The sequence below is a fragment of the Wolffia australiana genome, chromosome 7 (assembly GCF_029677425.1).
Source record: "Wolffia australiana isolate 7733 chromosome 7, ASM2967742v1".
Taxonomy (NCBI): Eukaryota; Viridiplantae; Streptophyta; class Magnoliopsida; order Alismatales; family Araceae; genus Wolffia; species Wolffia australiana.
In genome coordinates this window covers 2,892,479-2,955,432 of record NC_135841.1, presented here as the reverse complement: position 1 = coordinate 2,955,432, position 62,954 = coordinate 2,892,479, and the positions used below count along the sequence as shown (strand labels likewise).

The 62,954-nt window shown below is 40.8% G+C and overlaps 2 protein-coding genes and 1 long non-coding RNA gene across 6 annotated transcripts in view; 2 read left to right on the top strand and 1 right to left on the bottom strand.

The window, feature by feature from the left end:
- The window catches only part of LOC144705350 (Class II aaRS and biotin synthetases superfamily protein), a 9,432-nt gene extending 1,956 nt beyond the window's left edge, over window positions 1–7,476 (top strand). For 2 of the 4 annotated variants that reach the window (XM_078577966.1, XM_078577969.1), the window contains exons 2-13: window positions 644–732; window positions 822–901; window positions 1,561–1,653; window positions 1,993–2,109; window positions 2,701–2,888; window positions 3,141–3,207; window positions 3,426–3,548; window positions 3,665–3,817; window positions 5,095–5,379; window positions 6,046–6,264; window positions 7,023–7,116; window positions 7,248–7,476. In XM_078577966.1, the coding sequence (XP_078434092.1) occupies window positions 651–732; window positions 822–901; window positions 1,561–1,653; window positions 1,993–2,109; window positions 2,701–2,888; window positions 3,141–3,207; window positions 3,426–3,548; window positions 3,665–3,817; window positions 5,095–5,379; window positions 6,046–6,264; window positions 7,023–7,116; window positions 7,248–7,312 (1,566 nt within the window). In that variant the 5' untranslated portion in view covers window positions 644–650 and the 3' untranslated portion in view covers window positions 7,313–7,476. Of the gene's footprint in view, window positions 1–603; window positions 733–821; window positions 902–1,560; window positions 1,654–1,992; window positions 2,110–2,700; window positions 2,889–3,140; window positions 3,208–3,425; window positions 3,549–3,664; window positions 3,818–5,094; window positions 5,380–6,045; window positions 6,265–7,022; window positions 7,117–7,247 lie in introns of all 4 variants that reach the window. The other 2 variants (XM_078577968.1, XM_078577970.1) reach the window with 2 other exon arrangements.
- A 13,517-nt stretch (window positions 7,477–20,993) lies between these two features.
- On the top strand, window positions 20,994–22,132 carry LOC144705521 (uncharacterized). Its single transcript, XR_013582052.1, has 2 exons — window positions 20,994–21,657; window positions 21,739–22,132. It is a non-coding gene; the product is annotated as an uncharacterized LOC144705521 (long non-coding RNA).
- Window positions 22,133–48,919: 26,787 nt separating this feature from the next.
- On the bottom strand, window positions 48,920–53,765 carry LOC144705766 (BTB/POZ and TAZ domain-containing protein 1-like). The gene is made up of 5 exons (XM_078578581.1): window positions 53,643–53,765; window positions 52,800–52,945; window positions 50,477–50,780; window positions 49,781–50,115; window positions 48,920–49,104 (listed from the first exon to the last, which is right to left on the bottom strand). The coding sequence occupies exons 1-5, from the start codon at window positions 53,712–53,714 to the stop codon at window positions 48,975–48,977; spliced, it is 987 nt and encodes a 328-aa protein (XP_078434707.1). The 5' UTR covers window positions 53,715–53,765; the 3' UTR covers window positions 48,920–48,974.
- Between the last annotated feature and the right edge of the window lie 9,189 nt (window positions 53,766–62,954).

Below are 62,954 nucleotides of genomic sequence, written 5' to 3'. Positions count from 1 at the left end.
AAGGAGGGAGCACTAACTTTTTCACTTGTTAAGATCCCTCAGAGGTCGGAAGAGAGTATCATTCATGCTCCTCTTTCTTCTTGTCATACACTGTAGTTATTTTTTTCTCTTCATCTGCTTTTTTCTCAAATGTTCCTCGCCTATTTTGTTAATTTTGCGTCCTTATTATTTTCTTGGTCTATTGAAGTTTTATTTTTTTCATCTTGTTGCGTTTCTAATTTAATCGAGGAACTATGATTGGCAAGAAACATCATTTTAAAATGAACCTTTGTCTGGGATGAAGTGGAAAGCACGATTTATCTTATGATTTGGTCAGTACAGCAAACATGATTTAAATCGTAGATTTTTCTGTTGATTTTTTATTTTTATGCATTTACAGAATTTCTCTCTACTAAAATTATTGTTTTTTCTACCCATTTCTTTTCAACTTGTGTAATTTTCATTCATTTAACCTTTTGACCATTTAAATTACTCTGATACAAGGTTTTCATCAGATTTTCCGTATTATTTCCCTCTTGATCATCTATTGGACGTTATTTTAAACATAGCTTATGAATAATTCGCGTGTTCACATTTTTCGTTCTATTTGCACTATTTTTTAAGGAGAAAAAGTGAATACTTTACTTCAAAAAATTGGACGCAGAAAAGGTATGGCCAGTAAAGGAGGATCCAATGGAAAATCAAAGCCAGCAGATGGAAAGTCAAAGCCAGCAGATGGTAAACCGAAGACAGGTAACAACCGTTAGATCTCTGGTCATCATGAGTAACCGGTGCATGTTTTCAAGTTCTGACATATTTCAATGGTCCCTTCTCTCAAGCAGGGAAGAAGGAGGTAAAGAAGGAAACAGGGCTTGGTTTAACTTACAAGAAAGATGAGAACTTCGGAGAATGGTATTCTGAGGTATAGTGGATGCCATTACTCTTTCTGGAGGATTTTTAAATGGTTCGGCCCTTCATTTTTTTAGTCAAGATCCTGCATTTCATGCTTTACGGTCTGGCGGCCAAAGGATATCACCATCCTCATTCAAGAAATAATGACAGCATTATCCTGGTTGGATACGAGTAATGAGCAAGGTAGAGGAGTCAGTGGTGGGCAGATGAGTAGATTTGTCCCTCCATCGTCATCATCATTGTCCTCGTCATCATCTGCTGCTTGGATGATGATGAAAATGACGACTTTATCATTGTCATCTTAGTTGTGGATGAAGGAGAATGATAATTCATCACGGACCTCTTGTGATCATCATTAAGGCGACAAATTCTAGCCCTTAGGTGTAGGCAATGTTTCCTGATCTTTCTTTTATTCCGTTTTAAGTTCTCAAATATTTACTCGTCGGTCAGCAAAGTCAACATGTATTTATAAGATTTTCTGTATAATAACACCACGGTGGAGTGTCTCAACTGGAGTATCCTTCCTTTCTCAGATCAATGTATATTTTTCAATTTTTTTATACGCTGTCTCAGAAGCTGCTATGTTTTGAACATAAGTATATGATCAACTGAGCTTCTGATAGCGCGCAGATAACTGATCTTGAGATGCTTGGCTTATACTATTTCCAGGTTGTTGTTAATAGCGAGATGATTGAATACTATGACATCTCCGGCTGCTATATCTTAAGGCCTTGGTCCATTTCTATCTGGGAAATCTTGCACGTAAGTTTAGTGTTTCTTGTACATCTATTATCACTTAATTAAATAAATTCTGATATTTATGGTGTAATAAAAACAATAAATCAACCTATTTTAGTTTAAAACTGTATGAGTTTTGTTATTCTACACTTCTGCTTAGAGTACTGTGATTTAATCGTTCTGTTGAGTGTAGTAGGCAGTACTACTCATAGTTCTCTGGCGCTGTGCTATGTGGATCACAGCCTCTGAATAAAAAGGGAAAAGTATCATTTCTTGATTTAATGCTGATATTTTTCTGTGATCGGCTTCGATGCATTTTAGAGTTTTTTTTCTGATGTTTCTGCAAATATGATAAAAATGCAGGACTTCTTTGACCCTGAGATCAAGAAGATGAATATCAAGAATGCATATTTTCCTCTCTTTGTTTCGGATGCTGTATTACAGAAGGAAAAGGATCACATAGAAGGTTTTGCTCCCGAGGTGAGAATATCTCATCTCATCCATCTTGATGGTAATAAGATTCAAGTAGTAATTAATCACATCATCTACCATATCTTAATAAATCAGTTTCTTCAAAAGAAATCCAATTTTTATGGCTTATTGATTGATTTAATGAACGCATGCGAATATCTTCCCTATTAAGTTCCTTCTAATGGTTTAACACGATCGTTGTCGATTTTCATTGAATTTCATGAGCAATTAGGTTTGATTTTTGAAGTTCTGGCGTTAGTTATTGTCAACCGAAATTTCAATATTTTAACGAGAATGCCCTTAATGTATGATTTATTTCCTTTGCAATTCTTAAAAGATTAATGTCTAGATACGTGAAAATCTATCAATATTCTCTAAACATTATTTTCAGAAAATTAGGGACTATGCCCTTGAATTTTAAATAACACCATCTGTATCAAAATTTACAAGAAACTCTGTAATTCTGCCTTAAAGGTTTGTCAGTTGCAGCATGAAGACCTTTATTCGCCGTTTGCCATAAGCGATGGGCTTAGTGCATTCAGAATGTTAGCCCTGGTTAAATTCTGACATTTTAATTAGTTATTTTAATATTTTTGTTAGGTGGCTTGGGTGACAAAGTCCGGAAAAACCGATTTAGAAGTCCCCATTGCAGTTCGTCCTACAAGCGAGACTGTGATGTATCCATATTATTCAAAATGGATAAGAGGTCACCGGGATTTGCCCCTGAAGCTTAACCAGTGGTGTAATGTTGTTCGATGGGAATTTAGCAATCCTACGCCCTTTATCAGGTGGATATCATCTCTGCCTTATAATCTTTTGCTTCATTGCTGATATTGTGGTGTTTTCTTTCCTTTCTCTTTCGCTGCTTTATTAAGTTCCTCAAGTTCTGATATGCCGGTGTGTTCTGTCTGAAATATGTTTCCTTAGTACTGTTTTTCATGATCTATAGGTCTTTCTTGAGAACCTAAAGATGCACATGCATTAAACTTTGCTTCGATGAAATATAATGGTGCCATTCTTATGTTTTATAATCATTGTAGGAGCCGTGAATTTCTTTGGCAGGAAGGTCATACAGCGTTTGCTACCAAGGAGGAAGCAGACCAAGAAGTATGCATCTTTTCATCACTTTTTTCTCATTTTACTTATATTTATCCTCATCCTTATCTTCTCTCTAGGCCGGGATATTGTAATTGCTGCTTTCAAATTCTTGAATTTTGCAATAATGTAAACGAACCACTAATACCATTATTAAAATTCGGAAATATTAACTAAAATCTAGCAGATGTTGTTTCTGACACCTTGCCGGCATGTTGCATTGAGTTTAGGTTCTCGAGATACTAGAGCTCTACCGGAGAGTTTATGAAGAGTATCTTGCAGTTCCCGTGATTAAAGGAAAGAAAAGTGAGTTGGAAAAATTTGCCGGTGGGCTTTACACTACAAGTGTTGAGGTATGCTATTTATTCTTAAAGTTTATGTTTCAAGGTGTTGTGTACGAATTTTTTTTAAATGGATTTATTCTTATTTTCTTCTTCCTTCTTGACATCACTTTTTTTATTTTCCTCAGGCTTTCATCCCAAACACTGGCCGGGGAATACAAGGCGCCACATCTCATTGTCTTGGGCAAAATTTTGCCAAGATGTTTCAGATCAACTTCGAGAATGAAAATAGAGAGAAAGCCATGGTCTGGCAGAATTCTTGGGCTTACAGTACTCGCACGGTACTCAACTCCATACATCGTTAAAAAATAGAACTAGTATTCACTCACAAAAAAGAACTAGTAAATTGGTTGCGTTTACTAGTTTAAACGTTATCAACTTATTGCTCTATCCTGTCTGCTTCTTTCTCATTTTTCCGCTGTATTTATATCTTTCTCTGTAGAGTTCATCATCGTTCCGTTAACAAATGTATAATCCTGTGTTAATACTCTAGAAATAGCAAAATTCACGTTGATTGTTTTCAGTTTTGCTTGGTTCTCGACCTTCCCTTTACCAGAATTCTGATCAACTCGCTAGATTCAAAACACATGATAACTGGTTAATGCTATCCGCTTTTCAAGTTTTGCATTAATTCCTGTTTTGGGCATGTCGATCCTAGTTTATCAATACAGTATTTTCTGCTATTTGATTTTCCCGTTGATTTGTGGTTAGAAACAAAACTTCCGCTCTACGTTGGACCTTGACGTGGCTTTCCCAAAAGTTTGACTCCTTTGGGACAAGTTTTTATTGTCGTCATTATTTATCTGATCGGTCGCAGAATGAAGTATCAGTTTCGTCATCACCTCTTCCTTGTCTCATCATTTGTTGTGTACCAGACGATGACATAGTTTGGAGGATGATGATGATGACATTGACAAATTTATCGTCCATTGTGTTCCCTTTCTGATTTCCTTGCGATAACTTTCGATTTCTATTATCCTTATCTTTCCACTTGGGCGATAAATTCATCGTTGTTTATCATTCGTTGATATCATTGATATCATTGATATCATTGATATCATTGATATCATTGATATCTAGAACGATGACGAGTGGAAGATGGATCATCGTCATCATCGTTGATATCATTCGTCATCTGATGACCAATTCATCGTTGTTTCATCTCATCATTTCATCATCTCATCATCAATTTGTACTAGTGGTCGATGATGCATATGAGGATGATGGCGGTGAATTGGTCAACATCTGCCAACCTTATTGTTCCCTTTCTGTTTTCCTTGCCAGTAGTTTCTTTTGAAATGAACCCTACAGTCTACCAAGGTTTGGTGTCCTCTTCATCATTCGTCCAAATGATCTGATGATGAATTCATTATCTTGTCATTTGTATCGCGTCCCAGATAACGATGACTAAGTTTGAGGATTATCTGACGATGATGAGTTTGTCATTATCATCCGCAGTGTTCTCTTTATGCATTCCTTGCAAGAAGTTTCCCTTTTCCGTGGCTTCCTTGAAGGATTACATTGTTCGGGAAAAGATCATGTTAAACTTCTCTTGCAGATCGGTGTGATGGTGATGGTTCACGGAGACGACAAAGGCCTCGTTTTGCCTCCAAGAGTGGCTTCTGTCCAGGCTATCGTGATCCCCGTGCCGTACAAGGATGCAGATACTCAAGGCATATTCAGCGCCTGTTCTTCAACTGTGAGCTTGCTCAATGCTGCAGGCCTGCGAGTCGAAGCTGATCTGAGAGACAATTATTCGCCCGGCTGGAAATACTCTCACTGGGAAATGAAGGGTGTCTCGCTAAGAATCGAAATTGGCCCCAAGGACTTGGCCAATAAACAGGTAATTCTATTTTTTTTAGTTTTATTACGTTCTTCGTACTGTCATATCTCCTCTTTCTCAAGATCTTCTTAACTGCATGTGATTGGAGATTGAGTTTATGGAGAGAAAATATACGGATCCAATGTGGGTTTTCTTTAACTGGAATCCGCATACTTTCTCTCTCCAGGATTTGAATAATATTAGAAATGGGATATTTCAACATCTAAAATTACTTTCTCGAGAATTTTTAAAGCCATTGATTCTCTTCTTTTTCTTAGTCTTGGGTTGACTATATATCCAATGTTTGATCGTTTTCTTTTCCGCCAGTTCTAGCAACCATTTCTCGCAGTTATTAAATTGAAATTCTCGATTCTTCTTGCTTATTAAGTTCTTCTCCCCTCTATATTATATTCCTTCCTCTATGTTCCTCTAATTTTTCTGTGTTGCACTAGATTGAAGTGAAGTAACCTTTAAGGAAAGACAAAGTTTGATCTCTCTCTCTCTCTCTCTCTGTCGGTTCATAATATATTGCAGGAATTTCTATTTGTTTCTTACCGTTCCTTTCAGGGGAAAAACAGTCTCTTCTGAAAACTTTGAATCTCTGTTGAAGAACTCTTTGGGTGGTGTTACATTACTCTTAACATATAATCACTCTAAACTGCGCTCTATCTTTCCTGTATTTTCAAGGTACGTGTTGTTCGACGTGATAATGGAAGCAAACAGGACATACCTGTTGACAACTTAATTGAGGAAATTAAGAAGATCTTAGACAATGTTCACGAGAGCATGTTCGAAAAAGCAAAGAAGAAAAGAGACGAATGCATTCAGAAGATCAACACGTGGGATGAATTTATCGCTGCTCTGAATGAGAAGAAGATGATCCTTGCCCCATGGTGTGATGAGGAGGTATCTCACTACTCATTAGCCCCATTGTTCTTTAAAACAATATTCTGTTATAAGGCCTGGGGAGGGAAGACGGATGACGGAATAGGACAGACCGGATGGAACGGGATGGCATTTTGGTCAGTTATCCGTCATGAAGTCTGCAGTTCTGTTCCGTCCGCTCGCGGGTTTGGACGGATGACCGATGACGGCAAGGGACGGAAAGGATGACGAATTCTCATCCGCCCGCTAGCCTTATTCTGTAGGCAGTATTGATACGAATCAGTGGGCTTTAGGTTTGGGTGGCAATGATGATGAATTCGTCATCGTCATTGTTATCTTTTTTAATATGAGACCAACGATGTTACAATGACGAGAGGATGATGAATGATGACAAATTTATCACGATCAGATGATGCGAGCTTATAACGGTGTCATCATTATCTTAGGTTACTCTATTTCGTCCCAGAAAAAATGAGAAGGATAAAAATATTTGCTGATCTAGTTGTTCATTGTTGAGGATGAGTAGATGTCGAGATCCTTGACGCCCAACATCAATTCGTCATCATCATTGCCATCATCTTGCATATTTTGGCAAGACGGTTGATTCATACGTATGGCAACAATGATGGCGTGACAATTTGTCATTGTCATCGTCGTTGTCCGCTCGTCATCGTCATCCTGGATGCTGAACCCTTGCTTCAGTCGCTATTTTATTACAGAAATGCTGAAAAATATAAATTATTTGCTGATGTAACTGTTCCTTATCTATCCTATCTCAGGAAGTAGAGAAAGACGTAAAAGCCCGTACAAAGGGCGATATGGGAGCAGCGAAGACCCTTTGCACTCCATTTGATCAGCCAGAACTTCCAGAGGGTAGATCATTCTCTCTTTTCCTGATCTTTATTTTTATTTAAATGAACATGATTTTTTTCTTGTTAAAAATTCTTTCAAGTGGAGAGAATCGGAGAAAGATGGCTCAATCTCTCTCTTAATATTTCATACAGGAACTCTTTGCTTTGCCTCTGGGAAGACTGCCAAGAAGTGGACCTATTGGGGTCGTAGTTACTAGTTTGATGATTCATCTGGGCAGCATGATAGGGTATGTTGACCTAAATCTCCGCTTACTTCTATTATTATTAGCCCTATGCTTAGTTGTGTGGATTAAATCGGCATTTTTGGATGCAATTTAGGTTACCGAATGTTTGATGCAATTTAGTATCCGTTTTTGGATTATGAGAAGATTACCTTTACATATACATGTCCATCTTCGCATCATCAGACTATAATTTTACATGAAACATGCGTGGTCCTGTTTTGGGGTCTTCATTGAAGCAATGGAAATAGGCATTCGCCAAAACTGAGACATCTGATGATGATCTTGAATATAAGTGAATCCTCTAATATGTTGTTCATCATTTTATAAGAGTTTTTGGGGTGATATTTGTGATCATTGCCTAATATTTTGATTTGTATATTGATGTTTAATATTGTTATAGTTGCTTGAATAAGATAATAAAATATAATATCAGTAGTTTTTTGTTTATCCTAAGTCACAAGGAGAACGTTTTGATATCAGACAAACGAAATTATCATATGTTCTGCTAGGGTTTGTAATTCATCTGAAATACCATTAACTTGGAATGCCTAGATTGGTGAATACATTGGGCGAGTCCTAAATGGATCGATCAAACCTCAATGCATCTAAAAACATAAATCACATTTATTGAATGAAACTAGTACACAGTAGCTTTAGCTTTATGAAGATATCTGATCTTTGACACTATTGACAAAGGGTCAAATATTCAAGTTTGGATCTAGGGATTTCAGCATATGAATTAAATGTCTTGTATGGCTGGTAAGAAAATAGAGAATCTTATTTGATTTGGCTGGGGAAGTGGCCTCATGAATGCTTAATTGATATGTTCCTATTAATCAAGTCATTTTATTTTTTCATTTGTAGAAAATATTGGGAGGAAGTTTTGTTGTTAGCATATGGAGGGCTCTATAGTGAAAATATTTGGGTTAATATCATGGTACAGCCCAAACCAGGTTGAAAGTTTGCGAGCTAACCTTAGCTTTTTTTTGGTACGGTATATCCCAAACTCACTAAGTCATCTGCGATATATCCTGGTGATGACGTGGAGTCCATCGTGGCTGCCAGGTGGATCTCCGGCCAGATTTTGACCTGGCGGAACCCACCTGGCAGCCACGCTGGATTCCACGTCATCACTGGGATATGACGACCTGCCAAGGGTTTTTCGATAAGAGAGAGAGGGGCATTCTAGAGAGAGAGAGGGAAGGAGAGAGAGGTTCTAGAGAGAGAAAGCGAGGTGTTCTAGAGAGGCATTTTGTAGAGAGAATTAATAGAATACTTGTCCGAGAAATGACTCTTAATAACCTTGCCATGTCCAGAAAGGATATAATTGGCAAATCTAAATATGATTTTATCACCTTCCTAAATTGGTTCAGTTTTGTTTTAATGGGTGCTGTCTTTTATTTGAGGTGACCATAACTCAGACTGTTTCTTTTGACCAACAATGAATAGATGGGAGATTTATATTACGAAGTCAGATTTTTAAAGAACTATTTTAATAAAGCATCATTGATTCAACTATGTATATGTGTAATTGGTTAAGAAAGAGAGCTGTAAAAGAAATATTACTTATATATTATTTAATTCATTCGTGTAAGATTGTTGGGGGATAATTCTCATCACGTTTAATATACAAGCTGATGTTTTCCTCTTAGTTACATCGTAATCATAATTAGTTACTTTTAGGGCCTAGATTTTGTTACATAAATGTTGGAGTATGGAGAAGAAATTCGTGAGATTGATACATGAATAATTGTGGGATTGAAATAGGACTTGATATAAAGTGAAACCAGGTTGAAACTTGAATTACAAGATTTTGAAAGAAACTTGGACAGATACTATTTGAAAAAGTCCTCGTAAATTCACATTATTTTTTAAGTTCTTTTAATAAGATATAATTATTTGATGAAGAGGCTCAAGGAGATCTGATTTCATGAACACCCAATAAGAGGTACTCTCCCCTATCTGGAAAACTCGTCAGTCTCAGAGGAGAATCTTCATTAAAGATTAGTATTTTAATTTGTTATTACTATATTTAATCTTATTTGAATGGCACACTTAGTGAGCTGGACTGTTGATAGTAAATGACATGATGACATTTGGAATTCTCTTAGCGTATATAAAAGTTAGTGTCATTTACATATCTTGTCACTCATTCCTTTCATAGCATCACATATGGATACAATAGATATTCACTAAGTTGGTGAGTTTCTGTTATAACTTCTGGGAATTTAAAATAATTAATTAACTCAAGTGGATTAAAATTCCTCATTAAAAATGATTTAACCACTATATTGATCATTAAAAATGTGTATCCTATATAGTCTTCAAAACTAGTGGATCAAAACATTTTTAATATCATTATAGGTCCATATTCAGTTCCATCAATTAAATGAATTAATCGTCAAACACAGAAAAAAAACAATGTTTGGAATCAAGATGGTGGAGGTATTCCACAGATATTCAACAAATTTATTACAATTTTTATGCAATGATTTAGTTTCGAATATGTGTAAATGATTGGCAAAGAAAATCAAATGGATGATCCAAATGGAATATTAAATGAATTTAATTTTTAAAATTGAGACCTGTTTAAATAACAGAATTGAGGAAACTAATGACATTACTTACTTTTTATAATTGTTATTTATGCTATATTGTAAGTTGAAATAGACTTTTAAATGGGGAGGAATTAATCTCACGTGCACCTGGTTTGTGGTTTATATGAAACCTAATTGTCATGTATGTTAGTTCTGCCAGAAACTTCTCCCTTGATTCATGATCCATTAAAATGATCATGAACCCAATCGATATGTGTAGATGCCAACTTTCCAATGAGTACGCCAACGTTCTCTGACTCAGCATACATTTTCATACCATCTCAGATACTATAAGTCTATCAACATTGAATGACCCATGTCACTTGAGTTCTTGGTAATTCTCAAGATCATATGGTTATGTGGCTCAATAATTATGGGCCCAATACCCCGCGATCCACTTAAATCTCAGTTGACTCAGTTCAGCTTATCCATATCTGCAGCCCCATTCTCACTCCCTACAACTAATATAGTTTTCTTTCTATGAAACATGTTCCAGAACATTCTTTGTGATCCCCTAAGTTTACGTTGCAACCCGATATCCATATCTGATAACCCTTGAATTTTCTGAAATAAGTAGAAACAAAATTTTGAATGTATATGATTTTGCTTCTTTGAACACATATAAACTAGAAATATACAAAATAATAATTCCAGAATAATTTTACTAATTATTTTCATGTTTAATATTTTGATTTTAGTTATATAAACATAATATAAATAAGTAATCACATGTTTTATGCCTGAATAATGATACTATGTTCAAAATCAATGGTACGGCAAAAGTCAATAAATCCATGCACTTGGTGATACTCACATAAACGTGCATGAAAGATATGGCGAAAATCAATAAATTCTATAATTAAAATCATACATTAAGATTTTCAAGTATAGTTTGTTTTGTTATTTCACTCTAGGATAACTGATGTTAAGACGACAAAATTAGTTTTATATTAAACTATGAACAAGGGAAATGTAGATTGTATTGCTCAGCTTGAAAATCTTGTTGTTACATCTCAATGGGTATATATGAGTTTTTTTTTTTATATGTCTAAACCTATGGAGCTATATGGCTTCCAAGCCAATCACACTGTCCATTTCTTATTTGTATCCATAAATACAAACCATATAAAATATTAGAATTTTTTTATTTATGATTTTCCAATGAATTAGTGTTAGCAAAGATGACTGATTAGATACTTGATGAAATATCAATCAGGTGTATTCATGTCATTGTTGTCCAAGTGTTCTATCAAACTGAGATTCAAAAATATTGTGTGGATGGATAGTTATATTTGGATCATGTGGTTCTAAAAAATCTTAGCTCAAGTGCAGAAGGAAGTTCATGAAAATGATTAAGTGATCAAGATGGTACCATCACCCCTTAATATAAGAAGAGGGCTAAAAGAAGATAATGCGATCAAATCACAAGAGCATCAAGCAGATCAGGAATTATACATAAATTGTAACCATTATACACCTTTGTATATTCTAGAATATGAGGTGTAGTTTGGCATCTCACCAGCTAGGAAATTTATTTATCAATTGGGTAAATTCATTATAGATTAATTAATCTATATGTTGATATATATTATCAATTATTTGGCTAATAAATTTTATCAAGCCACGAGGGTCATTAATTAGATTAATACATCACCAAGATGGACACACTTAAAGGGCCACACTAAATTTTATGAAGTAGACGTCAGAAGATATACTTAAAGTATCGGGTTTCTGTTATGAAAAACTCTGGTCAAGTATAAATAGGAGAAGGCCTTGAAGGAAATTTGCCCACGCTAAATTTCTACAGGTGTCTAACCTTATTCTGCCTTCTGCCATTGTGTCCCCTCCTCTCTGATGACATTAAAACAATGTAACGATGATGGTGGATTATTGATAGCGGGGACAATCAAGATGAAGGAGAGTTGAAAAGCTGGACACATAAACTGCTCAACATTTTTCACTTGAGGAATCAGGAAAGCACAGGTCCAATCCATGCATGGGTGATTTGATCATCAGATTTTAGTTACATTTAAAATTCTGTTATATATTTTACGTTGTGAAAATCATTTAATTTTTGCCTCAATCACAGCCCTACAACCCAACACTCAGCTTCTTGAGTGCCATCCCCTTCCAGCTTAACTATGGAGACAATGAAGTCCAATTTGAGGGTTTAACTTGTTGAAAATTGAATTGAACTATAAAATTTACAAGAAATCAAATCTAGACTATGATTCTCTTGTGATGAGTAAAGGTAGTCTTCCGAGGGAAGATATATTAAGGATATAATATCTTTTAAATGATGATTTATGGATAAGAAGAGATACTTTATCTGATAAGGAATATGGTTATATGTGGTGTTAAGGATATATATATGTATGTGTAATAATAATGTGTTTCTATAAATGCATATGAAAATGGAATAAGAGGGTCCAAGTGATATGGATTAGATATGTATGGATGCATAGAATGATAAGTGTGAATGAATGGATGGATATAGATTGATGGGTGGTGAGAAGTAGATGAATTCTTTTGTGAAAGGAACTCACCGTAGATTATTTTATTCTGACACGATCCAGATGATTTTACGCAATGGTGGAGCCCTCCCTCATGACTTTTTCCTTTTAATAACTTCATTTTAATAACTTCAATCAACCGTTGATTCATGTGTTGGACCACTAGTCTAGGATCCTACTAATGATATTGTATTCGATATTTGTTATGGGATATTATGATATCCATTTTCTGGTAAACTATAACAATGTTGATAAAAATATCTATTTGGGGTGGAAACCAAATGACCATAATGGATATCATTAGGGATATAGCAATATTGAATATGAATATCATTAATTTGGATAATAATAACGATTTCAATACGATTATGATTGTCACCTATCTCTCCCTCACTCTCCTTCTCTCTCTCTCTCTCTCTCCCCTTCTTCTATCTTATCTCCCCATCCCTCTCTCTCTCTCTCATTCTCTCAGTCTCTCTCCCATTCTCTCACTCTCTTCTTTTCCGTCCTCTCTTTCTGATTCTCCCCCTCTTTCCCTCTCATTTTTTTTCACTCTCTTCCATTTTCCCTCAATGGTCGCTGACAAAACATAAATTAGGGTTGAAAATGTCATTTAACGCTTTGGGTATTTATAGTTTTCTGTATAAGCATGGGGCAAGTAAGGGTCCAATCCACATGCAGAAAGTACTGAATAAGTGAATTTTAAGTTTAATTTTTTTCCAGATTTATATTTATTCTAGGATATGAATCTAATTTAATGAAATTAAACTAGATAAAATAATGTAATGAAATAATTCTAAGAAGGCAAAAAAGTATTAGTCCTACTAACTTACTTTATATAAATTTTATAGAATAAATTTGGAAAATTTTAAATAAATTTATAATTCAAAATAATAATTAATTTTTATTAAAATAACATAACTGGCACTTCAGGAGCACCAGGTGATGCTTGATGACGATGGGCATGAGTGGAGTGAATCATACAAAAGAGATGCTGCCAATAATTACGATAGAGATGATGGTGGGTACGTGCTGATGAGTGGAGGAATATGGAAAATATATGAAAATTCTATTGTCTCAGGTGCGACGGATAAAGGATGCAGATATGTGCTGAAGAGCAGATGAGTTGGAGGAGTCATGTGCGGGTGCACATAACCTGGTTGTCATGTGTCCATTTGGTTGAGTAAAGATTTTTATCGACCTGTCTTGATCATAACGGTATTCCACTCCACACTTGGAATGCAACAATAGACCATGACGAGATTTCGAATGAGTAGATTATTCTACTAATTGTAATTAGAAACAAAATCCAAGGGTAACTTTTTTAGAAGGATGGGGGATTACAGTTATATATCCAAGATGATGGATGCATGACATAAAATTTACAGTATCAATTTCATACATATTGGATTTTGATTTGCACTAAAATGATTATAACTGCATCCTATAATAATAAAAATGAAATAAATTGTCTTTAATATATTATCCTGAAATTTCCTAATTTGTAATTATTTTTCTGGATTTTTCTCGATATTATTGAGTGGAAAACATAAAAAAGGGCTCTAAAACTTCTCTCGGTCATCTTTCCAGGCGTAATATCTAATGTCATAACATATTTTGATATTTTAACAATGTTTTGAAGAATATAATGCTTTTCCACAAACCTTCAGGTAAATGGGAGAGATAATTAAGGTGATAGGGAAGTAGAGGGCATATATCCAATAGCTCTAAGACCTGCATCAAAAAAATATTTAAAAAGGCAGATGCATTTTTCTGCAAATTTTGTGGAGAGAGAAAATGCCAAAAGAATCTAATGCTTTAGATTTCTCCAGATTCAAACCTTGACATCTGAAGATCCAACCGTCAGATTGAGCTCAAATTCTGAGTTCTAGTTCTTGGTTGTATCATCTTTCCATCCTTATGGATGGATTGACTGTTAGAGTCCTAAAAATACAGAAAATTTAAGAAAACTTAGGGGCAAAAGTGGAGTTGTCTCATCCCTCTGCATTCTTTGATGGTAGAAAGTTCCTAATATTCTCTCTCTTCTTCATTCTTTGATGGTAGACCATAGTTTATACTCAGTGGCGGGCTGGCCTTGGATTAAAATTTATCCTAGCATTGCATTTGTTTTCATTTTTTTTCTTCATTTATCTTGATTTGTGTTATTCTAAAGTGTCTCGGGGCGAAATGTACTAGCCATTATCTTTATTGTAGAAGGAAGTTAGTTCATGATGAATCCTATTGTCAGACATAAAAATACCCTAAGAATTAGATCGATTATTGATTCCTTACCTTTCTCTCAATCCTTACATTCTTCACCAACTCTTATTGTTTAAAAACTTATTAAGTAATATCCTTATCTCATTTCACTTCTGATTCTGGTTCTTCTTTTGAAGATCAGGTTGAATTAAGTGAGGACCTATATTCTCTTCATATTCTCTCATCTCTCCTAACTCCCCCTTCTCAGTTCTCTTCCCTTATAATATGTAAGGATTCACCCTTCATTTAGAAGGGAAATCAATTTAATCTTGGAGATACTATCTTCCCTGAAGATCAGATCTAATCAAGACTAAATCTATTGAAATTTAATTATAAATAGCTTGAATTAAATTCTTGACTTCTGCCTCTGTATGGATGGCCCCTCTACTCATCATGTACATCTTAAGATATAGGATTTATTACAAATATTATCGTATAAGTTGATTACAACAATGATAGTTATTAACCTAGTAAATTACTGTAAAATTCAGATTATCAGGTGGTCAAGATAAAACTACCCTCAAAATTTTAGCCTGAAACTCCTTCTGGATCATTGCATTTGGAGCAATCTAAGCCATCCAATTTTCTCTCTTCTTCAATTCAGGTGGCATATTTGCTAGCATGACACAGAATTCTAGGAGGAGGTGGAAACATAATTTTTTTTTTTATAAAGTTTCATGACTAATAATATTATTTAATTTTTGAATAAAATGGCATACAATTGCATAAAAATACCAAAAAATTAGAAAAACCAGAGTATCATTCTGAAAATATAATAATGCCAATATATTTAAATACATATGAATAAATATTTTCTGACTTGTAAAGCTCTTTTATTAATGAAATTAATGGCTAAAATTTTACTTAAATATCACAAAATCAAGAAAAAGCATAAATTCATTCTAAAGATGTAGGTGATAATTTAAAGCTTTCATAACATAAGTTTATGATTATTTCAAAGAAAATAAGCGCATAAAAGTACATAAATTACTACTTAAAATAGTATGGAATTTATGATTATGATTTTATATTACTCCCTCCCTCTCTTTCTTTTTCATTCTCTTGCTTGCTTTCTCTTTCTTTTCGTTCCTCCTCTTTCTTTTTTTCCCAACCTCTGGCTGAACCTTTCTCTCTTTCTCTTGGTCCCATTCTCTATCTGACTCTCTTTCTCGCTCTCTCCTCCTTCTCATTGCCTTGCTGCCTCTCTCACTTTCTCTCCCCCTCTCTCCCTATCTCTCATTCTCCCACCTTCTCTCGCTCTTCCTCCATCCCTCTCCATCTTATTGGTGGCGACGACGTCAATGCACCAACCTCGGATGTGCCGCCAACCTCATCCGCCACACCTCGCATCCAGACTCGTCATCAACATCAACTGAAGAACAGCCAGGATGACGACCAAATCAGTGCACCGACAATGAACGCACCATTGTCGGACGTGCAGCCACCTCCTGAGCCATCACGCATCATGACACGTCGTCAATGACAGATTCATAACTGCCCTTTGACGTGACACGATTAGACGTCGTCCACTTTTATTTTATGTCATTTCTCGTATTTTCTCTTTCCTCCAAGGCCTATATGTAGGCCAATGTTGCAAGAAACATTGGGCAAATTTATTTTCAAGAATTGAGTTTTCTTCTTGGAGGATTTGCCCTAACCCTCTTCCCGTCGGATCGTCACCGCCGTTGCCGTCGCCTCACGCCGACGGCCGCCACTCCTTCTCCGCGCTCGCTCATGCCCTATTGCCCAGTGCCTGGCCGCCAATGCGAGGTCACCCCAGCGCTAGGTCGCCCTTCACCAGGGCCGCCCAGCACCCAGACCGCCAGAGCGACCAGGCCGCCCAGCGTCTCGCCGCCCAAGCGCCAGGCCGCCCTTCGCTAGGACTGCCCAGCACCCAGGCTGCCGGTGGCCCAACGCCTGGCCGCCCCAGCGCCAGGCCACCCCTTCGCCAAGGCCGCCTAGCGCCCAGGCCGCCAGAGCGATCAAGCCGCCCAGCACCCGACTGCCCAAGCCCCAGGCCGCCCCTCGCTAGGGCTGCCCAGCGCCCAGGCCGCCGAGTGCCTAGCGGCGAACACCCAGCGCTTGGACGCCCCAGTGCCAAGCCGCCCTTGCCAGGGCCGCCCAACGCCCAGGCTGCCAAGTCCCCGGCCGCCAGCGCGCGCCTGCCGTGCTCCAAGACGCCCTTGCAGCCACTTGTCGCTGTGCATACCGTTTAGGTGTCGGGGCATTGCCCCGCACCGCGCAAGGGGGAGACTCCCCCCTTGATCCCCTGCCAACTGACTGCGCAATTGGATCCGCGACACCCTGGTGCAGAGGTACCCCTAAGCTCTTTGGTTTCTGGTGTTCTTCGTCCAGTGTTCCGCGAGAAGATCTTCCACCGCCGTTTGATTTCTTTTGGATTTTCTGGAATTTTCAACGACTAGTGGATTAGGTATTTCTTGAGATTTCCAGCGGACGTGAATTCAATTGTATAGGTTTTAGTGCTTAGCATCATCGCGGTGGTTGAAGACAGTACTCCGGCCCTCGACAAGGAAAGGGGCTGCACCACTTCTATCTCATCGGATTTAAGTCTTCGAAACCGACCGTGTGATTTGTGGTGTGTTTTATCCATCCCCACCTTAAACCAGCCCAATATCTAGCACCCCCATTGTCCTTTTTCCGTCACCTCTGTCGTCCTACATCCATCACCACCTGTTGTCCTGCATCACTTATTCTCCCCCACTTGCTTGTGGTCTCCTTGTCTCTCGCTCCCTATCTTGCTCGCTTGTTCTCTTGCCCTCTCTCTGGCTCACTTTCCTACTATCTCTGACCCTCTCTGGTTCTCTCTCTCCTACCAATTATTAATATGTTTTGATATCCGATATCCATTCCCAATATGGGATATCAAAATAATAAAATCTTATAAAGAAGGTACATGGATGGATAACCAATATGATTATGGATAATGCAATAAAGTTATATGTTCTCCATTATCAGATAAAAATATCTGATAATGTTAGAATGTTCCCTAATGACGAGCGGATAATGAATGATATTGTTAGCAATATACTTATCCAATGTCCAGTTTTGTGTACGTTATCCTAACTATAGCATCCTAGATTTCTGTCAAAAAATACTCATATTTTTCAAATATTCTACCAATTTTTTCTGCATTTAACTGCTAATCTGACCAGTTTTGAAATTTCTATTACCAAGTGTCTATGCTTTTTCAGCCTTTAAAGCTAAATTTAATTGGATTTAAATTATGAAAATTTTTAGTGCTGCCTGATAGTCTCAAAATTTGGTTTTTAATTTTTCGTTGGTAATTAAGATTATTCAATAAATATATAAACATGTCCGTAGTAATTTTTAGCTAGTGATGAGTACGGATCATCTCCACACGGAATGATGATTGAGAGAACTATTTTTATGAAAGTAAACAAATAAGGTTTTCTGTCTTCGTAGAACCATGGATTATTCTATTTTCCAAAGGTAAAAAAACTGAATTGGAGGTGGAAATAACCTTATCTACGCTGGGATCTTGCCTTGACATTGTGCAATGATGCTGGTGACACTTTCTGGCTGAGACGTGTTAATGTTTACTTGTATGTTCTTGAGCGTGTCAGACTTCAGTTCGATGCGACCCAATTTGGGATGCCATTCTTATCTTAAAAAATCTCCAATATTATTAATCATGTTAAATTTATGATGGAGTTTAAGAGATTTGATGAAATAGATAATTCTGTATTTTAATGTCGCCTAGAATGTCAACGTTCAAATTTTATTATCACCTAATAACTCACTGCATATGAATATTTTGACACTATAATTTGAGTCACTTTAAGGGGAAAAATCGTGTAATTAATAGCTTGATGTCCATATCCATGGTTTCAGCCTTAATACTCATATACTGACTTAAGTGCAATTCATGATTTCTTTATTACAAGTCAACTTACATTATGTGACTTGTTGAACTTGTTTCCCTTTTTTGGTCTTATTTGAAATCCATGGTGAAGTATTTTAGTGTATTTAATAGAAAAAAGCTACTATAATTTACTGGGTTGCTGAGTTTCAACCACAACGTGAGAAACATATAGCTGGGACTAGTGGGGCTGTTGGAGAAGAAGATACTGGGAAAAAATGGAGAAAATATGAAAATAGACTTATTCATCAGGTTTATTTCCATTCCCATATTCGGATTTTTAAAGATCCGACCTTCTAAGCTGAATGATATAAATAAAGTTGTCATTTGGTTGAGTGTGGATGTTGGCCTAATGAAGAATTCATCTATTACCGAAGATAATAAGAACTCAACCTTAGGCACATGTTAAATCTGAAGGCAAGTGAGATCGAATTATTAAGAATAACCATATCAGAAAAATAACAAGAAAACATGTCCATATAATATTGGATCATGCTATATCATTTCTAGACCTAAATCAATAAAGGAATATATATTTCATTTACATGTTTGTGCATTTTACCACTCCACATATATATATTTTTTAAAAGAAAAGAACCACTCCATAATTTTATTTTCAATTATTCCAGATATTAAGAGCTGAATGTTTTGGGACCTTGGGCATCTAGACAGTAAACATGTCCATATAATATTGGATCATGCTATATCATTTCTAGACCTAAATCAATAAAGGAATATATATTTCATTTACATGTTTGTGCATTTTACCACTCCATATATATATATATTTTTTAAAAGAAAAGAACCACTCCATAATTTTATTTTCAATTATTCCAGATATTAAGAGCTGAATGTTTTGGGACCTTGGGCATCTAGACAGTAAATCAATTTGTATTGTTGTAAAAAATATCTTTTACATCTGCGGTGATTTTATGACTCAATATTTCCATATTCCAAAATAAAACACGTTCTACTGTTCATAAGACCTCAAAACAAAAAGTATCCCCTACATTTGGCTCCTCAGGTTTCTTTTGAGGACTGTCATGTGAATGTGTATCATCACAGGGTTTAAATGATAAATCTGTGATGGATATTTGTTCACCTTTAATGGAAGCACAGTTAATGAATGAATATTTTACAATAATAGGGGAATACTAAATGTATTCCAGGCAACTCTACCGACAACACTCACATGCGTTTGAAGTAGAAAATCCTGATCAGGCTTGAAAAAGTAGCCCACAATTTAAATACTTTTAATGCATGTGATATAGTTTATTGGCTCCAGCCATGGAAAGAAATGACCCTACCCCCTAGCTGGCTTTATGAATAATTAAAACACAAAGCACTGTTGTTTATTCCAAAACCTTAGCTGGACTTCTAGAATCTAACAAAAGTATAGCCTTCTTCTCTATTCTATAATATTATAAACCGTAATTAGACAAAAAACGTGTTAAACTTGAGACCACATATTTTTCACAATTTAAATTTGAGTGTAATGAATAGTAAAGATCAATAAACGTGGTCCCACTCCAGTATAGGTGGCATAATCCTAGAATAAAGAAGCTGAACCCTAACGTCGTCAAAATTTACTTTTACTCTGGCATTACATCCCATATTAGTATTTTACTAAAGTCTGCAGCCGCGTGGCGCGTACCCAGTTCAACAAATATACTGGAGGACCCGCAATGTGGAGGACAGTGGTGAAAGTGACCCTTGGCCTTAATGCTAGAGATTCCTTGAGAGAGAGAGAGAGAGAGAGAGAGAGAGAGAGAGAGAGAGAGAGAGAGAGAGAGAGAGAGAGAGAGAGAGAGAGAGAGAGAGAGAGAGACAGAGAGAGAGAGAGAGAGAGAGAGAGAGATTAAAGAGAGAGAGAGAGAGAGATAGAGAAGCAAATTGTGCGAGAGAAACATAGAAACAAAGCGAGAGAGAGAAGCAAGTGTGTGAGAGAGATATAGAACAAAGCGAGAGAGAGAAGCAAGTGTGAGAGAGAGATATAGAAACAAAGCGAGAGAGAGAAGCAAGTGTGAGAGAGAGATATAGAAACAAAGCGAGCGAGCGAGCGAGAGAGAGAGAGAGAGAAAGTGAGAGAGAAACAAAGCGAGTGAGAGAGAGATAGAGAAACAAAGCGAGTGAGAGAGAGATAGAGAAACAAAGCGAGTGAGAGAGAGATAGAGAAACAAAGCGAGTGAGAGAGAGATAGAGAAGCAAAGCGGGAGAGAGAGAGATAGAGAAGCAAAGCGAGCGAGAGAGAGAGATAGAGAAGCAAAGCGAGAGAGAGAGATAGAGAAACAAAGCGAGAGAGATATAGATATATAGATAGAGAGAGAGTGAGAGATAGAGAAAAAAAGCGAGACAGAGATTGATATATCGATCGAGAGAGAGTGAGAGATATAGAAACAAAGCGAGAGATAGATAGATACATAGATAGAGAGAGTGAGAGATAGAGAAACAAAGCGAGAGAGACAGAGAGAGAGAGACAGAGACACCAGGCGAAAGAGAGAGAAACAGAGCAAAAGACAGCGAGAGAGAAGAGAGAGACACAGAGAAACAGACAGCGAGAGAGGAGAGAGTGACACAGAGACACCAGGCGAGAGAGAGATAGAGCAAAAGACAACGAGAGAGGAGAGAGAGAGACAGAGACACCAGGTGAGAGAGAGAGAGAGATAGAGCAAAAGACAGAGAGAGAGGAGAGAGACACAGAGAAACAGACATCTAGAGAGGAAGCGAGCGAGACAGAAAGAAACAGACAGCGAGAGATGAAGAGAGAGAGATAGAGAGAAACAAGGAGACAGATAGAGAGAGTCAGAGGCAAAGAGAGAGACAGGGGGAAACAAAAAGAGAGAGAGAAAGTCAGAACAAAGAGAGTTCAAGTAGCCGAAGGGTTTTCCAGAACTTCTGGGGAGGGGAGACATCGACTACGAACAGGCAGAATGAAACATTCATTCTTTTGGAGGCGGCAATCTGCGTTTCCAGCGACAGCATTTGAGGTTCTGCTATCCTTCATGATGCTTATTGCCATCTCCTTACTACTCCATCAACAAACTGCCGGTATATCCAATCTCTTTGTTACAATATTTCATAATCTCAGTTACTATACATCCATCTCGCTGACATCGTCGTAATTCCCAGAGTGCAAAATGATATCCAAACCGCGCATCCATTATCGCCATTACCATCATCATCATCATCATCATCGTCATTATCATCAACGAAATGTCGATTATCGTCTCCGAAATCATCAACATGATCGAGATATACCCCGACAAGATCAAGATAAAATGATGGAATGGTGGACTGAAGACTATAGTCCGGCGAGTAGGAGACGGCGTATACATAATCGGCAGTAGTATTGAAGGTATCTTCTCTATCCGTCCGTCGGTTGATTACAAAGAGCTCGTTCTTCCTGTAGCAAGCTGGCCAATCAAATGTTACAAGAATGAGCTTTATTTTACGTTGTGATGGATGAATGAGAGTCGATGTTATTGTATGCTATGATATCATCAATTATTTACTTATTACTCTATCTTTTGATCGAACCATTAACCATCCACCAATATACTGATCAATTGCCTTTCCATTTGATGAAACTAATGAATTGTTCCCTCGTATGGAACCGACTAAGACCCTTTTATACAACTTTTAACTTCTCGGCGACTAAGTTTTTTTCCAGACTGTTGTACTCTCTAGAGATCTTCCTGGAGTTATTCTCTCTCATTATCTTTATTTCCCCTTCTTCTATCCTACATGACTTTTATCCTTCTACTTTACTCGTTTAGCGATTCCCCCAAAAAATCTTGACCTCTATTTCACTTTTATGCATACCCTTTTCACCCTAAACGAGTACCTTTTATGCATAAAATCTCTCTCACGATAAACTTCAAATGAAGAGGACACTCCCCTTCTCTCTCTTTTGTTTTTTCTCTTTCTCTTTCTAAAAAATGGCAGCTCCTTATCGCCATTAACATATAGCGGAAGCGTAAGCAACATCCGATAAAATAGCACTAAGTGATATTTGAATCAAACACCTGCATGACATCAATTGCAATCGAACACCCGCATTAGACGGCGAGCCCACATGTTTGTGCAGATCATTGTACAGTAGATTTGAAGGGACAGAGAAGGGGGAAGATAAATGGATAAGGCGATAGAAAGGGAGGGAAAAAAAAACCCCAAGGAAGTGCCTTCTTCTGGCGTCTATGACTAGCTTGCATGATACAAAACGAAAGCTTTTTAAAAAGGGAATCTTGATGAAAGGACAAAAGAGAGGCAGCGACAATGGGCTTGGGGCATTCAGTCCCCTCCACAAAGGTCATGTCAAACCACTCTCTCATAGTCATCAGCTTGGGTAGGGGGGGTGACACATACCACACACTCGTCTATGTGGTGTTCTTGCTCCACCATTTTGCACGTGCTTCACTTGCTTTAGGGTATGTCTCACATGACTAACGTCCAAATAATGTTTCAGTATATCTATGACATTATACCCTGTCTGAAACTTTTTGTTGAAAAATATCCTACAAAAGTAAAACCATCAGCTATTGTGATAAGACACATCACTGCTCTGTGAATACTCATGATGAACCTTTTTTTTCCATCAAAATGCCCCCCTGACAATAAAAAATACGAGGAACTCTACCTTGTCAAATACTAAACTCTCTGATTTTTAAGTTTCAACCACAAGACATGTTTAACTGATTCTGTTTCTGCCATATACTCACCCTTATTTGTATTGATACAAATATTTCTAGTCATTTATTCGAGCTGATTTGAAACATCAAATATTTCAGCTGATTTGAAACTCCTCACTGCTTTGATCTCATGGCCAATATATTGATATAAATATCTTACCAAATGAACGTGAGTAATATATATTGCTATAAATATCTTACCATGAGTGAGTGATAAATACATGATACATGCATGAAAGGTGTCATAAAGCTACGGAAGGAAATTATTCCATATTGGAAATATCTTTACCATATTCAAGGCTCTTAGTAATAAAATGGCTAACCAAATTAGTATATAATGCTTTAACATTATTCATGCCAAATATTTCAACTATGGTCGAAAGATAACTCCTCTGTGTTATACGTATTTTACCTTTCACCTGGTGTGAAACAATTCATTAGAGTGCTCTTTTGAGCTATGCCTAGACACTTTGTACCAGATTTTACGCTTAATAGAGCTTTTCACAAAATAATCTCATGAAAAATTTTCATGTTAAGAAGAATATAATTTAAATACAGTATCAAAATATAGTCAAACCATCATCTCACATACTCATGTCAATAAAAAATATATTCACTTGAAAAAGGAAAAAAAATTATAAAGGAGTTGGACTTCTTGTACATATATCACATAGATTTCTTAAACCATAAAGACATACTGTTGAACTAATAATCTATTAAATTAAAGTATAACAAAGCCTTCATGCAGAGGTTTAACTATAAGAAATAAGAGTAGTTTCATATATTCATATAATAAACTAGACAAAATTAAATTGATTATGTGAGGTTCACAACTCATGAACTTGGATTTATCAACTTCTTATTCCCAAATATCATTAAAATTTCTACTTAATATTTGGCTGATCTGCATTAAAAATGATGTATTTTACTTTTAACACCCCCTTGCAAAGATGTTTTTCAAAGATGAAGTTTCACCATGTTCTACGCTTGTTTCTTGTCCTAGGGTCCCCACTTCTCAGATATTAATTTCAGCCACTTCTCTTTGGATCTACTTATTTAGTGTTTGAATGATTTATGTTCCCTATTTTTTCCAAATTAATTTGATGATACATAATTATCAAGATGAATAAGACATCTCATCTCATCTCAAAATTTTACTATCCAGTATAAATACTCTAATAAGTTTACCTGTCATTCTTGCTTGGATATCTGTGTTTTATTTAATTAGGTGCACTATACATAGTCTTGATATCTGTCCTGTCTAAACTGTAAGCATAATTACAAATCATATTATCATTGAATTCTTAAAAAAAATTTTATGATTAAAAACCATGTCCCTTTTGAGCACAATATTTTGTGCTTCTAGATCCCAAAGTTGATGTCTTCACATAATCAACATTTCCTGTGGAGATACAATATTCGTCCTAAGATCAATGTTTTCCCACTCATCATCAAGAGTATAAACCTGACATTGACATCAAAATATGTTGAAGATAAAAGTGTATCTAGTCCATACCTGTTTTTCCAGTGTCCCATCAAGATGAAAGTTTACCACTATTTTACTAACAAAATACAATACCTAACAACAGCTTTGGAAAAGAAATATATCAGAAAATATGAATTTTAACAAAAAAACTATGTGCGTTAATTAGGATGCATTTATAATTTTCCAAAACACAATTACATGTATATTTATGAATTATAAAGAGAACAGGGATCTCGTACTTGATAGAAATTTGATCAAATTCTGGGTGATTATGTTTTTATGGTCAAGACATTTATCGTTCTACACATCTAAATTTGAAATTATTCATGCCAATTTCTGAAATAGGAGAAAAAAATCTGACCTGTGTTTCATAAGTGAACCAATTTTTTATAGAAAATTATCAAAATGTAAAAATATAAAATTTAGACCCCAATTAATAGGTCCCTTAATCAGGAAGAATATAAATTAGAACACTATGGTGAGGGTTGGCTTGGCCACTCTTGTAGAGGATTCCAAATTCTTCTAGAACCTTTCATATGTTCTAGATGTATAAGGAGTCTTCTAGATTCTTCCAGAACCTTCTATAAGCTTAATCATTCTTAAATTTCTAGAAGGATATGTACCTTTCTAGAGAAGGTAATCTATAGTAGTTTTCATGAAATGATTTAAATGGAGGAGTACTCCTCACACTTGAGGTGTACTCGAGACTTGAAGCCAAACAGGGGCAACATAGTGTAATGGAGAATAAGGTTATTGAAGACATGTCTCTGCATGGGGTTCTTCTTGTGGTACACCATTTTTGTAATCCTTCACTTATATTCTATTTTTTCCATATCTTATAGAGCTTTATTGTGAACATTAAGCATCCCATTCAAGAAGGTCAGCATTCACCTATCTTTTTGTGGGTTTTATTTCTTGCATCCCTATACTTTTTGTGGATACTTGGTCTTCAATGGATAATATTTAAGACTCCTTTAAGTCGAGATCATAAAAATTATAATATCATGCTTTGTCACCTTAATATGGATTCAAAATTGTTTTACCATTAATGGATATAATGTGGTGGTCAAGACAATCACACAGTAATGTTTTGTTTAATTTCATTGAAATAAATATGATTAGTCATTATTGTTCTTGTGAGATTTTTATAGTGAACTCCTTGAATACTTGAAATGAAAATTTTAATTATTATGAGATCATAGTGGACTGATCATTAGTTTTTAAGTATATATTCTAAATATCTGATTTGATGGATACTTGAGATGATATCAAACTATCTTGATAGATATCCTAGCTCTATGATAAGTATCCCTGATCTTGTGGCCATTAGTGTGGAAACACTAATAGCAGAAGTTGGTGCATTTTAGATAAGAAATTTCACTGAATTGATTTGTATGAATTTCTTAAGAGTCAGGTTAAATGTCAATCATGTTGATTTATGTCATCTTCGCATAAGTGGTCCATTGGTCTAAGATACCAGGGATATCTTGTGCGAACTACAAACTCCCTGTTGGGGAGTTACATCTTGGCCAAGTGCGATGAGCGGGCTCATAGCGAGTCGGATATTTGGGGCCACAAAAAGTGGCAAAGAAATTGGCTAGAAATATCCACTGTCACATGTTGGCATGTTGGCACGATTAGCGCATGGTATGATACATGGATTGCCGACGCACCCCTATCCTCCCATGCTCACTTAGTACCACATGGTCTGCGAGTAATTGTAGCACAATTGTTCACGGGCAACATGGCCTCCCACTCGATACACCACTTATGGGAACATCATGGCCTCCCACTCAATACGCTACTACATGCTCTGAATACTACTATAGGAACCTCAAGCGATCGACCCATTTGGATGCTGACACTCGATGGATCCTTCTCCTTTTTTCCTCATGGGACCATTTTCGCGACAAATCCCCTACACAGACCTGGGGACGCCACATTTAGCATCTAGCGATTCTCACTCACATCTCCTTCTTCTTTAGAGACTCAAGCATCATGGCCTCCCCACTGATAATCGAGTAACCCGTATCAGTCACTCACTCAGCTCGCATTGCCATTGATGCCCCAGTTCTTCCCAGCTTGAGACTATGGAACACCTTTTCTTCCATAGTGATATCGCTCTAGATTTTTGGTGCCAATTTACACATCATTGGCGCCACTACTCAGAAACCGTGCTTCCCTATCATTCTTAGAGTGTTTTGGCAAGATATTTATCTCGCCCACACACTCTAAGTGGAGCCCCTACCTACACATCTCCATAGCTTACTTATTGTGGGAGATATGGAAACCGAAAAATTCTTCTCATTTTGTAGGGACCCCATGCAAGCGTTGGACATCATGCGGTAAGTCAAGTGATGGATACATCACACCCACCATCTCCTATTGCCCCTTGCACACAGTTGTGGCCTTATATGTGATCTTCTATGCACTTAGGGCATTCTGGAGCCCGAGACTGGCCGGAGGAGGCTTTATTATGTGAGATCATACATGGAGGATTCTTTTCACTTTCTCATCTTTTTACGACATACAATTTAACATAAAAATCAAGGCTTTGGTGATACATGATGGCTTGCTCCTCTACAATGAGCGAAACCTTCACAATATCGTCATAGAATCGGACTCATAGGTGTTAGTCAATATGCTTCGTGCAGGTACATGCTCCTAGTGGTGCCTGTAGAGCATGTGCTAGGACATCATGCAATGTCACCCACGCTTGACTAGTATTGTGCCACCAACTATGTGAGGGCAATGAAACAATGGATGCTCTTGCCAACCATGCGGTATGCACTCAAGCCCCTTTCTCTCTTTACTTCTCTTGGCAGGACCTTTCTCGGGAAGCTCCAGGATGCCACTGAGTAGAGCGCCTTGGCCTGCTGGCTCTTCGTATGTGTCGCTCCTCGCTGAAGGATGGACCTTGCGACTAGCATATTGCATGGATCAGAAGAGGCGAGAGCGCTTGTCCTCTCGCCTGATTGCTGTACCCACTGTGCACCTCCATGCTGACACCTAATGACGGCAAGAAGAGCTCCGCACACTCTTGCACCACCACTGCAACCGGGGTCCAGTATGCTGACGGCACGAGCAAACTTCTCTGGGCACTTCCTAGGTATCACTCAAGTATTTTCTCTTTTATTGCTCCCTGTGCATGGCCGAGCAGGGTCCGTGTGTAAGTGGGATATTTACGCTCGCTCCATGCCTACAACCACTGATGAATAATTCACTTAATAAATAAAACCCCCTAGGTGGCATCCAAGGCACGACTGGATTGGTCTGCGGGCACAACCTTGGAGTTGGTTGTACCCGGCACCGTGTTTTTTGCCAAGCAAAAAAAAAATTACATCTTGTTCAGGGCCGGCTATGTCTTGACTAAGACACAATTTTCTAATCATGGAATTCCTAATAGTCTTAGCTTCTATATGGAAAGAAGTACGCAAGGAGTTCAGCGCTAACTAACAATGGAATCTTGACCCTTGGGATAAGAAGAGATTGAATTGAAGAAGAAGATGGATTAAATCCCTAGCTAGGGTAGTAAAAATATTGGAGAAGTGTTTCTCCATTGGTCCCCATCATGAATCAATACTAACTAAATAATGGATTAGGGTTTGATGACTAAGGATTAAGTCATGAGGGGGTCTCACATAAATGATGGATTACACATGTGCATTAATGAATAATGGAAATTTTTTCATAATTAAGTTTAATTACTACTATGTATCTTATAGAGCATGATTTGTAGTTTGATACCCCAAGGGCTCGAAAGTTGTAGAAGAAGACAAGGAGATCCAGAAGCTAATGAATGGGTTGAAGGCAGTCTCTTAAGAAGCAAGGAAGGGTCAAACAAGTTCCCCACGAGTTAATTAGATTATTTTGGTAAATATATAAATTATGAATTTATTACCTATCTTCCGCTGCATGAAAAATATTTTTAACCATAGAATGAAAGTTTGACAACCCGACACTCATGCTAATATTTATTGAAATATAATATAGTAACCTTTGATCCTATTTTAAGTCCCTATTTATGAAACTTTTTTACAAAATTTTCATTCTTATGTCCCAAGTCTAACTTCCACAATAGCCTGTCATCAACCAATGGCTCATGTGGAATACAAATCATAATAATTTAGGCGAATTTTTTTTTTTCACAATGGCAAGTCCCCTCCATAATTACAAATAGTCCCTTATAATATGTCAAAATATGATTCTCACACTCCTTTATATACTCTAACGCATGAGGTGTAGCTTGGCATCCCACGTGTTGGAGACTCGACCTATCAATTGTGTTTTTTTTATTTATTGGCAAAAAAATACGGTGCCGGGTACGTCGAACCATGCAGTTGTGCTCGTAGACCGATCCAGCCATGCCCTGGATGCCACCCAAGGGGATTTTATATATAAGTAGATTGTTCATCAGCCTTTATAGGTGTGGAGCGAGCATAAATATCCCACTTACACTCCGATCCCAGTCATCCACGCCCATGTGCACGAAAAAGAGAAGATACATAAGTGATACCTGGTAGGTGCTTAGAGAAGGTCGCTCCTGCTAGCGTCTCTCCGGATCCCCCCGCGGCGGTAATGATGCATAGAGTGTGCAGAAACCTTCCCGGGGTTGATAAGTGGCATCGATGAGGTGCGTGGCAAGTACATTAGTCAGGCGAGAGAGTGAGCGCTCCCGCCTCCCGTGCTTCATGCAATACGCCAATCGTAGGGGCCAATTACTGGAGATGATCATTTGTACCATGCTTGGAGTATGTGGAGCTGGCGTAGCAGATGCGATGCTTGGAGTGTGCGCAGTCCAGCCTGCCGTCTGGTGATGTCAACGTTGAGGTGCGCGACAAGTTGGACTATCAGGTGAGAGGATGAGCTATCCCACTTCTAGCGCTCCATGTAATACGCCATGCCTCAGCCCCTCCTTTGACAGTGTACGACACGTGCGAAGAGCCGGCAAGCCAAGGTGTTCAACGCGATAGCATCCATGAGTTGTTCGAGGGAGTTCCTGCCATGAAAGGAAAAAGGAGGTAGGGGTTTGTGTGTGTACCGCGTGATTGGAAAGGGCATCTGATAAACTCAAATAAGGGTAGTTATTTCCATGCATTAATCATCTTATATCTTCTAAAAGTAAGTACATCATTGCCAAAACTGCTTGTTTTTGCATAGTAATGAGATCATGCCTTTTCACTACCCTAAAGATGAAAAAACTTACATTTCTACTTAATTAGTGTTTCCATCAATGACTTGACATAAATTTCACAAGTTAAACAGTTCTGGATTTACTCTTAATTGGATTTGAGGGATATTTCTAACCCCCACTTGACTCATTGAGTCAAGTGGGATATGAATCTAACGATTTCCTTAGTGTGTTGACTTTTCAGGTCAAGGTTGACTTTTCATGGTCATAAAATTACGAAATTTTATGGGAAAGTCAAGAAAGTAGTCTGAAAGCTTGGGACAAAAATTCAAGTCAAAAGGAGCAAAGATCAAAAAGATACACGCTGACCAGTGGAGCTGACTCAATTGATAGGCTTGGTGCAAAGGAGCTTGAAGGAGACCTTCTAGAATGTCCTTGGAGGTTTCCAGGTTGATCAAGACATATGGGGGTGACTCCAGATGGCAGATCCTGGTTGGATGAGAGCCCAAGGTTGAGATCCAGGCCAGGATCCATGAGGTGGAACCCATCCATCCATCCATTCCAGCCCAAATCCAAGGGCTAGAGATGATTTGTAACAAACTCTAACCAACTTGTTCTGTTCCCTCCAAATTCGACCTGGGGGGAAAGAATCTGGTTGGTTGGGGTCTGTTCACCTGGATTGAAACTTCAAGAAATCAATCCTAGACGTTCATCCATGATCCAACCACCAAGAATGACTGAAACAAACACATGTACCTCTATAAAAGGGCCCCCCTCACCCTCTTTGAGGGCATCCAAGAATTGAGTATTGTTTTCTTTACTTTGTGTCTTTCTTGAGCTTGTTCCTGGGTCCATCTTCATTCAGAAGGTGCAAGGAGTCTTCTAGAAGCGTCCTGGATCTTGAAGCCAGTTGGTAGGGAGTTGGAGCAACAATCTTGGGCCATTTGTGGTGTGACAAAAAGGTTACGCTGTTCTTTCTATCCTATCTCCTTTTATAATTATCTTAAGATTCTTGGCTATACTTAGGCAGATAGACAACGTCTCAAGCTTTCCAACGCCTACTCACACGTGTCAAACCGATATCTGAAACTCCAGATATCATCGTTTTGGTCCATAGCACGTGAGAGGACCTCCGCGCGCGGCGGAGCGGCGAAGCCCAGCGCACAAGCAGTGGCGGAAGCGCCCAGGCTTGTGCGCTATCTCTCTCCTCCTCTTCTTTTTTCCATTCAATTAATTCAGAATTGTTTATCTCTCTCTAGAGACGATAAAAAATTCTGAAAAAATTCTCAAAAATCATTTTCAATCTAAACTTTCTACGGAAATTTTTTTACACTTGGTAAAATTCATATCATCCTTCTTAATTGAACATTTACCTTCATAATCACTAAAAGCTTTACAAGAAAGGTTATATGAATCTTGAACTTGCAATACTAGTTGAAAATCTTTCTAACTAACTACCTAGCTCCCTGAGGGATCGACCCTTACTAAAATACTACTAGTAAGGAAATTAAATTGTTGATTGGTACTTAACTATCCTTACAAATGACTCTCAATCAAATTGTACCCCTTAGTTAGGACTAATCAGCATCTGCTGTCTAATTTCCCTCACGCAGCTGGTGATGAACACTAGTTGTGTGAGGGCGCCACCGCATAATGTCCTGCCATACGCATTGAAGCCACCACTGGGAGCATTTACCTGCACGAAGCATGTCAACTAATACCTGTGAGTCCGACTCTACGACAAAATGTTAAGGTTTCAATTCCTCATAGAGGAGTAAACCATCACCTATCGCCATAGCCTCGGCTCCTTTTATGATCACGTCGGATACCCTCTCCCCCTGATGGCCCGGGGTTCCCTTTAGATGCACCATCCACAACCAATTTGAGGATGCCGATTGACGGTGGATGCCAATGAACAACCTATAGCTAAATGCAAATGGAGGCGACGGCCACCGGAATGCCCCAATAGTGAAGGAGGGCACATGCGAGGGCTGAGGTGTGGGCCCGAGGTGGTATGAGATGGTAGGTGTGCTATATCCATTGCTTGACTCGTCATATGATATCTAAGGTGCTCATGGGAGTTCCTACAAAACGGGAGGAATTTTGCCCTTTCTATATCTTCCATAGTAAGTTAGCTATGGTGACGTGTAGGATGGGGCTCCATTAAGAGCATGTTGGCGAGAGAAATATCTTCCCAAAACACTCGATCGGGGTCAATGTAATATCAAGGAGTGAACGCCAATGGTGTGTGATTTGACGCCAACCATCTAGGGCTGTCTCACTATAGAAAAAAAGATGCTCCATAGTCTTAGTCTGTGGGGATGCAGGGCAACAATGGCAACGCGAACTGAGGGGGTGACCTATACAGGTCACACGATCATTAGTGGAGAGGCCACAATGTAAGAGTCTCTTGAGGAAGAAGTACGCGACTAAGGATCGCGGGATGCCAAATGCGGCGACCCTAGTGCTGGATGGGGGATTTCTCACGGAAATGCTCCCAAGAAGATGAGCAGGAGTAGGACCCATCAAGAGTAAGAATCCAAATAGCACATTCATGAGTGGTCCCGATGAGAGTATTCTGGACCTGGGAGAGCATATCGGAGACGGGGCCATATTGCTCCCATAGGTGTCACATGTTGCCCATGAGCAGGTGGGCCATTGTGAGTCGTAGTCTATGAGGTACTAAGTGTGGCTGGCAAGCTAAAGGCTCATCGGTAAGCCAAGTATCATACCAAGCGCTAATTGCACCTTGACCGACATGCCAACCTGTAACCTGGGCTAGTTCTAGCCAGTGTTTCTGCCACGTTCGCCATCTGAAATGGCCTAGATGTCCATCTCTCTACGGGTCCACTCGTCATACTTGGCGGAGATGAATCTCCCCAATGGGGAGTGTGTGGTGTGCATTCGCCACACGAGCTTCTTTTGAAGCATGTCTTGGATGTCTTGGAGTCGTTGGCCAACAAGCTTTCTCCCAAGAAACCCAATGATGATGACTCTCTCCCTTGAGGTGACCAGACCATAAGAAATATGCGCATAGTCGCTCCATTGAGAGGAGGACTATGAGAGATAGTGAGTGAATCGCGAGGGTATGCAGTGGAATACTCATGAGTTGGCTGTGTTCTACAGAGGATAGAAAATAAAGTTTCCATCCCTCTAGTTTCTTTCCCAATTTGGCCAACAAGGAATCAAAATAATAATGCCTCGCCCGTCCGAGAAAGATAAGGCATCCAAGATAGTCAAAAGGGAGGTGATGTAATACGTTGTCAGCCGGGATCGACGACACGTATTACGTCACAACAATGCACACAAGATGATTTTAATGATGATGAGTTGTGTAGTTTTAAGAAACTCTATTGAGCAAGAAGGACGGTCCGAGTAAGGTGAACAATACAATAAATCCTCAAGAGATGATTAAGGATAGTAGACTCTTGATGACCCTTAGGATCCACGAGCAAGATTACGATGGAGAGGCGTCTTACGGGCCGTCGGAGTTAACCCTTTAATGCCAGTAACCTATTCGTAAATGGCAAGAAATCCCTACCTCTCGACAGTGGTGGCTATCCTATCCAAACTTTATCGATAAATTCGGCAGAGGAAAATGATAGTGGATGACGACACTGTAAGAAGTAATAATACTGAAAAGATATGGGGGAGCAAGTGATAGAACCTTGGCGTAGCAGGATGCCACGTGTGAGCGCCGAGAGAACACCGGCCAGCGTGGACACAAGTGACCGACAGGGCATGGCCGAAGAGCGGCGCGATCAGTCCCAAGCGTGGGGCGGAGTGGAGCCTGGCCGTGGGGAGATGGCCGATTGCGGGCGTGAGAGCTCAGCGGTGCGCACCTGAAGGTGTGCCACGACAAGCGTGGTCGCACCGAATGACCGTGCGTTTTTGCGGTCAGCACGGTCAGCGTGAGATTCAGCAGGACAGGTGCTCAGTCGGGAGAGAGCACGGGCGGAGGGGTCGCGTTGCCGTGGCAGGCGCGGACACACAGAAGGTCGTGTGTGTCCGCAATCGGCACGATCAGAGTGTGGCGCGGTCGGGCAGGCGCTCGGGCGAGGCCGAGCACAGGCGGAGGCGTCGCAATTGGCGCGGTCACACGGCGGAACTGAGTGCGACCAAGAGGAGGGGGGGGGGGAAGGCAGCACGGTCAGCGCAGGGAGGGTGCGGCCGAATCGGGCGTGGTCGAGGGCAGCACAGCCGAGTAAACGATGGCCGGTGACAGCGGCAGCGAGCGATGAGGCAGCGCTGGAGATCGAACTCTTGGATCTTCTTGCGTGGTTCTTGATGTTAACCACCAAGAAGATGATTCTTGAAATGGTTACTCCAAAAACAGGGGCGTGAACTATGGTCGAATGAACGTGAGACGGAGTGATCTCGACGTGTTACGGGCGACGATGAGGAACACGATCTTCCACAATCCAACTTCTACTCTATTCTAACTATCTCTCAAGAATGAAGGACAAAAGAAAAGAAGAACAATTCAGATTTCAAATTCTCAAGTCTAGTCTCGCCCTTGGGCATACCATCCCCTTATACAAGGAGGATGGGTGCTAAGAGACAGTTCTTAGAGGAGGAAACCGTCGCGAGACGAGGTCCTCCTCTTTACAAGCATTTCAAAAGTAAAAATGAAAACATGGGCGAGGCCCAAAACAATGGCCCAATCCAATTGTTCAGAAAATTACAACTAAAGTAAATAATGAAGAAAACTTACGAATCATCATGCCGAATACTTGAATCTGGGGTCGCGGACATCAGCACGAGCAGTTCGGTGTGGACGGCCTCGTCTTGTGTCGTTGTCGGTGCGATGGTCCCCCATCAGGAGGCATCCTCGTTGGTGCCCAATATAGTTTTGGATAATCTGAGAGTGCTTTATAGTGGTGGCAGACCGACCATAAAGCTGCTCTTCAAGGCATTGTTGAGCTGGGCAAAAGCTTGCTCGTACGTAGTGGGGACACTCATAAATTCCTTAATGGATTTTTTAGATCCATTGAGGAAAAGGATGTCATCATCTGCAAATAGAGAGTTCGAGAGGATCAGGCATCCCCTTTTCATAAAATATGGTTGGACGAGGCCGCGGGCGATCGCTCATGTGAGCAATCGGCTGAAGACCTCCTCCATCAATATGAAAAGGGTGGGAGAGATAAGATCACCTTGCCGTAGACCTCTCATGGTGGTAAAGAAGCCAATGGAGTTTCCGTCCACCACGAGAGAGAAGTGATTCTCTCTAATGCAGGCATCGACGAGATCGATGAATGCATCAGTGAACCCAAAGTGACGGAACACTTGGGTAAGGAAATTCCACTCAAATCAATCAAAGGCCTTCTCCATATCCAATTTGATGAGGACGTTCGAGCCCGCAATATGAGTGTCTAATGCTTGGGCTAACTCGTGAACTAGCATGATATTGTCATGGATCTGTTGACCCTTAACAAAACCATACTGTTCAAGTGAGATAAGTCTATCAAGGAAGGTCCCTAGTCAATTTGTAATTATCTTGGATGCAACTTTGTAGCATACATTAGAAAGACTAATAGGGCGGAAGTCTCTGAAGGAAGTTGGAGTGTCCACTTATGGAATGAGCGCCAAAAAAGTAGATTTCCTACTTCGAGGTAAGACTTTACGTGTAAAGACCTCCTTGATAGCAAGCACCAAGTCTGTGCCTACAATATCCCAAAATGCAGTATAGAATTCTATTGAGAATCCATCCGGTCCCAATGCCTTGTTCCTATCCAAGGAAAAGACTACCTCCTTTATCTCTGCTCAAGTAGAAAGGGTTGTGAGTAGTGTGCTTTCTTGGTCAGTCACCAAATGAGGGATGGATGCGAGTAGGTCCTCACTCACGACAACCGGTTGTGAGGATATGAGTGGGCTGGGCAGGGTCCTAATTATACGTCCCTAATAGGGTCGTATAATTAGGACGACCTCTTGGCAGATCGAGGCGTAAAAGAAACGTATGTTTCTACCACCTTCTTACAACCATTGGGTACATGATTTCTGGAGATAGAAAATCTCATGTCGTCGCATAGCATCCTCAAGCTGATCTCAAAGGCTAAGCTGGCGCTCTCCCGTGTTGTCCGTCCAACCATCCTGCAGCTATCGCTTGATAGTATCTAGCTCCATCTTGAGTGCTTCAATTGGTGTGTGTACGTCTCCGAATACATCTTGATTCCACAATTTCAGGTGGAACCTGAGGTTCCTCGTTCTATAACTGAAGTTCTCAATAGGCGATGTAGAGATTGTTACATGCTAATGGCTGTGGACAAAACGACGAAAGTCGTCATGCTCTAACCACATAGCTTGGAATCAGAATGGAGGGCGGTGGACTCGAATACTCGAATGTGGGAGGAGAGTCAATGAGTGGTCAGAGTTATATCGCTGTAGGATCTCAATTATGATACTATAGTGCATCAGTGCAGTGCTATTAGTAAAAAAATGATCATTCGGCTCGTACATAGGCGCATCTCCCTGGCGCTCATTACACCATGTCCACTTCTCACCTGTGATGGGAGGCTCCACGAGTGATGCCTGATGAATAAAGTCATTAAACGCTTGCATAGATCGTGATATTGGTGGTCGGCCTCCCTAGCATTCTCTGGCTGCCCGTATGCAGTTGAAATCCCCAGTTATAAACCAAGGGAGGTCAACCAGTCATAGATGGGCCTAGATATGTAGAGTGAGTTCCTCCCAGAGGGCCTCCCGCACTAGATGTCTATGCGAGGCGTACACTATCGTAAGCATGTAGGGCTTCGGGGAGTACGGTACGTCAAAAATAATGTACTATGTCCCTTCGGTAAGTAATTCCAATGAATAATCTCGCTCCCAAAGAAGCCAGACTTATTCGAGGAATGACAATAAACGTGATTCATTCCGATTTTCCTTGCAAATGGAATGAGAATGGTCCGATGTAGTCCTCGGCTCAATAAGCCCAACTATCCCTAGGTTGTACATATTGATTAGAGAGAGGAGATGTGACTAGGTTAGAGGGTTGTCTACAATTCTAAGTAAGACTTGGAATCATAAAGCTATCAGCTCGCATGATGCACCCTCGATTAGGTGTTATATATGTGACGTGTATGAGGGGCATCCGAATGATGTCCTGAAGGAGGGGAGGTGTTTATATCTGACTCCTCCTCTCCTATGGAAGCATGATCGCTAGTATCCCTACAAGTATCATCGAAACTGGTGAGCGGAGTTTGGCGGTTAGTCAAGGATTCATCTCGATCGAACGGTATATGGGATGGATGGAGGTCAGGTAGAGTAGTGATTATGTCCGGTGGGGGTGATGTATGGCTAGGATGGGACGGCGGGATAGGACTGTGGGAGGGTGGAGAAGGTGGGGGGGATGGAGGTGAAGCGCCTAGGTGAGGGGGAGCGGAATGATGAGGGAGAATGATGGGACAGTAGAGCGGGAATGACGGGACAGTCGGGGTGATGGAACAACATGGGAAGATGATGAGGGACGGGGGGATGCAGGCCGAGGGGATGATGAGGGGCAAGAGGTTGTAGGTCGAGAGGTACGGGTGGGGTGGTTCCAGAGGTGCGCCCGACCTCCTTGCAGTCCCCCATATTGGGTCCGTCTAGTACATCCTAAAGGGAAAATGTATTTGAGGTGAGGGTGGGTGTCCTAACCTCTTTGCCCTTGCCCAACCTGGGGATGATGGAAGGAACATCCTTAGTTTGGGGTAGGGTTTGGGGGTGCTTATCAGCGCTCTTCTTCACCCATTGTGAAGCTGTGGGTGTAGGCTTGACCGAGATAGGCTTAGCCAACATAGGATCCCTAGGTAGGGGAGGAGGTACACTAGTTACACACTGCGGTTTCCCCCAAGGGCGACGCCTTTGGGGGATGGACTTTGCCTCTACGATGTAATCATCATAGGGCAAAGGGGGTAGGTACTCCTCCAAGGAGGGCGAGGTGGCTTGCGATGCCTTCTGGCAACACGTGTGAAGAGTGTGACCTAAGAGGATACAATGTGTACAGAACTATGGGAGGTTCTCCTACACAATGGGCTGATGGATCAATTCATCGCCATTGCGAATGAGTATCATGCGGCGAATGGGTTCTAGTAGATCTATCTCTACACATACCCTCGCATATCCAGGGTCGTTGAACATGTGTATGTCTTTGTCAAGACATTTAAATGTTCAAACAACACTAGCTAAGGATTCCAAAGCAGTGGGCGTGAATAGATGTGGTCGTAACATAGGGAAACCTATCCACACTAGCACGGAGTGGGGGCAATGTTCCCGTGAGTTACTCATGTATTTAGCCGTCCATCGATAGGTGTGCATAATGGTGCCACTGATAGTCCATGTGGTGCGACTCCAAGCCTTTCTAAAGTCGTCGTCCAACTGGAAGCGAATGAAAAACTCTGATGGTTGTGTGCGCCGATAACCACCAGACCATGAAAATACCCTGGCGCTACGTACTCCCTCATGATATCATCAATAAGGGGGCACTTCATAGCAAATCTCCCTATCAAGGTGTAAGCGAATGGCACTACCATTCGCGAGACCTCTTCTTTGGAGAATGCAACTACTTGCACTCTCATAGAGTCGGTGTAACCTCGTTTCGGGGTCGTGACATCATAAATAGGGGGTAATGTAGTCTTGGGTAGAGGTTGGATGGTAGACGTATGTGAAGTTCCCACCACTCTAGCCACCCAGGTCATTGGGGGTGGTCCACCGGATAGGTTCCCATTAGGCACAGCTCCTCGCGACTCGTCCTGTGTATTCTGTGCTTGAGTGCCAATAAGTCCCAGTTCGGGTGAAGCATCTCGGTCCGGAGTGGCCAAGTCAACTCGAGCGATAAACCCATTAGATCGGCGTGGGCGATAGGTCAGAGTTAAGCGGGTCAACCTCGTCGGATCCTGCCTGGTCACCTAGGTCGGCACGATCCAAGTTGGCCTGATCGGCCAGATTGGTCATAATTAGCTTACCAAGTTAATTGGATCAACTCGATCAGAATCATTCAAGTCAACCGTGTCGGGCCAGGTTGACTCAGCCAATTTGAGCTGGTCAACTCGAGAAGTGTTGACATGTTCGGCCTGGATCGACTCGACAGTGTCGATATGGTTGGACCGGTCAAATTTGACCAAGTCAACTGGTTCCAACCAGTCAGACATCTGGTTTGACCAGGTCTACCTAGGCTTGATCGGTAGGGTTGACCGGATCCGATCCGATGGGGTCGACCAGGTTGATCGGGTCAGATGCAGCCAGATCGGTTAGGTCGGTTAGGTAGGAACCAACTGGATTGACCAGGTCGACCTAGTCGGGATCGGTTGGGTCAATCAGGTTGGATCCGGCCAGATCAACCAGATCGACCCCATAAGATCAGTTGGGTTGTTTAGGGTGGCCTGATCAAAATCGATCGGGTCGACCAGGTTGGACCCAACTAGTTTGATAGGGTTGAGCCCGGGCGGGTCGGCCAGGTTGATTCGATCGGATATGGTCGGGCTGACGTAGCCAGGCTTGGCCGAGTCAGGCAATCCTACTCTGTCCAATGCTGCTGAATCAATGCGTGAGCCCTATTGAGTTGGCTGAGGGTCCAGACAATTATCGCCGTCCGATCGGTGCTCTAATGGATGATCTAATGGCATAGGTGATGTGGAGTAGTCAAAATTAGTAGGCGGCACTGGTGTAGGATGACTAGGACTGACACGGGTAGCGATGGGGGACCATCCAGCCTCGAGACAATAACTTTTATGTTTTTTCGCACGCCCATCGTGTATATGTACTTTTCTCCCTAAATTGGGCCCTCTCTTTTAAACTTTTGGGCTTTCTTCCCTCTTTTCTAAGGGGGAAGGTCCATATTCCCCCTATAAGAGGGGAGGGGTGTCCATTATAAGAAAAGAAGAGCCAAGTGAAAAAAAGAGAAAATTCGAAATGTAGTCCTTTGTTATTTTTTGGGTTATTTTAGGTCCTTTTATTATTAGTTTTGGGAGTCCGGGGTATTTACGAAATTGATCTACGAGAGGGGAAAGTTAGGGTTTCGTTGTGAGTTTGCTGAAGCATCACAACCGCCTTTGTTGGTGCTGCCGTCTCCATCGCTGCGAATGCCAATGCCGTCCTTGGGTTCCTCACGCGTCGTTGGGCTTGTGCGCAAGCGCTGTGCATGCCACGGCCGCAGCGCCCGCAACCACCCGCGGCGGTCACAACCGTCCGCAACGGCTGCAGCTGCCAGTCGCAGTCACGGCCGTCGGAGTAGGCTGTAGCCGCCGCTGCGGTTGCATGTGTTGCAACGGTGGCAGCCGCTAGAGCGATCGCAACCGCCAGAGCCCCCACAGTCGCTGGAGCCTCCGCAGTCGCCTGCATCGACCGTAGCCACCTGTGGCAGCCGTAGCTGCCCGTAGTGGCCACCATCATCGACCATGGCCACGCAGCTGCGCAGTCACAACCGGGCAACCGAGCAGCCGTGTAGCCGCGCAACTATGCAGCCACAACTGCGCAGCCACATAGCCACAGCCGCGCAGCCATAGCCATGTAGCCGCACAACCACGCAGTCGTAGTCGCGTAGGTGCAGCTGCAGCCACGCAGCCGTAGCCGCGCAGCATCACAGCCACGCAGCCAAGCCGTAGCCGCAGCCATTACCTCGCAGCCGCACAACCGTGTAGCAGCCGCAGTTGCAGCCGCCAGCCTTATCACCACGTCGTTCTGCTGTGCCACCGCCACACCTACTTGCGCCGCCATCGTCCTTGACCTTGCGCTCGCCTTCGAGACCGTCATTGCGCCTAGTTGCGCTGCCTTCCTCCTCACTACTCTCGCCTCTGAGCCCATCGCCGTGCCTACATGCGCCGTTGCCGTCCTTGCCACCACACTCTCCTTCGAGCCCGTCATCGTGCCTAATTGCGCATCAATTGTCCTCATCACTATGCTCACCTGTGAGCCCATCACTACGCCCACATGCGCCACCACCGTTCATGCTGCCGCGCTCGTCTCCGAGCCTGTCACCGCCCCTAGTTGCGCCGCCATAGTCCTCTTCACTATGCTCACCTCGGAGCCCACCACCACGCCTAGTTGTTCCATTGTCCTTGATACTGCACTCGCCTCCGAGCCCGTCACCGCGCCTAGCTGCGCCATCACCGGTTTTGCTACTACGCTTGCCTCCGAGCCCGGTGCTGTCTCTACCCGTGCCACACATGCGCCTAGTGTTCCATAGAATAGTCTCGAGGAGAGCAATCGCCAGACGACCCGCCGTCGATACTTCACCACCGCGAAGTACATGCTGCCGTAGGACGAACCGCCGGCGATGCCTACCTTCGTCTGCCAGTATACCTTGATGCAGCCGCCCTATGCCGCTACGCGTTTACGCCGTCCTATGCCTGCCGCTACGGTCTCCTAGAGTAGCTTCATGGGAGATGATCACGGATGACATGCGCCACTAGTTCACCACCGCAAATTACATGCCACCGCATGACATACTACCACTGCTCTGCACCGCCGACACCTCTCTTTGTTGCCTATAGTGAGCCATAGCCGAGGCTCAAGTCGTCACAGTTACCGACGCGCCTGCCTTGTGCTGATCAGCCCTCCTCTCCTTGTAGTGTAACACGAGCCGTTCGATCCCCGCGCGTTGTGTTACATAAGGTAGGATAGGCTAACTCAACTAGGAATGGATAAAACAAACCACAAATCAACACGATTGATTTCCAATATTTAAATCTGGTGAAAATGTTGATGGTACAGCCCCTTTCCTTGGTCGAGGGTGGGAGGACTGTCTTACAACCACCGTGGTGAAAACAAAGCTCCAAATCCAATATCTCGAAAGGTCGATCATGAGAAGATTCAAACCAATCAAGTAAGTCTAACGACGGTGGAAAAACAGACGAGAAACACTGACACTAAAGTGAAGAATGTACCTTTCGTACAAGAGTAGTGCAAAGAGGCGATGCATGAAATTCTTGACGTGTCGTTGGCAGGAGTGAGTGACGTGCGCTTTGACAGGGTGTTGCGGATCCAAATGCATGGTCAGTTGGCGGGGGGTCAAGGGAGTAGTCGCCCCCTTGCAGGGTTCGGGGCAAGGCCCCAAAACCTAAACGGTAAGCACGGTGAGGGATGGCTGCGCGGCGACATCGGGGTAGGCAGCTGCACGCGATGGCCAAGCGACAGGCGACGGTGTTGGCAGTTGCAAGTGGCGACAAAGCGGGTAGGAGCTGGCGATGATAGTGTTTGCGAGTGGCGGCAGAGCAGGCATGAGCTGGTAGTGACGATGATTGCAAGTGGTGGCAAAGTGGGTGACGGTGCTGGCGGCGCTTGATGCGTGGACATGGGACCATGTGCACAACGATCGCAAGCGGGCGACCATTCGCGCGGCGGCCGCAGGCGGGCGGCCGTGTGCATGGCGAGCACGGGCAGGCAGTCGTTCGTGCGACGGGCACTGGTGGGAGATCGTGCGCATGGTGGGCACGGGCGGGCGGCTGTGCACGCGGGGACGTGGGCTGGCGTGGGCAGGCGGCCCTATGCGCGGTAGGCGCGTGCGAACATGCACACTGTGAGGGGGGACAACAACTATGGATAGAAAATGCCTCTCTTGTCGGCGGTGGCGGCAACAGAGAGGGGACTAGGGCAACTTCTCTTAGAAGAAGAAAAAACTTCAATTCCAAAGAAAAATCACCAAGTAGTTCATTACAGCATTAGAGGAAAGAGAAAACATAAGATTACTGTAAAATTCAAATCTAATTTTAAATGATGCTCGGGTCTCGGTTCTGAAGTTGACGTTGGCGATGTATCATGACACGGGACGTCTCGTGCGGTAGTGATGTCACGTCCGGTGATAGTGCGCGGTCCTGTGCGCCATTAGGCACATTGGGTGAGGTGATCGATAATGCGTTTAATGCATTGTCGGCGTTTGAAAAATCAAGAGCAATGGTGGCTGGCGTGGTGAGTATGACGACAGAGAAAGGATCTATCAAATTCTAAGGAGCATTGTCAGCCAGAGGATCTGACGTGGCTGGAGCATCAGCTTCTAGGAATAAAGGCAGAGTTGTTGAGCCGTTAGAGTTATTAAGTTGTTTAGATAGTGGTCCATAGGTCCATCGTTTGGACCGTCATGACTGGGACACGTGGGCATCACGACGGTCCGGATGGGCTTGTGGACCACTTGTTCGACAACATTTAATGCTGCCAAGATTCCCTTTTTGTTTTTTATTTTTTTTATCCTTTTTTTAATCTTTTTTCGTATTGGGGGAGCCGTCGAATGCATCCATGCTGTCGGATCCAATGGTCTGGGCTGAATCAGGTCCACTATGGCATTTGTGGACCCAATTTCTGCCTCCAGCTAGGTTGCCAGGGTCAACAGTCCCGCTGACGTGGCAGCCATGTTAGGCGGGTGACACTGGCACCCATGTGACTCTACATCCCACATTTGATTGCGGGCTGTGGGTTTCCTTTGACGGCGAAGGAAGCTTTTGGATAAAAATTTCTAACTAAAAATTAAAATTCATAGGCAATGAACAATATTAATAGATGTGTCTCGTTGAATCGAACAATTTGAGTATAAATTCGATATTTTTAAAGTATCAGAATCATCAAATTTTTTTAAAATAAAATTCAGATAGAAAAAATTACCTCTTGGATTCAATGGCCTCGAGTTTAAGCTATAGGGCTCCGTTGATGACTATTTTTCATACAGATTGAGGCCTTCTGAATCCAATGGAACAAAATTCAGCTTGATCCGATCTCTATAGCAAATGTTATGGCAAAATTGCCAAATTCGGAAGAGAGAGAAGCTTTACTCGTTATTGTAAAGGTCAGAGATACCCTCCATAGGTCAATAAAGGTTATTGGCCGCTAGAGTCATTAACTAAACTGATACAAGGGCCCAGAGGGTCACACACAAATGGTCTATTGGACGTCGGAAGATATACTTAAGTTTTGGGGATTTTTATGATAATACCCACTTAGTATAAATAGGGGAAGGCCCTTCTTCCCTTCCCTTCTTCTCCCATCTCTCCATACCCCCTCTCCACTCCCGATCCCATCCGGATGATGTAACGACGATGATGGAGAAAGAACGGGGCTTGTCAGTGAGAAGGAGGAGATTTGACATGCCAAGGATTTCATGGATACGTCTAGAGGCTGCGCACTTGAGCAGCTTGACTCATCGCACTCTGGGATCCAAGAAATCAAGGATATGATCCATGGAAAGGTACTTCATTTTAATGATCTTATTGATGTTGTACAATTTTGCGAAAGTCTTCTGCTGTGTGTTGTATTGATTTCTTCATCAAGATATAGGCCTCTAGAACCCAACACCTTCAAACTTCACTTCCTTTCAATCTGCCTGTCTAGGAAGAAGTGAGCTTAAATATATATTTTTATGAAGGTCAGGGATCAATTTATATATTCAACATATATGGATAGAGGACCTAAATACAAAGCTACCCTCAAAATTTCAGCTCAATCGTAGTTCTAGATCGTTAGATATCAAGCCCTGAAGTTAGACAACTCCTAGCTGTTGATTTACTCTTAAGATTTCTCTCCCCATCCTAATGAGCGCCTTCATGTCCTTTTATAGGGTTCTGTCTCGTCATAACATGTTACAATCATTATTTTAGATTGCCCCCCAAAATCCTTGATCGGCGACTTCCATTGCGCATTGTGTCAAATCTTGGAAAAGACAAAATAAGAGTAAAACAGGTTAGTATTATTAGAATAATATTTATATCATAAAGTCAATATGAGTATGACGTGGTGCCACATCAGCACACACCACTTAAACTCATTTTTAACCAATTAAAAGGGGCCTCGTGTCCAAGGACACGTGTGACACTTTTGTTGACCAGTCAAACTGGAAATATTGATTTTTTTTATTCCAATAAACTTCATATACACATAGTATTTATTTCAAAAAGAATGGTTTCTTTTTTTTTATTGAGCCATGTCACCCCTGCAATTAAAATTTCAAGAAAGAATCTGTTAGAAATAAATGTCATTATGGCATTGCGATGCTATAAAAGTTTGTGTTCAATGATTGGTTATTGCCATTCACTAACCATAATTGCTGGTTAGTTGACATGTGGCACGTTGGAAATAAAAACTGAAAATGTTTTAAAACTCATATAAATTTCATTATGTCCAAGAAAATACAAATAAATATATATTTCAACTTAGAAAAATCATATCTTTATGAATATAATGTCAAATAGTTTAAGAAAAAAAATCATATTTTAACTTTAAAATTATTTTCTTATAGTTTGAAATCCCAAAAGATCTAAACTTCATAAAAGTCAAAATATCATTCTAAAAATGGATTTAATCATTTTAGTCTTGATAACACGCACAAATAATCAATTGAATGTGAATAAATATTTAAATATTTTCATTTTAACTTATCAATACTATGTGTTATCAATGACCTATAAGAGTTTGATAGTTGAATATTCCCTCTGTCATTCTAGGAGCATCAATCAGATGAGCGACCGTACTTATACATACAAAGTAATAAATGATATTAAGGTTCCATGAGAAATTAATTATACTTATTTGTTTCTTCTCAAGCAAGAGGTGTGTCTTAGCGCCCCACATGTTGAAAACTCAATCTATTGATTGAGTTAAATTGTCCCTCAATCAATTAATTTACATGCTGATATAGATACATGCTATTTTGGATGTTAGGTTTATAATGAAAGTTAAGGGGTTTTATGAAAATTTCTGCAGAGTAAATAGGGGAGGCCCTAAATTAAATTCACCAAAGGCAGCATTTTTTAGGTGCCCAACTGAAGAAGGAAAACTATAATCTTAATTTTAATGTTAGTAAATGTAATTTTCCTAAATCAAATAAAAAATTTAATTATAGAAACTCTCAAATATGAATAATGGGAGTGAGGTCATCTCCACGCGGATTGGGCTTTAAAGATAGATGATTTAGGGCTAGGAAGAATAACATCATGACTTAAGTATTGATAGAAATTGAGTATGTCGTAAGATAAAATAAATCATCAATTAATAACAATGATAGGATAATGATAAGGTAGAAGATGGGTAATAAATGAAAATAAGTAATTAGAGTATGGCAGATTTTAAGATAAAATATATAATAATAATAATAGGCAGTGTTAGAGAGAAATAGAAAAGGACTTGTCATTAGAGTATATTACTTACATAGTTTTATGTGTATGAAGAAAAAGGAATCAAAAGTTTTTTGAGAAAATGGATGATTTTTCAGAACATAGAAAATGATATGGAATTGAATGACACTAAAAACAAAACAAAGAGCTGTTAGAGAGAAGAGAAGACTCGAGAAATTAAGATAATAATACCACTAAGGGATATAGATAGATATAGGTGGAAATATGATAAGGGAAACATTGAATCTAGGAGCTATCACCATGGAAAATTTTAAATAAAAATAAAGAAAATAAAAAATAGATGTGAAAAACAGATAGGAATTTGGACAAGCTTTATGATTATGATGAATTCAGCTGGTTTAAAAAAAAATAAGATACTTGCCCAATGTTCGATGAAATACCCAAAAGAAAAATATTTTATTAAAATATGATATTTAATATAATTTACTTTTCATTACTACAATAAACCCAACTAAATTTTAGTACTATGATTTACATTGTTAATTATTAAATTGGTTGAATTTCCTGACCTTGCTGTCATGTGGGGGTCACTGTCGTAAACTTCATATCCTGATTTCATCATCTCCTTCTTGAGGTATGCCAACAGTTATCCACTCTCTCACTCGTTCTGCATCCTTCCTTCAGGTCCAAGGATTATAGTTGCCTTCGACCAAAAGGACGAAGGAAAGAATAACAAGCAAGAAGATAGTTTTCCCCATGAAAATGTCCATGAAATATTTTTTATTCAGGTAACCAATAATGTGAAAGAGATGATGAAATTAAGGTTTAATAAAGTGAGAGTGAGCTAAGAGTTCTAAAGATCGATGTGGGACCATTCCTGAAGCTTTTTGGCATACTAAGAGTCAGATTTTTGCATGCCCATTGCTGTAAATGGGAACAGCAGCCAGGGTGGAAATGGAGGGCTTTCCGCTGGACCATTTGTTTTATACTATGAAGGGTTCAATGAATTTTATTTTATTGAAGCCATTAACATAGCTTCGGTGGTCCTTGATTTCCCTATCAGCCGCTGCTGCTACTTGTCACATTTGGACTGGTTCCCTTTATGGTTCGCATCATCATTGATGTTATCGATTCACTATCAAAAATAAATTACGAGCTATCAAGACAAAGGCTTAGATGTTGACCAGCTAATCTTCTGAAGAAGAAAATATAATTGGCTCCATATGGTGTGGGCTTCGGGCATGCTGCCGATAAGACCACCATATTTTTCCTTCTTCCCCTCAAAACACATCCCAAAAACCATTTTCTCTTCTATTTCCCTATGACCAGCACTTTAAATTGAAGCTCTAAAGGGATTAGTCCTATATGGGAAAATTTAGAAATCAAAGGCCTATATAATTGCTGAACCAGAGGCCATGAGAGTTGAGCACTCTGTCCGCTGGCAAGGGTTGTTTCAATGTTGCAGTGTCTGGCCTTTGAGGGCAGTACCTGTTTTTAAGCATTTTTCCTTATACTGGAAACTCTAAGAGACTAAAGAAGACCATTAGTCCTTGTATACTTGACCTTGAAAGACACATATTACTCTGGAATTTGTTACTAATTTAATAAAGTTGTGAAATTATTTAAAATGCTTAGACTAATTCAAAAACACTGAATCAAGACAATTTAATGATCATGGGAATCTACAAACATGTAATAAGGGCTTAAGTGTAAACCTAATTTTGACTTGTCAAAGTTTCGGCAAAACCTAATGCGTAGTAAAGTTATTTATTTGTAAAGTAAGAATACATTATTCAAAACCTAACCTTACCTTCTCACAGAAAAACTGAAATCCTTTATAGGATAAAATTATTCAGGATTTTGAAAAATATAAGACATGGCTCAAATATCAAGAAACAAGAAATCTCAAAAAAAGATATTGCACATTTGAAAGCATGTTGGCTATTAACAAAGGTAAACCTAACTATGACCAATGGGAAACTATTGACATTAACAATTACATAATTTTTTTGAGATTATGACTCCCACGAGAGTGTAAGAGTGTATGAGGCAAAGACAACTAAACTATGAGATATATTCATCTTTAAAAAAATGCAAGTCAACCAATACATTCGTCCTTTCAATAAAAGGTTGGAAGTTATTTCAAATAAAACTTATGTCTAGTTGGGATAGTTCTTATAAGATTATAAAACTATATGGCTCTGGAGCTTTTTTGGTTTTCTATTTGAAAGCAGGGAACACATTTCGGGTCATTAGTAAACTACTAAAGTCATACTTGGACGAACAAACAAACTAGGCCCCTTAATAAAGCTATACCTAAATATTTTATTGTTTCCTCTTTTTTGTCCTCAGTTAAATCTAATTACAGATATATTGGAGAATTTTACTCAGCCATTCTAAATGATTTAGGGCATAAATTCAATTCAACTGAAGCTGGAACAAAGGATCATTGATTTAAACTGCTATTTTTTGTTTTTGATCTTATCATGAATTAGTGGCATTATGATTTATGTAAAAGGTCAGCACATTTCATTACTGAAAATTTGATGTAGGAGAATTCAGCTTCCATGAAAAAAAGCCAAGTTTTTACATGCACAAGAAACATGATCGTATGTGCCCCACTTGATATCAATAGCCAAATGTTAGTGTGTTTGATACTTTTTGCTAATTTAACATGTGAAAATCCTCGTATTTGTATCCATCTGATCATAAATGTTCGTCAGTAACTTTTTAGAATGTATTCACTTCATAAAAAAATTTATAGGAACTTTGTTGCCGATGAGTGTACCATCAGAGATTGATTAGTTTTTATGTTGTACATACAATTTTGTTCTTATCATGTTTTTTAATTACACATTGGAAATAAATAATTTTCCATCAGAAACTTCATTTGGTCTTGCTCATAAAATGACCATATTTTCATTATCTAATCATCAAACTTTCATTGATTTTGAGCTATCAATTTTATACACAAGCATGACTTCTAATGCATGATATCATCAATGATCATTGACAAAGAAACAATGAATAAACTACAAGCACGGCGTGACACCTCGGGTTAGGGCTGATGTCACCCTCGCCGAAACCACCTTCCTCACGAGCAGTCCCCATCTGGCATCCTCTTCCCCCATCTTCCCCATCTGCGCCCTTGTCTTAAACTGGCTGCAATAATCAAATGAAGAAGAAAATAATGAAATCTTGACAATGGATGGTAGATTATTACACAATGGCTCATAAAGATGAGCAAATGAATTCAATGATGATGAAGATGGATGTTACGAAGTCAATTCATCATCATCTGTATTTGGATAATGATCTTGTTGAAATCTAGGCTCGTACAATATTCAATAAATTCTCATTATTGAATATTGTATAGGCGCAATGACTCGATAGAGCGAGAACTTAGTAAGTCAAGAAGAATGAAGATGCATCTTCATCTGCATTTGTTATGGTTCATCATAATCAAATCTAGGCTCAGCTGACGATGACAGACAAATGGTCATTACAGACTTGGCCATCATCCCAGGCCAGGATGATAAGGCGTATGCCATAGTCATCCTTAGGATGACGACTATTATGATGACGATGATGATGACGTTGATAATGACGATAACGATGACGATGATTATGACGATGACGATGACGATGCCAATGATAATGATGATGATAATGACGATGACGATGACGATGACGATGATTATGACGATGATGATGACGATGCCAATGATAATGATGATGATAATGACGATGACGATGACGATGACGATGACGATGATGATGACAATGACGATGACGATGACGATGCCGTTAAAGGAAGAAGGTTTGAGGGGGCGCTTACTGGCAAAGGGGGACGCGGCAGAGGTCGTCAGGGTGGTCGCAGGTGGCAGCATGGAGTCGAAGGAGCTGCCACATTCGCTTGCACTGGCCGCAGCCACCGCCGGGGACCATCGTCTTCTTCCTCTCGCACGTGGCAAAGTGGCGGATGAGCCGCTGCACGCCCTGGCACGTGCGGAACAAGCTGCAAGGCCCGCGGCTCTGGCATGGTTTTTCACCATCGCTCGGACCCACCTCTGTGCACCCTTCTGTGCAGATATGCCTCAGGCACTCCATTGCCTCACTCAGCTCCATGTACACGCTCTGCGCCTTCTTGTTCCTTGCCCGCCTCTTCTCCCTCTGCCATTGACCATGCCAGAAGAGAAGATTAGATAACATTCAAGCATCACCCATCTGACCAACAGATCATACTTTTCCATCACGGCTGTTTGAGGTTGACAACGTTGACGAGTGTCATCAACTCATCAACATCAACACTCGGAAGAATTTTAGGATGGTTGAGGATCGGCAATTTGAGTGCCACTATATTGACTGCCGACGTTGACGGACCACATCAACCATCCTAAAATTCTTGAGATGCATCAACCACTTTTAAATTGTCAACGTCAAAAAGGGTCAATGATGTTGACGTTGACGGGTGCTGGCCCTGAACGTCATCTGTCCACAATCATTCTTCTGTATGAGGAAGAGGACTTCATACCAGGGAGATTTCATGGAGGTACTGGAGGATGTCGAGCTCGAGGTGGGGATCATTGGCCTGGAGAAAGTGCCAGGCCTCAGTCTTCTCTACGTTGGCGAACTCGGCGGCGAGGAGCTTCATGCAACGGACACGGAGCCGGGGTGCATCACAAAGCCGCGCAAGCTGTAGCACGTCGATGATGGTGTCAACGCTGAGCCTCTCGGCCAGAGACCCCACACATGCACGCTTCAACCGGGGAAGCTGGTATACATGGGACAGAGCCAGCAGGTGCATTGCATACTTCTGCATATCCTCGCTCGAGCACCTGCCACGGAGTTCTTAATTGTCATCGTCATCCAAAAATAAGATTTCGTCAACGCCATCCTCCATAACCGTCATCAATCATCAGGTGAAAGCCTTCGTGCCTCCAGTTCCATCATTTATTCTAGGCTAATAACTGTCATTCGGAAAGAAACTGACCACTCTTTCATCGTCATCATCATCGTCACGATGACGAAACGACGTTGACGGAGTCGTCATCGTCACGATGACGACAATGGTACGCCAAGACAGCCATGGTGTAGTGTTAATGATGGTCGATGACGTGGTTGACAATTTCTAACTGAAATTTAGTGAATAAGGGAGATAACGTGGAGGGTTGACGTCATCGATCCGCGGTGCCGCGAAACCTTTGACGTCTCCGTCAACGCCCGTCATACAAATTTCGTTAGCGTGAAAGTTCACATCAACGAAGGGCGAAAACGTTGACACCACGTTGACGTGTGTCTTTTCGAGGGGGACTTGCGTGAACCGCAAGAGAGAGAGACCAGAAGAGACGAGAAGCTAGGAGAGAGATAGAGAGACCAGAAGAGACGAGAAGCTAGGAGAGAGATAGAGAGAGACCAGGAGAGAGACGAGGGGAGAGAGCGACCAGGAGAGATACGAGGAAAGAGAGAGAGAGAGACCAGGAGAGAGACGAGGGGAGAGAGAGAGAGACCAGGAGAGAGACGAGGGGAGAGAGAGAGAGACCAGGAGAGAGACGAGGGGAGAGAGAGAGAGACCAGGAGAGAGACGAGGGGAGAGAGAGATACCAGGAGAGAGACGAGCTGAGAGAGAGATACCAGGATAGAGACTAGGGGAGAGAGAGAAACCAAGAGAGATTCGAGGGGAGAGAGAGAGACCAGGAGAGAGACGAGGGGAGAGAGAGAAACCAGGAGAGAGACGAGGGGCGAGAGAGAGACCAGGAGAGAGACGAGTGGAGAGAGAGAAACCAGGAGAGAGACGAGGGGAGAGAGAGAGACCAAGAGAGAGACGAGGGGAGAGAGAGAGACCAGGAGAGAGAGAAAGAGAGAGACCGGGAGAGAGAGAGAAGGAAAGAGAGAGATAGAGAGCAGAAGAGAGAGTGAGCCCAGGGTAGAGAGAAAGAGAGACAGAGAAAACAGGAGAAAGAGAGAGAGAAAGAGAGACAGAGAAAACAGGAGAAAGAGAGAGAGAAAGAGAGGGAGACCAGGGGAGAGAGACAGAGAGACCAGGAGAGAGAGAAGGAAAGAGAGGGAGACCAGGGGCAAGAGAAAGAGAGACAGAGAGACCAGGAGAGAGGAATAGAGAGCGATCAGAAGAGAGAAAGAAAGGGAGAGAGGCAGAGAGACCAGGAGAGAGAGGAAGAGAGAGACCATGAGAGAGAAAGAGAGAGAGACCAAGGGAGAAACCAGGACAGAGAGATCAGGAGAGAGAAGAAAGAGAGAGAGAGACCAAGGGAGAGACCAGGACAGAGAGGAAGAGAGAGAGATCAGGAGAGAGAAGAAAGAGAGAGAGAGACCAAGGGAGAGACCAGGTCAGAGAGGAAGAGAGAGAGATCAGGAGAGAGAAGAAAGAGAGAGAGACCAAGGGAGAGACCAGGACAGAGAGGAAGACAGAGAGAAGAAAGAGAGAGAAACCGAGGGAGAGACCCGGACAGAGAGGAAGAGAGAGAGAAGAAAGAGAGAGAGACCGAGGGAGAGACCAGGACAGAGAGGAAGAGAGAGAGAAGAAAGAGAGAGAGACCGAGGGAGAGACCAGGACAGAGAGGAAGAGAGAGAGAAGAAAGAGAGAGAGACCGAGGGAGAGACCAGGACAGAGAGAAAGAGAGAGAGAAGAAAGAGAGAGAGACCGAGGGAGAGACCAGGACAGAGAGGAAGAGAGAGAGGCCGAGGGAGAGACCAGGACAGAGAGGAAGAGAGGGAGAAGAAAGAGAGAGAGATCGAGGGAGACTGGGGAGAGAGAGAGAGAGCAGTAGAGAGAGAGAGATCGAGGGAGACTGGGGAGAGAGAGAGAGAGAGAGAGCAGTAGAGAGAGGACTCCGGACCTTGATTCGTACACGTATTTGATAAAGGCGGAGACGGCGTCGCAGGGGACGCCGAGAATGGGGAGCGCGGGAGGCGTCTGGCCGGAGTTGCCGCGCTTGAGCCGTCTGTCCAAGATCGCGGCCTCCAACACCGGAGACGCCATCGACTGCACGACATTGTCGCCGATCACGAGTTTAGAAATCGATAAACCGAGTTTAAGCACTCTCCGCAAGAACAAGAATCCGCCAGATCAGATCCGCTGTTTGAAATCAACATACGATGAAACAACTACTTGTCCGTTTCAATTTCATCGCCACCTCAATTTTAACAGAAAGATTAGATTATTCGTCTCGGATTTACTTCATCCGATTTCCGATCTGTCGGACTGGTAGGATCTCATCTCCATTGCATCGCTGATATTTCATCATCCATCCAGTACGCGAAAAGAAGAAAACAAACGAACGAGAACCGATCTCGGCAAGAGAAGAGGAATCGGAGTGAAGAAATAGGCGTCGGTTTCCGTATTAACCAGATTGACACTCAAGCGATTTTCACAATCCAAAACACGAAAAAAAGGAAAAACAGAGGAAGGCGAACTGATCCTGGCAAGAACAAGAATCAGAAAGAAGATATATGTTCCGATCTAAGTAAGATCCAGATCCGCCAGCAGTAACTAAATTCCTCGTCCAAGATCCACGCCATTGATAATCCAGAAGCTCTAAATCTTCCTACGCCATCCAGAGATCGATTCTCGCCATCAAAAACACGAAACGAGCAAATCGACGGATCCACAGACTGTAAAATCGCCTTCTAACTCCGATTGAGAATCAAGAAACGGAGAAATCCGAGAATAAAAAACTTACAACAATACGAGTGTGGACAGGGATAATTCTGCCGCCAGAGGTGACCACGCGAGCGTCTGCTTCTTCCGCCATAGCCAGCTGCTTCCTACGACCTCTTCACAAACAGCTGTTTATATAGAGACATCCCACGGCCTTAATTACAAAAATTAACAAGTACTTAACCCGTAATCTCTAATTAATCCTAACAAAACGATCTGACGTGGCGGATAAATCCACTAACCTAGAGCGAGAAACTGTTCCTAGAAAGGAGAGAGAGAGATGAACAACAGCCACTATTTTAAAACGCGGATGACGTGGCGCGCACATCCTCATCCACCGTGGCAAGGAGATATTTGCGTAGAGATAAGCACGAGTAGTGGCAGCTGAGGTGGAGGCCAGCTGTCACGGTTAGGGCTTCCACGTGGCAGCTTCTGAGCGGTTCCTACATGGCATCTACGCTACCCGGTCAGATGTGGGTAGGTGGCATCTTGCGTCCATAGCCACGAGTCTACGGGCAAGATTTTTTCTATGCGTGTGGCCAAAGGTAGGCGTCATTATGCGGTCATCTTATGAGTGACCGCATAAAATTAATCATTCCATACAACCCTCAAGTGTAAAGAAGGCTTCTCGTCACTCCTAATTAGGGCCCGCCGAGCCTTCATTTAATTATCTCGCCTGCGACAGCTGCTGACCTCTATGGCTGCTATCGTTGCTGCCGCCCCCCTTGTCGTGTCTTCGAGATGTATGGCGAGCGAGAAAGAGCTGGGACTGTGAAACTGTAGACAGTGACAGAGATTTGAAGGTAGAGAGAGATGGAGAGTGCTAGACAGAGATGGTGAGAAATGGAGCAAGAGATATGGAGATTGAGGGAGAGATAGAGATGGAGATACATAAAAAGAATTATAGAGAGAGAAATAGGTACATATACCACAAAGAGAGATATATAGATAGATATATATATATATGTATATAAACTTACAAAGAAAGAGAGATAGATATATAGATACACAAACTTACAAAGAGAGATAGATAGCTATATAGATACATAAACTTACAAAGAGAGATAGATAGATATATAGATACATAAACTTACAAAGAGACATACATACATATGCAAAGAGAGGTAGAGTAGAGGTAAAGATAAATAGACATACAAAGAGATATACATACAGATATCTACATTTACATACAAAGAGAGAAATATAGAGATAGATATATTTTTTAATAAATAGAGAGATGGAGGTAGAGATACATATACAAAAAGAGATACACAGACATAGAGCGAGATATACATAGAGATAGAGATGTATAAACGTAGAGATAGAGAGAGATATACATAGAGGTAGAGAGAAATATACATAGAGATAGAGATACATAGGCATAGAGATAGAAAAATTTATACATTATAGAGAGAAATAGACATAGAGATAGAGATACATAGACATAGAAATAGATAAATAGAGATAGAGATGGAGATATACATAGAGAGAGATAAGTAGAGATAAAGATACATAGACATAGAGAGAGATAAATGGAGATAGAGATACATAAATATAGAAGGATAAAGATACATATACATAGACATACAAAGAGAGTTAGATAGAGATACATAGACATGCAAAGAGAGATAGAGATAGAGATACATAGCTATACATGGTGAGAGAGAAAAGGAGACTAGTTTAGAGCGAGAAAGTGTTACTAGAGAGACAGGGGGGAATGGATAGATGTACGCTGCTAAGACCTCCACGTGGCAATGATGAGCCTTGTCGGTGGAGAAGGGGTCAGATGTGGGGAGGGCTGGGCCTTGATATGACTGGTGTTGGGTGGTTCGTACAATCTTGCCTCCATGGCCACAGGCCAAGAGCAAGATATTTTCTGGTTACCTCGTGTGGGTGAGCTTCCAGTCTGGTTTTAGAACCTTGCTCCATGACAAATCCAAGTAATCCTCCTTCACTGATGGATAGAGACAGGACCGGACCAAAATGGACTCATCTCTCTCTCTCTCTTTCTCTCTCTCTCTCTCTCTCTCTCTCTCTCTCTCTCTCTCTCTCTAGAAAGGGCTGGATATGATTCTCTCTCTCTCTCTCTCCCTATTTCTCTCTCATTCTCTCGCTCTCCCTATTTCTCTCTCATTCTCTCACTCTCTTTCCCTCCTCATACCTCTCTCCATGTCTCTCATTCTCTCCCCATACCTCTCTCCATGTAATCTCATTCTCTCCTCATACCTCTCTCCATGTCTCTCATCCTTTCCCTCTCTATATCTCTCTCATTCTCTCCCCATACCTCTCTCAATGTCTCTCATTCTCTCTATCTCTCTCATTCTCTCCCCATACCTCTCTCCATGTCTCTCATTCTCTCCCTCTCTCTCTCTCTCATTCTCTCCCCATACCTCTCTCAATGTCTCTCATTCTCTCTATCTCTCTCATTCTCTCCCCATACCTCTCTCCATGTCTCTCATTCTCTCCCTCTCTCTCTCTCTCATTCTCTCCCCATCCCTCTCTCCATGTCTCTTGTTATCTCTCTTTCCATCTCTCTCATTCTCTCCCGTTCCTTTGCTCTCTCTCATTCTCTCCCCATCCCTCTCTCCATGTCTCTTGTTATCTCTCTTTCCATCTCTCTCATTCTCTCCCGTTCCTTTGCTCTCTCTCTCCCTCCCTCTCCCTCTCTCATTCGCTCACTCTCTATCTCTCTCTTTCTCTCATTCTCTCCCTCTATCTCTCTCTCACCCTCCCCTTATCTCTATCTCTCTCACTCCCTCCCTTTCTCACTCCCTCCCTTTCCCTCTCCCTCCCTCTCTCTCTCTCTCCCTATCTCTATTTCTTTTTCTCATTCTCTCTGTCTATCCCTCGCTCTATCTCACTCATTCTGTCCCTCTTATCTCTCCCTTTCTCTCTCTCTCTTCCTCTTATCCCTCTCTCTACGTCTCTCATTCTCTCCCTATCCCTCTCTTTCATTCTCCCCTCTCTCTTTCTATCTCTCTCTCTCTTTTCTGTCATTTTGTGGAAGAAAAAACAGGGACTCTCCCCTGGACACTCTTTCATACTATCTCTCGATATCTATATTCTGTAAGAATCTCTCTCATTCATTCTGTGCAATAGGTTACAAATAAATTAAAGTCAAGACTGTCTTTTCCTCCCCTAGCAGGCTAGCACTCTCTCCCTCTCTCACCTCCAACTTCTAGGGTTTGGCAAAAACATCTTCCATCACATCTTTTCAAGTAAGTCCGCACGGACGAAGACAAGATGGAACAGACTACGTCTTCGTCTTTACAAGTTAGTCGCCATGAAGGGAGATGTGACTATTGTTCTGGATGATGTGACAGGACAGATGACATTTGTGACAAGTGTTTTAAAATATAGGAAAATGGAAAATAAACTTATTATGGTGAATATAACAGCCTGAAGTCATGAATCAACAAAGTGTCAGGAGAATTTGAAAACAGAAAAGTTTAAAGAATGATATGGTATTCAAATTCATAAAATTAGATTTCATATAATTAAGGATTAAATAATCCATGAGATGAAGTAATAGTTCTATAAACAAATAACATACATAAATTTTAAAAGTCAAAACTACTGCTTATGAATTAATAAATGCATTGTGATTAAGGAATAACTGGATGAGGCCTGAGGTTGGGCTGATAGGATTATTTTGTATTTACAGTAATATAAATAATGAACAAAAGAGATAAAATTAAACAGTTCATTAACAAGATATAATCTAGCATTTCTAACGTTTTCTACACGCTTTGTTATGTTACTTTTTAAAAAATATATATAAATACTTTGTTTGGTATGCATAGAATGAGATAAAATAATGAAAGAATGAGAGAGAAATAGGGAGAGAGAGAGAGGGAGAAAGAATGAGATTAAACTATGCTGGTAAAGGTCAGAACTTTATTGGATCCCAAAAAATCTAGTGTTTGCAAGAAGTTATTGACATCAAGTAAAATAGTGATATTATCGGGTTAAAAATATCAATATTTATTATATAGTAAAAGTGTGAAATTAAAATTATCCTAACATTGACAGTTATATAAATTTTCAAATAAAGCAAAATTTTATCATAAAAGAAAATTATTGTATTTTTATTACGTCTAAAATTATAATGATTAAATCACATTAACCAGTTATTGTTTCTACAATATGAATTTGTAAAAAGCTAAGCCAAATTTTCAGTAGCATATCAACCGCCAAAAAATATGGATTCTATATTTTTATGGATGAACACCTTTCATCGGGTATGAGGTTTTAGTTATACATATTAATTTGTTAAAGAGGGATGCTTTAACCCCATCGAGAGGTCCATTTGTTATAAGCGTTTCACTATGAAACACCAAACCACATTGTTCTCTTTGAAACAGCAGGAAATTGGTTTTTTAAAAAATGTCCCTCTTCTAAGGTTCCCACATCTCTGTTCTTCTTGCAATACATATGTAGACATCGTACACTAAAAAGATTGCACCCAGTAAATGTCATAATATAATTCACACTTGTCATCATCAGCCTCCCAATCTTGAAGTTGTGCATTCTCTACATGCAGCCAACACTTCTTATTAACAAGAAGTTAGATGCTTTTTGAACTAAGGCGCATCCTTTGGCGCCATCATACTCCTAGCAGAGAAAAATGTATTCAACTGGGGTGCTGGTCTTGCACAAGAGTGGCAAGTCGATGATAGGTTTTGTGTCTATGCAGTTCCACCATCTGAGCACTAAACCATTGTTGTTCCTCTCCAACACCTAGAGACTAGTCATGCTCTTTCCGAAGGAGAAGGAAACTTGTAAATGAGTTCAGTGAACCAATCTTCTTCTTCAAATCATGTTATGTGTATGGTCCTCGCTAAGAAGGGTACAATCCAATGCACAAACTCTTAGGTATCATAGTTGATGCTAAGATCTTGGGATGCCCCCTTGTTGAAAGGGTCAAGAATGGTGGAAATGGAGGTTACGTAGTTATTCGATATATCTCAAAATTCAAGAGATTCTTCTTCATACCCTCACATGCCTGTTGGATCAACACAATTGTCTCACGAGTCAAGTTTATACCCAAGTATAGGATACTGGGCACAATGAATATTCCTAGAGCATTATCAAGATGTCTCATCAATCCCCTACAAATGGCGGGGACTTTTGGAAATCTCATGATCTTTGAGCCACTAAAAGACCCAATCAACAAAGTTGGACATCATGTCCAAATCATCTGATGAAATTATCATTTACGTATCGATCAAAGGCAAGATCTGAAAATTCATACATTCGATGACTTTTTGCATCTTTAAAGTGGCATTCATCATTTCATGGGTGTTTTTACACCTTATTAGATAAACTTTTTTTCAAGTCACTGCATAATGAATTGTTTTATTCCCATCCCTTAGCTCTTAAGAAAATAGCATGATCATCTTACTGTTGCTAGTGAAAGTTGCTTGTTGTGATATCAATAAACCAGAATGGAAGACAATTAGCTTTCTATGCATTCTAAAAAAAAGGAAGGCGATTGGGTCTCTTCTGATCTTGACTTTCAGTCCAAAATCATCCCATGAGAGGAGACCAATGATGCTAAAATTATCAATCTTAGGCTTTCTAATGAGGTCTTGAGTTGAAAGCACATGCTCAGAGATTTCCCACCAACTGTTTGTCCAATGCATTATATTACCAAGTAGGCCAGTTAGATTGTTTCTGATCATTCAATCTAGAGCCACATACACCTTTGGGACATCGGGTAGTAAATCTAGAAACCTTCCCTTTATGACCACATATAATTCCTTTGCGGCACCGTTTATAATCTTCCAGCCAGGAGAAATGATAGTCACCTCAATGGCATACAACCACATGATCATGAACATCTTGTTGTATATGATGTTCCATGGTGCGCCTTAAAAATAGAAAAATTGTGTGACAGATTCCTTCGTTCTCTCTCTTGAAGACATCCATAGATCTATCTTTATGCTTTGTTAATCTCTTTCGCAATCAAGCCCATTTACCTAACCCAATATTTATAAAATGCTGCATTATTTTTGCCTTTGAAGAATGTCATGGATGCGGTGTAAAGGACAAATTAGGAGGGATTTTTCTAACATCATCTGTTGATGAGATTTGACCAGGCTCACCATGCACATTGTTTCTAAAAACAATGTAATGAAAGCACATGACAAAATAAAAAAATGAGTATCATCCGACTTCAAAATTATGTCATTATTCATTAAATTATGCCCGCCATAGTCATTAATCCCCCTTGGCCTCAAACGTCTCATATATCCTAAACATCCCCTTTGTCATCCCATGCTTCTCTTGTCACTAACACCCATCACCAAAGCCTCCAACACCACTCATCGATGGTTCATCATAATAGACCCCCTATCCCACCCTTCTCTTAAAATAACAATTCTCCCATCAGCGGTCCCCACCTACTTGTCACTAATCATTTACATAAGCAGAGAAAATAAAAAAATAAAATATGCAGTGGCCAGGATGTATTTAATGACAGCAGGAAGAATGAAAATTGGGAGAGAGAGAGAGAGAAGAAGAAAAAGGAAACACACATGATGGTACAGTCTTGAGTTTTGGAGTAGCCGACAAACATGTCCTTTGGTGCCGCTGGAAGTAATATTGGATTTCTTCGTTGAGTGATCATGAATGAAGGGTACACAACCAAATTAGAAGCATGTATTAATAGTATTTTATGTGTAAGATCGGAGATATATAGTAATTTTGTATTTTTTAGCTATATATGGATTAATGAGGAAGAAATATTAAAAATGATGACAGCTTAATGGAGATAGATGAGAAAAATAGGAATTTTCTAATTTTAGAAGAGTTAAGTTATTAGATAGAGAGGATACATTTTAACATTTAAAGGGATAAATTTTTTTGAGAGAGAGAGGTTGAGAGTGACAGAAGTATTAAGAAGATTAATTAAGAGGAATGTAAGAATGTATTTATGTTATTTTATGCTTATGGGTATCGTAGAATAACACAAATGTGTTTTTTTATAAATAGATGTATTTAATAAGTATTTTCTACTACTACTACTACTACTACTACTACTACTTATGAAGTAAAATTTAAATAAAAGTGGCATGAATTCAGGAGAAACACTCGATGCCCAGAATATTTTTGTGAAAATACCCCAATGAAGCTGAATCAAATTTTGACTTCGATTTAAAGCAAATTCAAGTATCTAACAAGGATAAACACATTAAAATCTACCTTATGTTGTTCAAAAGCTCACCTAAATCGTCCTGATTCAGGCTTGCGGAGAATGGGGGTGTCTATCGCTATCCTTGAGCATCGATGTGTCTCTTCCCATCCTCCTATGTGCTAGCACAAATCCAAGATGCTCTAAAACTCCTAAGACACCTTCCTTGGCATTTTGAGCCAGGGAGAGATGTCCCAGCTCACCCCAAGATGGTCCTCCCTCTATTGCCTTGGATTTGGATCTGAAGATGATGGTTTTGGAGTCGTAGACATGTTATTAAGGGCTGAGGAGGATCCCCGTCGGTGGTAGATAGGGTGGTCCAGTTGAGTGGGTCCTCTAAGGACTGTTGGATTGTTTCTTGTGGTCCCCAATGGCTAGAAACCATCATCTATCTGACAGAGTCGATGGCTAGGGGTGAAGATAGATGGATTTTCCCCAAGGCGTTCGTTCTCCTTTATTGATAATCCAATGGTTGCAACTAAATCACAACTATGGACCTCACCTAAAAGAAATATATCCTTCTTTCCATGCCAGTCGCCCTGTCAGCAAGCCCATCAACTGCCCCATCTGTGGTCACCCTCCTGATTTGCTGGTCACACGGTCCCACCATCCTTGTCAGAGTCAACTAACAAATTAGGTGCATGAAATAAAAATAAGTTAATAAGAATATATTTTAAATCTAGTTATCCAATCTCCTTCAAAGGTTTGAATGGCCGAGATTATACCAGTGCACTTATATTGGTGAGGCATGACATGGGCTTCAACCTAGGTTGGCTTGAAGAGCTGTCTTGATTTCATCATTTGTCAGCGTAGTCCGGTGCAAAGCTGAAAGAAATAGTGAGATATGATCCCATATCAAAAAAAATTATAACAATGATAGCTATATAAATGTTATTCAAATACGATGTATGAATCAAAATGCCATCTCCCTGGCGCATGTGCATGAGGTATCTCTGTTTTGGGCCATCTCGAATATTATGGGCTCCCTTTGTGGGCCTTCTTTGGGCTTGGTCATGTGTGAGTGTGCATATGCCAAGCTCTGCTCCTAGGGCACCAGCGCTTGTCGGATGTGGATAGACTTGAGTACCTTGTGCTCGCCTGACTGCGGCTGGCTTGAGTGTTGTTGTGCCTTGGCTCAATCGTAGGTTCTTTAATTAAAAACATGTATATATATAGTCTTCCATATCTCTCGTTATTTATTTCTTCAAATGTGACTTCACCCCTACAAAATATAGACTAACATACCAGAGAGAAGAATTAAATTGATTAAATTTAATAATGTTTTAATGGGCTTGTAAATTATGTAAAAATGACATTAAAAATGGTTGATTTAACCAGATGGCCTATTTAATGCATCCTTACATGAAATGAGAACTCTCATTCAAATTGAAGATAATATCAAAAAAATGATGCAAGAATGGCCTCAAGATGTGTTTGTATTCATGGCTCATTTTGGGTTCATCAGTCCCCACACGCGACTATAACAAATTGATATCAATATAGGAGAAAATATCGCTGAGCTTGGACAAACTAGTGGCGGAAGATGAAGAGACAATGGGGGGCACAATCCAGGATAAGCAAGATATGAAGTAGATAAAAAATCATCGCAATTGTCAATACCTTGCTCTCCTACCATGTAGCAGAAGGGAACATTGGGAATCTGTTTGCTTCAAGAGGGGTTAACAAGAGTACAAACATGTCTATAGGGAGGTCTACGCGATCAAATCCCGACCTAGGACAATGCTCGAATGTGATGCGTGTCGGCCTCAGTGCTTGGATTAGGACACCGAACAGCCTTGCTTCGTTGCAACAGAAGTCTTCACAATAGCTTAAGTACACTTCGAAGGGGTTAGGAGAGAAGGTGAGGATGCAGCCCCGTACAGGAATAGGGTCATTGCATCATATATCAAAGATTTTACAATGTAGTCATGGATGTTGCGTGGGGTAAGACGAAGGAATATACTGAAGTAACGAGGCGAGGCATCGCGCGCCTTGGTAGTGTCACTCTTGCACCTTGAGGCCCGCTGCTCCGCGCACCCACCGGCTGGGTGCCACGCACCCGTGGGCATGGCACCCAGCCATTTACCAGCCCATCCTAGCCTTGACGCTTTGCGCACCACTAGTCCCCCCACTGACACC

Excerpts from the sequence above, each read along its gene's own strand:
- LOC144705766 (XM_078578581.1), bottom strand. The coding sequence starts at position 53,714 with ATGGCGGAAGAAGCAGACGCTCGCGTGGTCACCTCTGGCGGCAGAATT. Across the intron at positions 52,946-53,642 it reads CTGTCCACACTCGTATTGTT|TCGATGGCGTCTCCGGTGTT; the intron begins GTAAGTTTTTTA and ends AATGTCGTGCAG. Across the intron at positions 50,116-50,476 it reads ACCTCCATGAAATCTCCCTG|AGGGAGAAGAGGCGGGCAAG; the intron begins GTATGAAGTCCT and ends GGTCAATGGCAG.